This window comes from Sus scrofa, chromosome 16 (genome assembly GCF_054392235.1).
Source record: "Sus scrofa isolate SSC_HxYL_T2T_F1_AM1 chromosome 16, Sscrofa_HxYL_maternal_Yorkshire_Landrace_v2.0, whole genome shotgun sequence".
Classification (NCBI taxonomy): Eukaryota; Metazoa; Chordata; class Mammalia; order Artiodactyla; family Suidae; genus Sus; species Sus scrofa.
The window spans coordinates 87,841,392-87,913,480 of NC_139398.1; the positions used below are offsets into that span (position 1 = coordinate 87,841,392).

Consider the following 72,089-nt stretch of genomic DNA (forward strand, 5'->3'; position numbering starts at 1 on the left):
TGTTGCAACATGAGTATCTAGACATAGTTCTCAATGCTATTCAGCAGGATCTCCTTGTAAATCTATTCTAAGTTGTATCTGATAAGCCCAAGCTCCCGATCCCTCCCACTCCCTCCCCCTCCTTAATCACTTTTTAAGTAATTTATTACTTTTTGTTGTTGTTGTCATCTCTTTAGGGCCGCACCTGCTGCATATGGAAGTTCTCAGGCTAAGGGTCCAATTGGAGTTACAGCCACCAGTCTACACCACAGCCACAGCAACGCCAGATTCAAGCTGCATCCGTGACCTACACTACAGCTCATGGCGGCGCCAAATCCTTAACCCACTGATCGAACCCACAATCTTGTGGATCCTAGTCAGATTTGTTTCCATGGCACCACCAGGGGAACTTCAGTAATTTATTACTTTTATTCTCTTTTAGAACAATGAAAGGAAATGACAACGCTTGAACTCTTTCATTCTCTCCTGCTTAATTTACTGTTGTTTTAATCCTCAAGAGGTATTACTATTATTATTATTGTTATTATTATTTGTCTTTTTAGGGCTGCACCCGCGGCATATGGAGGTTCCAGGCTAGGGGTCCAATTGGAGCTGTTGCTGCCAGCCTACACCACAGCCACAGCAACACCAGATCCTTAACCCACTGAGCAAGGTCAGGGATTGACCCACAATCTTATGGTTTCTAGTTGGATTCGTTTCCACTGCGCCATGACGGGAACTCCTCCAGAGATCTTATTTTTATATAGATTTTATTTAGATTATAGTTACACTTCCATTTTATTTATCTTTATTTTCTTCCTGCATTTCAAATCTTTTCAGGGATAATTTTTTTGTCTACCTGATCTATATTCTTAGGAATTACTTTTAGTCTGCTGTCCCCAGTGCTCTCACCTTTTGCTGTAAAGAGTTTTTGTTTAGCTTCTTTGTCTTTTCTTTTTTTTTTCTTTTTTAGGGCCACACCTGTGGTATATGGAACTTCCCAGGCTAAAGGTGGAATTGGAGCTGCAGCTGATGGTGTACACCACAGCCACAGAAACACCAGATCCAAGCCACATCTGCAACCTGCAGTGCAGCTTGGAGCAACACCAGATACTTAACCCACTGGGTGAGGCCAGGGATTGGAACCTGCATCCTCACGGACACTATGTTGGGTTCTTAACCTGCTGAGCCACAGTGGGCACTCCCCTTATTCTTGCAAGATATGTGTAATGGGTATAGAATTATTTCTCCTCTACCCATTGAAGATGTCAGTTTCGTGTCTTTTGGCTTCCATGGTTGTTAGCAAGAAGTCAACTCTTATTCTCATCCTTTGAAGGACTCTCTTCATCTCTCTTTCAACACACACACACACACACACACACACAGATGTGTTCTTTATCTGACTGCTTTTAGGGTTTTATCTTCCTTTGGGTTTATGTGTCATTATGACCTGTCTTCATGTGGATTTATTTTTATTTTTCCTCCTTGAAAGTAGTTGCACTTTTGAATTTCGTTAGGAAAATTATGGCAGAACAGCTTGTGAGACTAGGGAGGGTTATGGGCAAAGCCGTCACAAAGAAAGGAACCATCAGATTCAGAAGGTGTGGGAGGGAGAGGTGGAAGCTTGAAACATGCGTCAGGGCCAGATGCTTAGAAAAGGAGCAGAGCGTGTGTGTGTGTGTGTGTGTGTGTGTGCGCGCGTGTGTGCATGTGCATGCGCTCACACGTGCACCTGTGTGGGCATGCACAATTTAAAGTCGATGGTCCTCACACTTGAATGAGACTCAGAGGCTGCACACAATGTGTATAAATTACCTTCCTTCTCAACATCTCACTGAATTCCTAGTACAAAGGTTTAAAGAGGGGATTTTTCATACTAGTTTTTCAAGTCCATACACAACCAGGTAGAAACGGAAGCCCAGGCCTGCTCTCTGAGGTCACAACTGTAATCTGAATTTTTCCTAAATTAAAAAGAATGTTCACTTTTCGGTTTCATCGTGTAACTTGAGCATATACTCTTTCAAAAACAGTGTGAAATGAGAACATCAAACACATGAAATCGGTTTTCTTCGTATTATATCAAATACAGTCACTTTCAAACTCTTCCAAGTGGAAGATGCCCTGGAGTCATTATTTTTTAAGACCACAAGTAATGAAAAGTAGATTTCATTCCAGTAGCTTAATGCCCTGATTAATTAATTATGCTCAAAGACAACCCGGTGAGCCACGCAGCGTGCCCATTGATTTCCAGGATGCATACACGGCAGGGAAGCGTGCCCACAGGGACCCGCTTTAAGACATCAATCCACGCAGGGCCCTTTGTTGAAGCCAATCGCATTCGACTTTCCAGGATATCGGCATTCTGTTCTGGGCTGCATTTGTCTGCATTCCAGCAATTGGCTTTTTTCCCCTGCTTAATAAAGAAGGAAAAAGAGACCCATGGAGCTCTCACAGTCTGTCAAGGTTCTCCCTGTCGACTAAGCTTATCTCTTCATTCTCTTGTATTTCTCAGGCTGCTAAGAGAAGAACACGCTGGAACCACTATTGCTCAGGTAGATAAAAGTCCTCAAATCCTTTCCAGCTGTGAGGGGAGCTTTGAGACCTTTTAATACCATTAACCCCAGGCCGGCTCAGGTGACTGGGCTTGTTCTTTCCTCTTTCTCGCTCTTCTTTGGGTCCACCTCTTTGTTCTTATTGCAGAGGTTGTCAACCCCAGGTCCCTGATATTGGCTAGGAAGGGAGTTCTGTACAGAGCCAGGCCCACTGGGAATGTCCCTGCAAGTCTTTCTTGCCCAGAGTGTATTCCACAGTGCTGGCAGCTGACATAAACGTACCCACGTGCATATGTGTGTATGCCTGTTTGTATGCATTTGTCTATTTGTTTTGCAGTCTGATCTGTATGATTCACAGCTGATTTGCAGGGGATCAGACCCATATTCTCACTTGATCCTCTTTTAGAGTAAAGCCACATCAGGCAAGGTTAGTCATCAGATTCCAGCCCTGGAAACTAGCAATGATGGCAGCTCTGTCTGAAGCTTCCAAAAGACTTTAAGGGTTCAGCGCAATAAGGTGGAAAGAGCCTGGACCCCCCTCTGTCCTGGCTTTGCTACTGACTTGTTGGATGATCCTGTGCATGAATTGGGGGGTAATTCTTACCTTTTAGGGTCGCTACCAGAGCTACATGAGATAATGTACGCCCAGCACTTGTCTAGCAAATGGTGCAAAATGCCCTGAATGTCTGCATCTTCCCCAAATTCATATGCTGAACCCCTAATCCCAATACGACAGTATCTGGAGGTGGGGCCCTCTGAGGGGTGATTAGGTCCTGTGGATGGAGCCCTTATAATGGTGTTTTAAGAAAAAACACCAGAGCTCGCTCTCAGTCTGCCCTTCTTCGCATTGTGTGAGGACAAAAGGAATAGTCTGCAACCCAGAAGTGGGTCCTTACTTAACTGGACTGTGTTGGGATCTGAACTCAGACTTCCAGCCTCTAGAACTGTGAGGAAATGGGTGTCTCAGCCTGAGATCATTTGTTACAGCTTCCCCCCTGCCCCCGAATAGACTGATAAACATGGTACCTAGGACATAGGATATTGGAGCAGACAGTCTCTGAATTTCCTGGCGCTTATGTATTCTGACTTTTATACTGTCTAGATCAGAGTTCAGGTGTCTATGGTTACCACGGTGACTTGTACAAGCTGGATTTTATCTCGAAATTTCCTTCAGTATCTCAGAGGAAGCTCAGAAGACAGAGAGGCAGTAGCCAAGCTATCTGAATGACTTTTCCCCTCTTCCATTTGAGATATTGATGAACCAGGAACCTGAGTCACAGTGGGTCATTAACACAGAATAATGAGCTGAGGTGAGGGGGCTTTCTTACACACCTACTATGTGCTAGACATCTTCATCCGACCTCAGCTAATCATGATAAAAGCCCTTCAAGGTTGGCACCATAAACTTTCTTTTGCAGGATGGACATACCTGAGAGGTCTCTTGGGCAGAAAGTGATGGATTGAGAGTTTGAGTCTTTTCCAGTTAACTCACATCTGTGCTTCTTCTTCTCGACCGTGCTGAGCACTGAGTCAGAGGCACGGAAGAGGTGGGATGCAGAGGTGGGCTCCCTGGGAAGGAGGCTGATGCAGTCAAGGGTCCAGAGCCACTGAGATGAACCTGGTGGGAGCACATGTGTTGATGGTCAGGGTGTGTCCCTTGGGATAGAAGCAAGTGCATGTTGGACATTCTGTGCAAAGTCAAGACCAAGGGTCCACCATATTCGAAAGGCGGGAGGTCAAGCAAAGGATTTTCCTTCCCACCTGCCTCAGTTAGTGATGCTCATCTCCTCCTTCATGCAAAGATACAGCTGTTTTTCTTCTGGGTTTAATTTCCTCAAGCAGCTAGTACTCAGAGAGATGCTGTCATGACCCTGCAGATTCAGAAAAGGCTTATAAAGTGAGGAAAACAGTAGGAAAGTGTGGAAATCATACAGATGCCCCACTTTAAGATTGTCTGATACAGAAAGAATAAATAATTCTAGGGTTCTTTAAAGTCATGCTGGCGTAGGACATTAAAGATGGCTTTATTACTTGATCATTTATTAAGAACTGGAGAGCCCAGGAGACCGAATAGAAGTAAGGAAATGTAATTTGATTGACAAAAACTCAGCTTAAATATTTTGAGAAAATATCTGTTCACAGATCAAAGATACGGCTGCCCTAGAAAGATGCCTGCACTGCCCCGCTGGTGTTTTGGAATGCCAGCAGCCCCTTATTCCTCACCGAAGGACTTATTAGTTGGCCTCAAACCATAAGAGCATTTCTTCTTCTAGGTTATTAATTTCAGTTTACACGCTGCCATCCTAAATGCCATTTTTTTCTGATCTTTATTTGATGGAGAAAAGTTAATTGACTTTATGAGACTGGAACAGCCCATGTTTTCCTCCTTATTCGGAGGGTCAGTAGCTTGTAGCTGCTGTTCCTCTGTTGGTACATTTAATTTTTTTTTTTAACTAAGCGCTGCCATTGAATGGACTCTGTAAGGGAGCGTGATTGGCTTTTTACTTATGATTCACAGTTGGCTAATGAGGCTGGTCCTATATAATAAGTTGCTTTCATTCTTTGTTCCTGGATTATGATTTAGGAATAAAAGCAGTTCCCACTCAGCTGTTCTTAAAGATCTGCCTTAAGACAATGAACGTCCAATGAGCAGACCTGAGTCTAGAGTGTCTCAGACCTGGGTTAAGACCCCCGCCCTTCGGGGCATGCTGAGATTTTCTGAATCCCAGTGGGTTGGAGTTAAGTTACTGTCTCATCTGTCTGGACTCTGCTTTGTGTTGCTGAGGCTGAGGCTCTTCAAACCCTGTCTCTGCTCTGGCAGGTGCTGCCTTTGAGGCTCTAACTAAGAGGGTGCTGGAGGGAGGATGCCCTATGTGGGGACAGAATGGGGCAGGACTCAGTCCCCTCAATTTGCTATCCTGGGAACACACCTTCACCATGACAGCACCTGTTGGTTCAGTTTCCAGTTCCACCCACATCCCCAAACCAGCCCCAGGGCTCCCCCTCAGAGAAGAGAACCAGCAGGGCAGCGCCTACACGTCTAAGGCTTTAGTATCAGCATCATGAGTTCCGACCTTGGGAGCCCCGGAGCTCTGCATAGCAGTGGGCCCAGCATCCTCACCTGCTCATGCAAGACCCTAAACTCTCCTGGTCTCATCCCCTAATAAGCTCCTCCTCTTTCCTGAGTCTCCCAGGCTCAGGGGAGCTAGCCATTTCCTGACGGTATATCTCCATGTTATGATCACCTTGTACCTTTTCAATGCTTCAATACGCATTTAACCAATTTCGTATATGAATTTTTCTCTATTAAAACAGCTGGCGGAGTTTCCATGTTCCTGGCTGGGCCCCGAAGGGTGCTGTCAAGCTCTTCTAGGAGACCGTTCATGTCTGCTACACAAGTATAGGACATGACAGTGAGAATGCTTCCTGTTATGGGTTGAGTTGGTGGCCTGCAGATTTATATGTCAAAATATAATATATATGTATTTTTACATAAATATATGCCTTGCCCCCAGGACCTCAGAATGTGGACTGATTTGAAATAAGGTCACTGAGGATGTAATGAGGGAAGCTGAGGTCATCCTGGCGTCGAGTGGGTTCCTAATTGAATTTGACGGTGTCCTTAGAAGGGCAGGGCACTGGACAGAGAGCTACGAGCAGAGAACAGCAGGTAACGACAGAGGCAGAGGTGGAGCGATTTTCTACGAGCCAGGGAGCACCAAGGGTTTCCAGCTGCTGGAAGAAGCAGGAGATGGGCCTGGAACAGTCTCTCTCAGAGGCCTTGGAAGGAAACCACTCTGGCTGCGTCTTGATCTTGGACTTCCAGCCTCCAGAACTGTGAGGAAGTTAATGCCTGTTGTTTAAAGCCATCTGTGACAGCAGCCCTAGGGCCATGCCTACCTTAGGGAATACATATGCAAATGATCTGTAAAAGCATCGTTAATTTTTTTTTTTTTTTTTTTGCGGCCACACCTAAAAAAGGCACAAGGGCATAAGGAAGTTCCCAGGCTGGGGTCAAATGGGAGCTACAGCTGCTGGCCAACCCCACAGCCACACAAGTGGGATTCTACCCCACAGCCACACAAGTGGGATTCTACCCCACAGCTTGTGGCAACATGGATCCTTAACCCTAACCCTAACCCTAACCCTAACCCTAGGCCAGGGATGGAACCTGTATCCTCAGGGATACTAGTCGGGTTCTTAACCAACTGAGCCACAATGGGAATTCCATCATAGTTAGTTTTACTATCATAGGTCATTCCTGTGGGCTGTGCTTGGCTTGCTCCGGGATGTTGACTCAGCTGCTGATGAGCCCCGGGGCAGGAGCAGGCTTTAAGGAGTATCAGCGGGCCCCTCCTTCACTGTCATAAGCAGAGAGACTTCTCTGCAGGGCCCATCCAGCTCGCCAGCTCCCTGTGGGATCAGCTGGAGCCATGTGACAATGGCCATCTCAGCTCGTCCCCCCCACACCGTCCCGAGTTCCCCCACTCGGCTCCACCCTGGTGCGGTCCCCAGGGAGCCCCCGCACCCACATCCCTCTCTCAGAGTCTGTTTCTTTGGTGAATCTGATACCTTCAATTAAACACGAAGCCTGTGTTTGAGTTTGACAAAGTCAAATTTGCACAAGTACAGGGTCTGTGGAGGGAGGATGGATTCCACAGACATTCTTGCGATTTTACATAATTATTAGTTCACCTAATGGCTCAACACTGTTTGTTCAGCCACACGAACGAATTGCCGCATCCTTTGTCTGCTTGGTCCGACTGCAGAAGCATTATAAATTCTGTTGCAGAAACACAGCAGATGCTCAGGCTGCGGTTCTTGGCTGATTGAATTGTTATATTCCCAGTTGTAAACCTGTCGACGGTGGGGTGAGGGGTGGGGGCGGAAGTGGTCGCTGGGAGAACACACATCCACCAATCGAAGACCGCCCAGTCCAGGCATGGTCTGTGCTGCAATGGGGGGTAAGTACCGTTTGTGGAAAATAAAGCTGATACTCTCTGTGGGCACATACGATCTTTCTGTCTACGGGAGAAGACAGTCCTATAGATTTTAAGTGGCAGATAACGAAAACTCCATGGCTTTTTGGCTCCTTTGTCCTATTTGAAAGATGCATTCAAAGTAATCTGTGATTTGAAAAAGAATTTGAAGAGTTTGGAGTTTCAGATTTTAGCCTTCATGGAATGCTTGCATTCTCCTGCCCATCACCACAGGCGTGATACTGGTGGCAACCAGTCAATAGAGCAAGTGCTACCTTTCAAGAGGAAATGTGAAGTGTTCACTGTGTGCCCTGCAGATGGGCTAGTGACAAAATCCACAGAGACATTCCTGTCATCTAAGACGGAGGAAAGAAAGAGATTCTTGAGAATTCTTGCCTTCCTTTCTTTCTTTCTTCCTTTTTTTTTTTTTTTTTCCTTTGGTCTTTTTAGGTCTGAATCCACGGCATAGAGATGTTCCCAGGCTAGGGGTTGAAGTGGATTTGCAGCTGCCTGCCTACACCACAGCTATAGCCACGCAGGATCTTAGCTGCATCTGTGACCTACACCACAGCTTGCAGCAATGCTGGATCCTTGACCCACTGAACGAGGCCAGGGCTCGGACCTGCATCCTCATGGATACAGATTCTTAACCCCCTGAGCTAAACGGGGACTCCTAGAATTCTTGCCTCTCACCTAACTTTGTGTTGTTTCTTTCAAAATGGGAAGTTAGAAAGAGTAAGAGGAGTATATGGAAAAGCAGTGGCTTCTGAATGCTTCCAGGTGAACCCCTCCCCATTGTCACATCGTCTGTTTGGCAGGAATGCAAAAGACGGCTGTTCTTTTCGTCGACACTAATGGAGGAAATACATTATGGTAACAGATAAGTGTTCAGTAACACCTTGAAATAATTTATTAATCACAGCAGTATCGATGTAGTTGAAATACATGGTCCACGTGTGTGTCAGAGAACGCGTGTGTGTGTGTTTTATGCAGTTCAAAGAAAGTGCGTAGGTGATGCAGGATTTCCCCAGGGTTCTGAGGCCTCAGGTAGGCGAAGGGGAAGAGAAGAGAAAGATGGGTATCTGCAGAGGGGACCTGGGCCTGGTCTCCTGTCCTGGCTCCCACTCATGGCAGAGGGCGGTGGGCGCAGGCAACCTTAGAGAATTCAGCCTTTTGCTTGCCGTGCCATCCTCTTGGTAGAGCAGGGTGCTGCCTTTAGAAGATCCATGCGTTGCGGGGTGATCTGCTGGGAGTCTCTTCTGGGTTTTAGGTGTATGGCATTTTGCACTGGCGATTTTCCATGGTCGTGGCACCGTTTCTACCTGCTCTGTGAATTAACTGCTGATGACCTGGTCTCTGCCCCAGAAAAACTAACGAGCACAGAGCGGGGAGCAGGGGCGCCTATGAGCATTCAAGTCACCAGAGAAGCCTAGCCTGTCCAGGTGCAGTAGTGGCCAGTGCCCAGTCCCCAGGAGGGTCGCCAGCCCACAGTTCCTCAGCTTGGCTGGCGGTCATTGATGAGGCCGTTGAAGATCCGTGGTGCCGGCGCATTTTGGATCTCCTCGGGGAACCCACTGCCTTGTGGTCTTTTCGTCTGGTTTCCTCCCTGCTATGTGATGCCTTGGACCATCAAACTGAGTCCCGCTGCCTTTTGTTTGAGTCAGTGCTGTGACGTGATCTCCTTACTCTGGGGCACAGTTGCCTGATTCCTTGGCAGAAGCGCAGACATAATCTCCGTTCACAGAGTAGAAAGCTCAAGACTGTTAGGGTGTTAATTCTCTCCAAAGGGCTCTCTGACGTCTATACAAGCTGCCCGGGGGTGGGGGTGGGGAGTGTGAGGGATTCGGAGCTTGGGGTTATCGGATGCAACTTGGAATGGATTTACAAGGAAATCCTGCTGAGTAGCATCGAGAACTATGTCTAGATACTTATATTGCAACAGAACAAAGGGTGGGGAAAAAATGTATACATGTAAGAGTAACTTGGTCCCCATGCTGTACAGCGGGAAAAAAAATTAAAAAAAAAATCCTAAACCTCCCCCCCAAAAAACAAAAAACAAAACAAAAACCCCAAAATTTCAGCAGGGAAAATGATAGCAAAAGATGTTCCCATTTGGTTTCAATTGGAACCACGTGCAGTTCTTAGATTATTTTGGAGGACAGTTGATACCACACCATAGGGAGTCTTCTAACCCGTAAGAGAAGCATCGTCCACTACTTATTTAGGTTTTCTTTAAATTTGTTCAGGAGTCATTTTGTAGCTTTCTATGTGGAGGTCTTATGTCTTAATGTTTTTAAGATTATAAAACATATTTAAGAAATTTTAATTTTCTAATCACTTCTACTGGTGTAGCATCCACCAGACTTGCTAAATTTATTATTTGTAATTTTTTTATCCGTAGATTATTTTAGATTTTCTTCTAAAAAGCATATCATCTTTTAATAATGAAATGACAGCTTAACTCTTTGTTTTTAACCCTTATCTTTAAAAAAATTCTTTATTTAACTAGTTAAACATGCAGTACAGTATTTACAGATGTGGCAATGATTCCCTTTCATAAACATATAGTTATTAGGATTTTCCACTTCGTGTTGGCTTTGGCAACATTTTTTCTAACAATTTTTCCATTTTATATAAATTTTCAAATTTCAAAACAGATTTCAGATTTATAAACCTGTTAACATCTCTTTGTTTATTATTTTACTGTGTGTAGACTCTGTCCGGTCATCACCTTTGTGTTTCCTCATATTGGTGTTTGTACATTCCTTCTCTTTGTTTCTTAATAGTCTTGCTAGAAATTGAATTTGATTGTTCTTCTAAAAAGACGCGGCCGTTTCTTTTGCGATTCTGTTTTATTGATTCCTGTTCTTACCTTTATTATTTTCCTCTTCCATTTTTGGGAATTTAACTTGTTCGTTTTCTAACATCTTAACATAGATATGTTTCTTAAGCAGGACACTGAAAGCACCGATAATTACATAAAAGACCAATAAATTGTGCTACATTAAGAAATTTTGTTCTCAAAGAGACACAAGTGAGAGAGTAGAAAAGGAAGCTATGGGGGCTGGTCGGGGCGGGGGGAGAAGATGTTTCCAAAACTTGTATCCAGGGTGTAGAAAGACATCTACAACTTCATAAGCCAAAGACCAATGGCCCCATTTTTTAAGAATGAACACACATCTTAAAAAGGCACTACGTAAAGTGGGAGGGGAGGGATCCAAATGACCACCAAACCAACAAGGTCATTCAGGAAACGGAGCGTAAACCTGCAGCGTGATCCCCGAAATGGCTGAAACTACAAATGAAGGAACAAGACAACGTGATGAGTTGGCAAGGCTGCGGAAGACGGGGACTGTTCCTCAGACGCCCAGGTGGGAGTGAAAATTGTCCCAGGATGCTGAACACTGGCTCTGGCAGCATCTCCCTAAGTAGGATCGGCAAGGGACGTACCGGCCCCGTGAGCTAGAGACCTCCCAACTGAGGGATAAACACACCCACAGAGGTGCGACTATACACGCAAGAAAGGCATGTTAAGGGAAGTTCAGGACAGCATTTTCTACACCAGCTAAACCCCCGAAGCAGCTCTCACGTCCATCAACAGCAGATTGGATAAGCTGGGGTGTGTTCGCACCATACAGCTGGACACGGCCAAGCCAGAGAGCCACAGCCATCCATGGATGACAAGCCTCAGATGCAGAAGGCTATGCAGGGCGGGAGCCAACCGACATGCATTGAAAGAGCGCAGGTCAAGCAAGTCTGCGGGCGGTGGGCAGAAAAACGGCTTTCTTTAGGGAGAAAAGTCATGGCAGGGACATCTGGGCAGCTTTTGGGGTGCTGCTGGGCGCATATCCTGACGTGAGTGGTGGTCACCAGGGCAAGGTCACTGGGTCAAAGTTCATCCACCTGCTCATCTGTGATCTGCTCATTTTTCTGCATGTACTTTGTACTTCCATCCAATTTTTATAAATAAGCAAAAAATGACATGAACATATAAGCAAGCAAAACATGTTAGGAACGTGCACTTGCTGAAAGCCCCCCGGCAGGTGTCAGCCTGTATTCCCTCCACAGACCCCGCCTTCCCGCCTCCAGTCCCGCCCAGGGCAGTGGAATAAGATGCTCCCTGAATCTGGAGTTTCCCCTCCTTCTGTTTGCTTCCCTGGATGTGCCTGCTCAATCTTTAAGCCTCGGCTTGACTATCATATCCTCCAAGAAGATCTGAATGATGTCTTCCTGCTATTTCCTCTTTCAGCTTCCCATGCTTTTATTTCTTAGTTGTATTACTCATTTAAAAAATGATTTATAATGCTTTTGCATTTGGGGGGCTTTGCTGGCTGCAAGAGGCTGCCTCTCCCAGGGTTGGCTAATTCTTAGGGATAGCAAATGACTCCCCCGTGAGCATGCTTTTTATATGTAAACTACCCGATCCAGAGCACACACTCATATTCACTCCAACTGGATTTTGCATCCAGGAGGCAAGAATCCTCTGCCTTAATCACCCATGGCAGCGGGCTGACAATTAGGAACGCCTCTATATGCTGGAGCCTGCCAAATTGTTCAAGCTGGTCCGTCCTCTGCCTGCTTCCCTGCCTCACCCACTTTTTTCTCGGGAAAACTACAATAAAGTTCCTGCCCATGCTGTCCCCGCTCCCTGTGCCCCCTTCCCAGCTCTGGTGCTTCCCTGTGTGGCCCTGCCTGGTGTGGCGAGCCTCCTGTTTCTGCTGGCCGCAGTCACGTGAGGACTCACGTTTTCTTTATCCAGTGGCAAGTCGCATTTTGGTCTTTGCCTTTGTGATTTCTCCGTAAGTAACATGCACACAGTATGACATCAGGTACTCTTCCAGGCGGTTTAAGGGCAGGTCTAGTTGGATGCAGGGGACTGGGTCTGGGTCTGCTGTTGGTGGTGAGCTGGCTGGTTCCAGGTTTTCTGTGACCTGCTGCGTAACCTTACCTATGTTACTCCCTCTCTCAGCCTCAGCTTCTCACCCTATAAAATGGGTACAGGAGGAGTTCCTGTCATGGTGCAGCGGAAATGAATTTGACGAGGAACCATGAGGTTGCAGGTTCAATCCCTGGCCTTGCTCAGTGGGTTAAGGATCTGGTGTTGCCGTGAGCTGTGGTGTAGGTCACAGACGCAGCTTGGATCCTGGGTTGCTGTGGCTGTGGTGTAGGCGGGTGGCTACAGCTCCGATTAGACCTCTAGCCTGGGAACCTCCACATGCTGCTGGTGCAGCCCTCAAAAAGGACAAAAGACAAAAAAAAATGGGTACAGCAAAGCCTCAAATCACATCTTCACAGGGGGTGTCTAAGTGCTTTGTATAGAGTTAGGACTCTACAGTAGTCTTAATTACTGCATGTGTTTGTGAGAGTGTGTCTGCAAGTGCATATGTGAGTGTACGCATACATGTGAGTGTGCGTGAATGTGTGAAGGTGTGTTATTGATTGTGTGTGGAATGCGTGCTTGGATGTGTATGTGAGGGTGTGAGTGCAGTGTATATGGCTGAGCAGCAGGGTGTGATAGGCGAGTGAGTGTGAGCCTGTAAATAGGTGAGTCTGAGCGTTTGTGGCCTGTGTCCACTATATTGCAGGCAGTGGTGTTGCTATGCCTGGCGGTGTGCCCATGATTGTTCGCCTAGCTGGGGAAACCCCCTACTAGGGGCATCCCCCAAATCTTATGAGCTGAGTTTGTTCCAGAAATAAAATAAGCATTTGACTGAAGGAGGGACGAAAACACATTTCAGCACAGCGAACAGGTTCAAACTGATGGCGATGCATCACTGACCTCGAAACATCTCTGGCTCCCACCACCTCCGTGGACCTGCCACGGCCACGGCCACCTTCAACCCTTGGCTCAGTGCAGACTCCTGGGCTCTTTCTCTGAAGAGACACTCCTCACCCAGCCCCATCCTCTAATCCATCAACCCCCCTAGCTTTCTCAGGCAGGATGTGTGGTGTAGCCCATCCACCCGCAGCTCCATGCCTAAGGTACATCTGCCCATAACCCCACATTCTTCTCAGGTCTCCAGCTCATCTCTGTGTAACCCACACTCTTCCGGAGGTTCCTAATCTAAGTAAAAAGGACACCAGATGGGTAGAAGTGACACGTCTCTCCACATCTTTAGGCAGAAATGACCAGAGTCCACACGACAGAGATTGTCTGAAAACTTTCCGTGCTTGTGGCTACTCAATCCACTACCTTCTTTCCAAAGTGGCCTCTTGAGGTGGGTCAGAGAGCCCATCACCGAGCAGAGTCAAGGAGATTTTTCTTGCAGGATCACAGAGCTCATCAGGAAGACAGGCTCTGGAAAAATACAGCAAGGTAGAGAGTGTTAGGGTTGCTGGGGGAGGAACACTCAAAGCCAAGTTAGTAAAACAAAAGAGATTCATTAAGGCATGAGAGGGGGATGAGCTGAGCACAAGATGGGGCCAGCTCTGCCTGTGAGCAGGTGCTGGGCTTATACAGGGTCCGTGGCGGGAATCTGTGGCTGGAGTTCATGGAGGAGACGTGTGGCAGGAATGATGGAGAAGGAGGAGGGGGAAGGTTGAGTCCCAGGGGTAGCGGGTGGAGTCCCAGGACAGAGGGCAGTTCATCCTTGTAGGAGGTTCATCTCTGCAGGCAGTTATTGTCCTCAAGCCAGTGTTTCTTGCTGCCCAACTTGAACCTCCACATTCCGGGAAAGAGTGTAGATCTTGTGCTGGGAACTACCCACATCCACAGCAGGTGTCCAAGGTGAACAGCCACCTTCGAGGGGCGGGGGTCTGTCTCCATTCTCCTGGGAACCTATCAGAGAACAAGGCACATTCCTGCCCCTCAGGCTTGGCGGGCGGTCAGAGGCAAAGCTGCTGGGGGTTTGGGACGAGTGCCCTGCACACAGAGGAGGAAATGGGTGTTCTCCAAGAAATGGGTGAAAACACAGGTAGTCTCTAGAGAAGACCTATCCCAGTGTGCTGCGTATGTCTATGAAGCATCTTACACATTTATTTCAAAATAGGAGTACCTCCAGTGACCAAGAATATACCAATACCTTAATTACACATAAAATATGCTATGGAAAGAATTGCATATAAACCAAAACTTACTAACAGGCTTTAGTTTATGACCAACAGGCTTTAGTTTGTAACCAACAGGCTTTAGTTTGTAACCAGGTCTATTTTTGGTTTGGTTTTGCTTAGCATCTTAGACTTTTAGTGTTAAATGTTCCTTAATGATCTCAAAGGATTCATTTAATGAGGAAGCTCCCTTTGCACTCGAGTGGGTGGTTAACGTAAAAATCCAGAGTCCTTTTGCCTTGACAGTCTGGCTTGTTTTTACAAAAACAATATGAATTTCTTCCTAATGGTATATTTAATTAATGAAGATGGTTGCGAACCTAATAATGGAGGGCCAGGTCTTTCTGGAAAAGAGTACACAGTCAATCACATCGACATAGGCAGGAGGTGTGCTGGGTGTCCCCTCGAGAATTCAAAGACCTCCTTCCAGATTAAACACACAGAGACACAACCAAAACAAAGCACCAGAGGTTACGCTCTAAGTTATTAAAATGTCCACGCGCTTAAAACACTTCATCATGTTTGAGCATCATTACGGTAACACAATGCTGATCCCTTAATTAGCTTTTCTTAAACACCCTATAAATTGAGTAATCAATGATAAAAAAATGATGTAATGTATTTGTGTATCATGCATTCGTTTCTCTACATATAACTTACTGCTTTGTGGTTGTTGAAACCAAGACATTTTGCTAAAGCAAATTTTATGAACTAAAATTCAGATGAAACATATTGCTCCACTGGGGGAAAGGAACCGCCCAGATGCAGGTCCCAACTGATGAAGGAAAGCAGGATTTTTTTTTCTTTTTTTTTTTTCTGTGAAGCTCAGCATTGAAGAGTTTAATACTCAACAAAAGCAGAAGCATCACACCACGTTCAGCATGCTGGAAAATTTCATGTTTATTTGAAATGAAGAGCTGGTTTTAAGAGCCTTGGAAGAAGCAGCATATGGTATGCACGACTTCAAGCTGAGTTTTATCTTCAGTGTGCTCAAGGTTCAGCTTGTAGGATTCTAGAGTCAAACACTCTCCGCCCCTCTGGGCCAGACACCAGCCACATCAAAGGTGTTTTCAAACCTAGAAAAGCAAAGGCCTTCCTGCAGGCTTGCAGAGCAACACAACACAGTCTGCTCTGAATTTCAGGCCTGGGGACAAACCTCCATAAATTAATTTTATCTTTTTATTTCAGGGTAAATTTAGGATGCTCATGTGTGGGGAAGCTCATTTTCCGTCTTAATGAGTCTGTGAAGAGGGACACGTCCTGTGTCTCAGAGTGTGAGTGTTGACGTGTTCGATTCTCTTGCAAATCATGGAGGCATGTGGGTTTCTTTCTCTTTTTTTTAACAAAAAGGAAAGAAACTCTCTTACAAATGCACAATGTAATTAAGACTACTGAATAGTCCTAATACGATACAAAGAACATAGACACCCCTTGTGAAGTTGTGATTTTTTTTTTTTTTTGTCTTTTTAGGGCTGCACCTGTGGCATAGGGAGGTCTCCAGGCTAGGGGTTGAATTGGAGCTGTAACTGCTGGCCTATACCACAGCCACAGCAATGCTAGATCCTTAACCCTTGGGCGAGGCCAGGGATCGAACCTGTGTCCCCATGGATACTAGTCAGATTCGTTTCTGTTGAGCCGCAATGGGAATGCCCAGATTTCTTTCTTAAAGAGTTCATTCCTGCTCTTTACATTTGGGAAACTGGAAAGGGACAGCCGCAAGCTAAAGTATTTAATGCATTTCAATAACATCCTCGCTGCAGTCGCCTTTCCTCCTGGCGGATCTCCACGAAGCCCCAGCTGGTTGACCAGTTCTCTCATTTCCCACAGGCAGCAGCAAGCCGCTCCGCTCCCTTGTATGTCCGTGCCAGGGCTGCACCCCACACAGCATCCCCTCGGGGTCGGTGGCCATGAGTCCCTCAGGAAGGTGGTGCCGCAGAGCCCATAGGAGATGGCTGTGCGATGAGCTGGGGAGGAGAGGGTCCTGGAGACCCAGGCGGGGCCCCTGCTCCCCAGCTCTGCCTTGCCCCCCCGCTTTCTCCATATGCCTCGGGTGCAGCCCTAAAAAGACAAAAAAGAGTGAAAAAAAATGAGAGTAAGGTTTCACAGAGGCCAGTTAAAGGGCACTTTAGGATGCAAACGTGGTTGGATTTGCTGTTCGGGGCGAGCTCAAGTTCTGGAAGCGGAGGCTTGTGGAGGGTTGTCCTGCTCGCCTCTGCACAGCTTCCCTCTGACTCTCCCTCCCTTGTGAGGACAGAGCACGGGGGAGGGCAGTGGCTCTTCCCTCAGCCCAGCTCCTGCTGTAGACTCTGTGAGGCTGGAGAAGGCATTATTTATTTTTTATTAAAGCAGAGTTGATTTACAGGGTTGTGCCAATTTCTGTCGTGCGGCCTAGTGACCCTTTTATTCTGACCTTCAGGCACTGAACTGTCATTAGCACTGAGGAAGCTTGGCGTCCGCTTCCATGCAGAGCATTCTAGAGAATCACCACTGTGCTTCTGCAGACAGCGTGCCTGGGTTTGCACCTCCGTCTCCCTGCTGATGCTACTCTGCTAACACCCCTTATGAACCCCTGGGGCCACGAGGCTCATCTTCCTCTTATCTTAACAGGACACAGCAGGCTGTGCACACGGCGGGCCTCTCTGCACGGGTCCGGCGGGCCTAGACCAGCGCATTTTGTCCTATTCAGCTGACCACAGGAATAGCTGATGCCTTTGGGTCTTTGTTCTTAAGCTGAAGTCACTTCCCAGCACTGCCACCGTTTGTCAAGCAGGAATACGGGGTAAGGTAAAGCAGGACGGGATGGAGTTTTCAGCCAAGAGGCTAAGGAAATATTGTAGAAACATGTCTCGTGACAAAGGCACGTCTACAGGAGCAAAGTGTGGCAAAGCTTCTTTCGCTCTTTCTTTTAATGAGCTAAGCCAAGTGTGGATGGTATTTAAAATACACCTGCGTGGATGCGTACCTGCCTGTGTGTGCATCATGCAGGTGTGTGTCTTAACTGTGCGTTCCGTCTTATAACAAGCTCGCTTGCGCCATAGGATACAGAGTCAGAGCTGCTCCTGGTCCCCACTCCCCAGGCCCAGAGGAGAACTGTCAGGACACTGTCTCCATTGTATAATTTCTGTACTTGGGTTTCTGTCTATAAAAACTTAAATATCCACAGAAAGTTCTTGATTAATGGCAGATCATGGCAGGCTGTGAGGACACGGCTGAGGCAGTGATGTGTGTGCGGGGAGTTCTGTACGGGCTTGTGTGTATATATTTCAAAGGTGGTTTTGCTGGAAACCTGCAAACCACAATCAATGACACCCTGGGCTCAGGAGCCATGGGGCAGGCTGGCATGGGCCTCAGTGCCAGCACTGAGGGAGGAGTTGGTGTTTTTTGTTTTTTGTTTTCCTTTTTTTGGCCACACATGCATCATACAGAAGTTCACAGGCCAGGGATCAAATCTAAGCCGCAGCTGTGACCTAAGCTACAGCTGCAGCAATGCCAGGTCCTTAACTCCCTGTGCCCCAGCAGGAACTCCAGGAGTTGATGTTTATAGTGAAAGCTCTTTATGCCTCTTCAAAGGTCCATGACCTGAAGTGGAACCTCCCAGTCACCTTGGGGTGACAGGTGGGCAAACAGGCCCCAGGAGGCTGGGAGCTCGTCTAAGGAAGAGCACTGGGGGAGGGGCCAAGCCAGGGCCTGCCCTCTCCCCACACCCCTGTCACTGACACCTGTCACTTGCTGACGCCTTGGCAACGCGGGAGTTCCGAGGTGCAGACAGCATGCTGGGGACAGGCGACCAGGTGGAAGTGAGCTCAGTCTCTGACATTTCGGTGAGATCCACGAGGACAGGGACAGTCTGGCGGCTGCCGCGCTCGCCCCATCTAATGCAGACAGACAGACGCTCTGCTCCAGAGGGTCCTTATAAACAAGAGCATGTGCTTCTGAACAATGGCGACACAGAGGACATGCTTGTTCCCTAGCTGGGAACAGGGCCCTGGCCCTGGAGAGGTGTGATTTGACCTAATCAGGTGGGAGAAGACATGAGCGCTGTCCCTCCGCCGAGGCGACAGGCGCTCCCGAGGCAGCACAGCGCGGCGTCAACAGCAACCAGAGTCTGACAAGTGCGACCCCCTCAACCTTGAAATTGTTCACAACCAGAGGCCGTGAACTGCAGAGAGAAGCCTGTCTGGAAACGGGCCGCAGCCCCAGGGATGCTGCTTATCGAAGCTCTTCTCAGGTTTTAAGTTTTTCTTTTTGATGTATGTTTTGGGGTTTTGTTTGTTTGTTTGTTTCCTAGCTAAGGGATCTGGTTGGGCTCCACATGCAGCCAGGCTCTTGGAAAGCAGGAAAAGCCATGAACTAAGAGCCATCTGGGTGCCAAGGACTGGCTGTGACCTGCCACATGGCTGCTGGGTGACCGTCGCCTGAGCTCTGACCCTGGGGTGAGCCAAGTCCAGGGGACAAACGGTTCCCAGATGCCCCAGTGCAGATTCCCGAGAAATAGCACGGGTCGCCCTCATCTTTGCAAGACACAGACGTGGGCAGGACTGTGTAGGATGGGGGGTTAATTCCACAGCGACCTGCATCATGCAGAGACCTGAGTGGCTGGATCATTCCTAAGGCTGACCTTGTAAACTGGTGACTGAGTCCCCAGCAGATCCAATGCCACCTTCCCTGAGAGCCCCGCCCTCTCACACATCCCTCCCTCTGGCCCCTCACCTGGCTGGCTTTATGCCCATAGCCCTCATCACCCCGGCATTGTTGATGGTCTGCCCCGCTGGCCTGCAGGCTCCCCAAGAGGGGCTCCAGGTTGGTTTCGTCCACAGGACCTGGGACGTGCACAGCTGGTGCTCTGTAGATAAAGGCTGAATGAACAATGTCTCAAGTCACCTGCAAAATTCCAGATCCTGCCTCGGCTGCTTTCTGCTCGGGTCACAGAGGCTCCTGTCTTCAATCCCCACATCTCTATGCCCACAGAGATGGAGCAGGTACCACGCGGGAGGATAGAGTTGAGGATGCGGGACTGTTGGTGTCTGGAAAGAGAATTCACTCTGTTTTACTCCTCTCCTTATTTCCTATTTCCTGAGTGATTCTTCTGGAGTTTCAGTTGATGCAGCATGAATACAGGTGTCATAACCTAGGAGAGGCGGGCATTTCTCTGGTTGCAGGTAGGTCTGGTCTTGGTCCAGCTGGGAAAGAAGACCTGCAGCGCTGCCCAGGAATCCACCTGCCCCTTTCGGGTGGAGGCTGAAGAGCTATGACGTCACTCTAATGTCCCAGCCGTGGCACTATGACCATTTCAGGCTGGATAGATCTTGTGTGTGAGGACTGTGCCGTGTGTTGTAGGATGGTTTAGGTCACAGCTGCAGCATCCTTGGCCTCCAACAGTGCATGCCACGAGCCGTGCCACCAAAACAAAGGACCATCAAAGATGTCTCCAGTGAGTTCCCAAGGCGTTGCTGCGATAGTGAATCTGGGTCGTCTCCATGAGGATGTGGGTTCGATCCCTGGTCCCACTCAGTGGGTCGGGGATCCAGCATTGCTGTGAGCTCTGGTACAGGTAGCAGATGTGGCTTGGATCTGGCGTTGCTGGCTGTGGTGTAGGCCGGCAGCTACAGCTCTGATTTGACCCCTAGCTTGGGAACTTCCATATGCCTCGGATGCAGCCCCGTGGGGGTAAAATCATGACCGGCTGTGAGCCAGAGCTTTAATTCTACGTGTGGGTTGATGTTGATGGTGGGGTGGGGCCGAGGAACACCCCTCTCCCATGTTTTCATGGGTCCAGCGGGTGCTTTTCTCCAGAGCTCACCTCCTGATGGGATTTTAAGAGCAACACTAAGATTCGTCTTTGATGATTCTAAAATATTTAGTGGATAATTTTTATTCATGTAAAAGAACATTCTGTGTTTTCCCGCCTTTTTAGAGTGATGGCCCAAGCCACTTTCGCATCCCAGTTTGAGTCTGCGATGGGAAAGCCAGGTCCTGGGAGGCCGAGAAGCAGCACTGAAGCTGAGACGGCCAGGGCGCGACAGCCAGACCTCCTCCACCCCCAGCTCCACAAGACCATCCCCCTTGCTGGCTGGTTTGTTCATTCCTTGAACACGTCTTAGGAGTTCCCACTGTGGCTCAGTGGGTTAAGAACCCGACATAGTGTCTGAGGGTGTGGGTTCAATCCCTGGCCTCACTCTGTGGGTGAAGCATCTGCCATGGCCACCAGCTGCAGTGTACGTTGTGATGTGGCTCCAATCCATAGTTGCTGTGGCTGTGGCTTAGGTCACAGCTGCAGCTCTGATTCGACCCCTAGCCTGAGAAGTTCCATGTGCCAATGGTACAGCCCTAAATAGGAAAAACAAACAACGAAACAACAACAAAAACCATATTTTAACCTCTAGGTTATTTCACTGGAATGCCCTACCAGTGATTTAATTATTATACAGGTTGGCTCCCTGATACTTGTGTTTAGGGAATTCTGCCCCCCAAATGCCTGCACGGAATCTGGGCCCTGCTGCAGGTTCAGAGGGTACATTTTCTATCCCTGGAAATAAACAGTCGGATCTGATACAACTAAATCTCAGCATCAGCTTTTACAGAGAAAAGTTATCGCTTGGGGAGGGCCGCAGGGAGAGACCCTGCCGGTGGAGGTGGCCAGTTGGGGAGATGCCACCGTTAACAGAAAGTCGTCACGGAGACCTTGCGGGATGTCCCAGCTGCTGCAGGTTCGCACAGACTGGCAGCCCGCAGTGGGCTGGGACGTGGAGGGGCGAACAGGGGCTCCTGCGGGAGAGTGAAGACGCCCCGCTCAGCTTGCGGCTCTACCTGCATCTGTTGCATGAGGCGCGTGGGCGACGCGGTTGCCAAGGAAACCAGCAACCCGGCCTGCAAGCCTAATAAAGTCATCCGCGAAGAGAGAGCCGTGGCTTGACGTGGGAACCACGGGGCCACGGCAGCGGAGAAGACGCGAGGAGGGTATGTTGGCAACCAGGCGACGGAGTGGTTGGTGTACAGCCCGTTAAAGCTCGTTGGGCGCCTGCAGAGGCTTTGTGCCCACAGCCTCATGGAGGCTCCCCCTTTTAGGGCCCTCTTCCCTTCCAGCTCTGCTGCTGGTACTTCTGCCTCCAAAAGCACCGGTGCCCACGTGAGGCAGAAGGCGGCCGCTCCCCACCTTGGTTCTCAGGGCTTTGCATTAGGAAGGCGGGAGGGGCTGGGGCAGTGCTGGGGGCGTTTCTCAGCGATTGCCGCCACTATACTGTATCCCAGAAACACATCGGCACTCCCCTGTCTTTAGTTTCCACATCTGGGTCCCCAAAGGGGCCCTCCTGGGGCACTGGCTTGGGTCATTTCCTCTTAAGCAACGTATTAGCATTTAGAGGCTGCCTGAAAGGACCTCCGGCTTGTTTGCATAAACCCACAAAAATGTTTTCTCTCCTCGATCCTGAGGTCAGAACTGGAGGTGTCACAGGGCTGCCCTCCCTCTTAAGGCTTTGGGGGAGGACGCTTCCGGCCTCTCCCAGCTCCTGGATGCCCTGGGTTCCTCCTGCCATGTCCCTCAATTTCTGCCTCCGTCTGCACACAGCCTGCTGCCCTCCTGCTCAGTGTCCCTCCCCCATGTGTCTCCTGAAGGACACCTGTCTTTGGATGTAGGGCCACCGGCATCGTGCAGGACGAGCTTTCAGTCTGGAGATCAGTAACTTCAGTCTATCCATAGCCTTGTTTCAAATAAGGTCACAGCCCCTTGCCCCCCGCCCCCCGGCCCTGTTGTGACCTGGATGTAGCTTTTGAGAGCCACCCATCAGCCCTCTGCCAGCGACGATGCAGCTCAAGGGCTTCGGCAGGATGAAGGGGTCTCTGTAGGGTTTCACTGCCCTGTGCTCTGAGAGGACCCCATGGGCTCCCCTGGCTTCCTGTCTTCGCAGGAAGGCTGGAGGGGTTGGGGCAGAGCTGCTGGACAGGAAAGTGGGCATGAACTGACTCTGGGCAGGTGGCTTTGTGCACAGCTAGAACCACACGGTGCCTGCAGGCAGGGTTCTGCCACAGGAGCTGGACTCCCACCTGCTACACCTGCTAGGCGCGTGTGCGCGGGGTGGGGGGGTGTGCAGTGTGGGCATCAGCCGAGGCCCAGGAGGCGCCGGATGAGGCTGGTGCCACCGCAGTTCCTCTTCCTGGTGGATGCGGAAGGACATGAAAGTGGGCCCGTGTGGCCCTCTGGCTCTGTCTGTGGGCTCTCTCGCTTAATGGGGAGAGAGTTAGGACAACGGCTGGCAGCAGGGCAGGGCCTCAGTAACAGGATGGCCTGGCAGTTCCCGTTCCTGGTCAGGACCTGTGGGGGCCCACATGCTCCTCCTGGTCTTGAGGTGGACTTTCCACGGTGAGGAGCCAGCGTGTCCCCAGCGAGGGATTCCCAAAGCCCACAGGTCACCATTGCACCGGCAGCACCGCAGGGTACGTTCCACCAACCCCTGACCCAGGTCCGTCGCCCCATCCGGTGGACGAGAGAATTCAGGTTGTAGGAGCAGGGCCAGGGGGCAACCCCAGGTGGTCAGCCCCCCAAATGCACACTCGTCCCCTCCACGCACAGCCTCCAGGGTGCTGTCTTCTCACAAGGCTGGGGGACCCAGCACAGGTCCTCACGGCTTCCTCCGCGCGTTTGTGCACCTGCGCTTGAACGCGTGTTCTGAGAGCCCCCGGCCCCATTTCTTTTGAATTCTTGGTGCCTGCTTCAGGAGTAAGTGTATTCCCATGAAGAGTACACGGGACTGCGGAGTCAACGTTAATTCATTCTAGTGTAAATGAGGCGACAGCTATCACTTGTCACAGCCTTAGATTTTCTATATTTCAGGTGAAGATAAAGGCTTGAGGCTGCCCCCTGGGATCCCTCTCACAGCAAGAGTCTGCTGCCCCATGAGGGAAAACTCGCTCTCTCCACTCACCCCCCCCACCCCAAAGAGGGTTCTGTCAAAGAACTTTCCATGCGATACCTTCACAGCATAAAAAGTAATGCGTTAAAACTGGAGTCCTGCTTTGTTCCAAGAGACCAGTTTTTACATATTAGCTTTGGTAACATTAAGGGAGAGGTAAAACTCATGAAGCGTCCAGAAAACAAGTTCCTATATGGACTTAAGCTTTAAAAGGCCACTGCGGTAGGGTGACCCATGTGATGGAGCGGTCCACGGAGCGGGGGTGGTCCAGAGGGTGGGGCGGAACCTTGATGGAGAGGTCCACGGATGCGGTGATTCCACGGATGCGGTGATTCCTGTGGTGAGAAGGCCCTTGGAAGGGAGGGGTCCTTTGCAGACACTCTCTCTGAGTGTTGGTGGTTCCTGCAGCCCCAAGCAAGAAGCCATAGAGACACAAAGGGTAAGTTTAAATAGATGCTGCCTGGCATGTGGGTAGGAGGCTCTGTTGTCATTAGCCTGGTCACAGGGGACACAGCTGTTAGTCAGGGAAGATGAGTGCCTCCTTCTTGCTCTCTCTCTCAATATGGTTTATTAGGATTTATGATCAATGGAAAACCAGAATAATATTTAGAATTCAGTTTCAGTTATTTACCTAGTATACAGTCATTCTGGAAATTCAAAAGAGACAAACACATTTCGCCAAAAAAAAAAAAAAACCAACAAAACAAAACCTAAGAACAAATGAATAAACAAACAAAAAGCCGCTAGAGATAATTACTGTTAACGGTCTGAAGTTTATCTTCCAGGCTCTTTTAAATGTAATTAAAAAATAGATCAAATTCTATCTGCTTTGCTTTTTTTGTGTGTGAGCTGCTATATACATTAAAATCACCAGTGTTGAGTATAAAATTTGATGAGCTTTTTTGAGGGGTGTTAAAAGAAGTTTTAGGAGTTCCCGTCCTGGCTCAGGGGTTAACGAATCTGACTATGAACCATGAGGTTGCAGGTTCGATCCCTGGCCTTGCTCAGTGGGTTAAGGATCCAGCGTTGCCATGAGCTGTGGTGTAGATCGCAGACGGAGCTTGGATCCTGCGTTGCTGTGGCTGTGGTGTAGGCCGGCGGCTACAGCTCCAATTAGACCCCTAGCCTGGGAACCTCCATATACAGCAGCACGTGCAGCCCTAAAAATGGCAAAGAGACAAAAAAAAAAAAAAAGAAGTTTTAGTTGTGTGGGATAAATTCACAGTATATCAGATGTATTTGTACTCTTAAAAAACACATTTATTTTCCAGAATTCTGCAGTGTCAACTTCTCATCACCAATTCTGATTAAACTATGTTTTTCAGATTTTAATTTAGTTTTATTTGATTTCTTTGGTACGTATTTATTTTTACAATTTAATTTTACTGTAGTATAGTTGATTCACAATGTTGTATTAGTTTCTGGTGTATGGGAGAGTGAGTCAGACATACATATAAATGTATCCATTCTTTTTTTCCCATATGGATTATTATGCACAGGATGGAAGAAGATCTTTGCAAATGAAGCGACTGACAAGGGATTAATCTCCAATATATGCAAGCATCTCATGGAGCTTTATATTAAAAAAACAAACAAAATCCCAATCAAATATTGGGGAGAAGATCTAAACAGACATTTCTCTGAAGACGTAGAGATGGCCACCAAACTCATGGAAAGATGCTCAACATGACTGATGATTAGAGAAAAGCAAGTCAAAACTGCAATGCGCTGTCACACCAGCCAGAATGGCCATCATCCAAAAGACTACAAAGGGTAAATGCTGGAGAGGGTGTGGAGAGAAAGGAACCCTCCTCCACTGTTGGTAGGGGGTAAATCGGTGCCACCACTGTGGAGAACTACATATACAGCTATCACATAATCCAGCAATCCCACTCCAAGCATGTATCCAGGGAAAATCACAATTTGAAGAGATACATGCACCGCAGTGTTCACTGCAGCACTATTTATGATAGCAAAGACCTATTATTATTATTATTTTTAGGCTGCACCTGCATCACCAAGACATAAAATTTGATGAGTTTAAATGAAAGTGTACAGTTGTTTAGCCACAATCAGGATAAGGAACATTTTCTTTACCCCCAAACACTTCTGTTTCTCTTAGGGATCGACCTCTCTCCCCAAATTCAACACCGGGCAAACATCCACCTATTTTCTTTTTTTTTAATTTTTAAAAATATTTTGTCTTTTTAGGGCCACACCCACAGCATAAGGAGAATCCCAGGCTAGGGGTCTAACTGGAGCTACAGCTGCCAGCCAATACCACAGCCACAGCAACGCAGGATCCAAGCCACATCTGTGACCTACACCACAGCTCATGGTGAACCTCTAGCCTGGGAACCTCCATGTGCCAAGGGTATGGCCCTAAAAGACAAAAAGACAAAAAAAAAAAAAAAAAAAGTTGTAGATTCCCAGTCTTGGGAAAGCACTCAATGGCATCATTAGATCGGAATTCTCTGTTTACCAGTGCATTTGGGATTTTACATGCATCTTAATGTTGGGAAGAAATCCCATCGAAAGTTGAGGACCACGCTTTGGGCAGTGGTGGGCCTGCTGAGGGATCTGCTCCAAGAGAGCCTGGCTTCAGAGAACCAGGGGCCCCTCTATCCTCCACAGCACCTGTTTATGGAGAGGTTTTATTTCCCTCAGTCATTGCTCATTACTTGCCTTTTTAAACTTGCTTGTCTCATGCAGGAGAAAGCCTGCAATTAGTAATTCCATGCCACGCTGGAGCATCCTAAGGTATTCTATTCTGGAGAATCCAGAGTGAAATATTTCATCAGATGCCAGCCAGTGATTGCACCATTGTGGTTGGCTGTTGCTGTTTTAGTCCCTATTGCTGTGTAACAAACGTGTAGAGCAAAACACTATAACAAAAGCTGTTTGATTAGCTCTTGTGGTTCCACATGCTGACTAGACTAGAGGATGGTTCTACTGGCCCACCTTCTGGTCGCTCAAAGAGTGTCGGTTTGATGGTGGCTGGGGCTGGAATTCTAGGGAAATGGACCTCGGAGGCTGGAACTGGTGGGCTTCTTTAGGTCTCCATGCAGCTCGGGGACCCTCCCTAAGCCGAGTGTGTCTCCTAGCAGTTCCAGATCTCTTCCCAGGGGCTCTCCAGCAGGTAGCTGATCTTCCTCTATGGCTACTCAAGGCTCCCAAGAGCACAACGCAGAAGCTGCCACATCTCCTCCATGTCTAAGGTTCAGACATGGAATTGGATACAGTGTCACTTGCAAAAGATTATTTTGGATGGAATAAATCATAGGCCACCTCACAGTCATAGTGGGACTACACAGGGCTGTGACGCTCAAGAAAGGAGTGTATCTGCGGCCGGCTTTGGAGATGAGCCGTCACACCTTGTTTTTATTTGGATTTAGGAAAACAGGGATGAGTCCAGCCTCTGGGACAGATCAGGGTACATCTTATAGGAGGTGAAACGACAGATGTATCTGCCCGCTATATAATCACTTAATATATGGCTTCTGAGGCGAGGCACAATTACTTGTAACTGCATATCATATTTTTATGATCAAAACAGGAAATTAAGGTGAACTGAGGATATCTTGGAATATCTGCTGTCACTTCCAAAAACTTTCGGTGTTTAGGTCTCAAATAGCAGAAAGATTATTCTTGTTAACATCCTCTGTGGCTGGGTTAATCCTCTTCTCCCACTGATTTGGGAAGGCTTTGAAATGTGCCCAGAGTGATTTGTTGTTGTTTGTTGTGGCTGAGAATGAATGCCTGCCATTTTTGGCTTGTGTCTGACTGCCACCTGCTAGCTTGTAGCTTTTCTGTGGTTTGGAGATAAGGTTGAGATAGATAAGCACTAAATTCAGTTTTATTGTGCAAGTTATAGTCCTCTTAACTATATAGGATATGGGAATCTTCCAGTGTTCCCAGGGACCAGATCTATGGAGATGACAACTGAGTATAGAAGTACCGAGGAAGGTTCTAGAAGCCCCAGCTGCACCCTTCCCCCATCTAGCTGAAAGGCACACCTTTCATGTTCACTTGTATCAGTGTCACCCACGTGTACACTGTTGGCAGTTCACTCACCGAGAGTTTAAGGAAGATTTGGCATGTTACAGTTCTTTTAAATTGCTATTAAAATGCGAGGCAGAATTCAATCATTAATAACTGCAATTACCTTTCAGAAAGTTCCGTGTGAGTGAAGATCTGAACGAATCATCTGTCGTTTCATCTGTCCATTTCTTGCAGCTGGTGGATATTTCCCGTGACAAAGTAGAGGTCAGGCCGACCCCATGCTGGGTGCAGAGGGGAGAAGAGGAGGCCAGTTTTCAGAGAGCGGGTGGCTGTTGGCCTGGGCCCTGCAGGGGCAGCTCACCTGGACAGGCAGAGGAGGACCAGGGCCTGCAAGGTGGTGCATGATTACTGCATGCTTTGGCCTCTTGTATCCGCGTGCTCTCTCTCTGTGCACACTACACTCTTTCCTCACTGGCCTTCTTGCCTGGTGCAGCTGAAGTGCCCTTGGACCTGGTGGCATAGCCTGCCAGTTAGATGTGAGCAGGCTAAGCAGCAAGATCCCTTCTCTGGGTTCTGAACTTACTGAGAAATAGTCACAGGAGCCAGAAAGGAATCAAACATATCACACTTAAGATAATAATAGTTGCAAATCCTCATGCAATGCTTGTGAAGGCCAGGCATTCTTACAGACTTGTTCGCATGACCCAGCAATTCCATGAACTCGATATGGTCACAGTCCGCATTTTATCCTGGGGCCACCAAGGCATAGGTAAATCACTGACTCCATGAAGTCAATAACTTTATGCAACCCACTTTGCCAAGGCGGCTTCCCAGGTGTGGACAGGTGAATGGCTCACCCAAGACCACCCAGGTGGGGCTGGAGGTGTGGCAGTGCAGCATGATACCGGGTCTCAAGGTCAAAGTTTGCTCCTTCCCCTTTGCTCTCAGTTCCTCTGGCCCAGTCAGCTTCCAACAGAGCAGGGAGAGGAAGCAGGACTCCCAGACCAGACAGGGCAGGGCCCCAGGGGCTCTGAAGAACAGGAGAGAATGCCAGCCTCTCTTAGGCAGGCAGCTCCAGAGAAGGCTGTGCTAGTGTGATGGGCATCACCATGGCATCACCGTGACTAATGCCAGTTAGCCGCCTGCTTTTCAAAGAGAAGTGAAGGAGATGAAGTGTGAGAAAGAAGACTGAGTTCCCCGCCTGTATACCTGGAAGGAATGAGTGTGATTAATATTTTGTTAATGATTCTCCATCATTGATGGTTCCCACCAGAACCTACTTTATGTTTTAATTTTTTAATTTTATTTATTTTATTTATTTTTATTTTTTCCCAATGTACAGCATGGGGATCAAGTTATTCTTACATGTATACATTTTCCCCCCACTCTTTGTTCTGTTGCAATATGAGTATCTAGACATAGTTCTCAATGCTACTCAACAGGATCTCCTTGTAAATCTATTCTATTTTTTTATTTTTAATGATTTTTATTTTTTCCATTATAGCTGGTTTACAGTGTTCTGTCAATTTTCTACTGTACAGCAAGTTGACCCAGTCACATATACATGTATACATTCTTTTTTCTCACAGTATCATGCTCCATCATGAGTGACTAGACAGAGTTCCCAGTGCTATCCAGCCGGATCTCATTGCTTATCCATTCCAAAGGCAATAATTTGCATCTATTAACCCCAAATTCCCAGTCCATCCCACTCCCTCCCCCTCCCTCCCCCTGGCAACCACAAGTCTGTTCTCCAAGTCCATGATTTTCTTTTCTGTGGAAAGGTTCCTTTGTGCCATATATTAGATTCCATATATAAGTGATATCATGTGGTATTTGTCTTTCTCTTTCTGACTTACTTCACTTAGTATGAGAGTGTATAGCTAGTCCCATTCATGTTGCTGCAAATGGCATTATTTTGTTCTTTTTTATGGCTGAGTAGTATTCCATCGTGTATATATACCACATCTTCTTAATCCATGCATCTGTGAATGGACATTTATGGAACCTACTTTCTTTAGAGAGGGCTCTCCTTGCTCCTCTCCACACCCAGATGGGGAGATGAGAGTGGAACAGTGTCAGCTGTAATGACGGGTGGAATAAACCCCAGACACCTTAGGGAGGGTCTCTTCTCTGAGATGTTGCTTCCTGTGATCAGATAACGGAACTGTCATTGCCAGAGGATGCTCAGAATTCCAGGTGTGGAGGCAGAAAGGTTGAAGTGGAGGTGATTCCAATGTTAGCTCCCATTTGTGATTTCTGAACTTTGAGCTGGGCCACAGAAATGGCTCCCAAGTGTTTTCTCCATGTTTTATTTTCTTATAGATGGTATAGCCCACATTCAGGAAACGGATGCTCTGTCTTCGTTGCAAAGGAATATTTCCATAGGTATCAGGTTTCACGAAGCATCTTTTAACATCACTTTATAAAGCTGGCCTTGGGGAACAGGATCCGGGCAAATAGTGTTATAGCAGGTTTTAATTATGATGCTCTGAGGGCGTAGGTTGACCCACAGACTGGCTAAACCCACATGGAAATGGGCTGCCTGTAGAATTCTGCTGCATATTCAAGAGTTATGCTTATGATTTAAAATTTACTCATGGAGTTCCCGTCGTGGCGCAGTGGTTAACGAATCCGACTAGGAACCATGAGGTTGTGGGTTCGGTCCCTGGCCTTGCTCAGTGGGTTAACGATCCGGCGTTGCCGTGAGCTGTGGTGTAGGTTGCAGACACGGCTCGGATCCTGCGTTGCTGTGGCTCTGCTGTGGCTCTGGCATAGGCCAGTGGCTACAGCTCCGATTGGACCCCTAGCCTGGGAACCTCCATATGCCGTGGGAGCGGCCCAAAGAAATGACAAAAAAAAATAAATAAATAAAATAAAATTTACTCACTGTAACCCTTTTGTAAGGCAGTTCAAAAAATCATGAAATCAAAAGCATTTGGTATTTTCAAATGCAGGGGCTGCCTTGCGAGATCTATCTGTCAGGGTCTGTGTATAGCCATTGCTTTTTTCAAATTTCAAAAGCCAGGGCGGTGGCCTCCTGACGTGATGGATTTCGTGTGGGATCACATTTATTTCTGAAATCTCGTCTTCACAGAAAGGTCACGCTGAGCTACTCCTCTTTAATTCCTGGATTGTGTCTGAGTTGGCCTTTGATTCTCCACTAAGTCCTGTGCTGAGTCAGCTGAGCTCTGGCGGTTTCAGTGATCACTTGGTGGGGGGTCGCAGTTTTCCTTCAGGGCCACCCCTGCCATCTTTCCGAGGCCCCCTGTGAGCACCCCATCTCAGCAGACTCATTTATTGAGAACTGGAGGCTCACGTGACCAGAGCAGGGTGAGCCCACGCGGAGAGGACAAGGGGAGATGAGGAGAAAGAGGGAAGGGCTTCAGACAAGGAGAGAGAGCATTTGTAATTCCTCAATGAATGAGATCCAGAGCTAAAAATACCACAGCATATTAAAATGCCATTAATATAAATGGTTGTAAATGAAATCACGTTAGACATTAAAAATAATTTTGGGGGTCTTTTTTAGGGCCATCCCCATGGCATATGGAAGTTCCCAGGCTAGGGGTCAGATGGGAGCTGCAGCTGCCAGTCAACACCACAGCCACAGCAATGCCAGATCTGAGCCCTGTCTGCAACCACAGCTCTTGGCAACACCTCTCAGCAATGCCAGATCCTTAAGCCACGGAGGGAGACTAGGGATCAAACCCATGTCCTCATGGATACTAGTCCAGTTCGTTACCACTGAGCCACAAGGGGAACGCCAAAAATATTTTTTTTTAACCTGGTGGGATTCTAACAGAAAGTGCTTTTCTAAATGGAAGCGTCCAACCAGATCTGTGAACAGCCAGTGCCCTTTTGTCTTTTCCAGGTGACAGAGAACTTTGTTTTGCTTTGCTTTTTTTTTTTTTTTTTTAAACATGTGACAGAGACCTTCTATGTGCTTCGAGTATCACATCTTACCAGGGACTTAGCTGGAGCAGGCTCAGACTGGGGCAGGAGATAGTTGGGCTCCAGGATAGACCTTCGCAACCAGCCACCTATCTCTACATACATCAGATAGACATAACAACAGGTGCAAGGTAAATCATGGTGCTTGTCTTCTGTGGGCACTTGACACAGCGGTGAAAATGGGATCCGACTGTACCACATAGAGAGATGGGTGTGATTGGGTCACTTTGTTGTAGCACAGAACCTGATGAAACTTTGTAAATCCCCTATACTTTAATAATAATAATAGTAATAAAATACATTGTGAATATGCAATGAAGTTTTTTGGAGATATACCATAAAAAATTTAAAAAACAGTGGTAATGGCAGGGGCAGAGAAGGGCTAAGCCCCGCTTGGGCCAAATATCAAAAGACCACATACGTCCCATCCTCGGGGTCAGGGAGACCCCAACTCCACATGCACAGAAAGACCCCTCTGGGTCGGAAAGGGAGAGGGTGCCAGGCCATAATAAGTCTGGATAAGCTTCCCACCACGCTTTGCTCTGGAATCCTTCTTGGCCAAAAGAGGCACATGCATGCTGGGGATGGCCCTGGGTCCGGTCAGGTGTGAGAAATAAAACACGATGATTGGCCAAAGGACAACAAAGACCAGGAAGCACAGTCCTGGAGAAGTGGTTTCAATCACCTCTCTGTCGTCCTCCTCATTCAGGGGAAGGCAGGCACCTGCCTTTGGGTGTGTATTGCTGCTTTGCTTCTGCCTCAGACAAACAGATGACTTCTGTGTGTGGTCTCCCACATTGTGTACTGTTTCTAACAATAACCTTTGCACCTGTTTTCACAGTCTTTGTCTCATTGAAACATCCTTGCTTTCAACAGGGGGCAGGAATCAGGACAATTCTGCTTTCAGCCTCTAGCGGGTCTTAGTGGCGAGGCTTCCTGGTTTTCATCCAGGCTGCCCAGCTTCCATTCCTGAGCAGATCTTGCTTCAAGCCATCACTCACTGCTGTCCCTCCAAAATCAAAACCAAGTAGGTAGAGTCAGGGGAGTGAGAAAGAAGCCAGGAGACCCACGGAGGGTCAGGGGAGCCCTGGCGTGCAGGTGTGTGAGAATGCATTTTAAATTCAGCGTGATTTTCAGATGGTCGCATTTCTCCCCACTTCTTTGGATGGCGCATTTGATAGGATCGATTATGTTACCATGCCCGCAATCTTTAAGCGACTCGGGGAGAACATTTTCTAAAAAGTCTCCCATGACACTAGCAAAACGATCCGTCCACGGAACTTGACAGTTGCTTTGTGGCGTCTCTCCTTCATCAGCAGTGCGTCAGAAATCAGTCATGCCCTGACTGGGGTTTATCTATTACAATAAATCACGGAGACATCACTGGAGAAAGTCTTTTAATTGAACTTGGAAGCAAAGGAAATACAGCAGTGTGTAAGGGGTAGTGGACAGCGCTCGCCTTTCAGGGCCCCAGGTGACACTCACAACCATTCTCCTGCCTGGAGCCAAAGAGCAAGCGTGCCAGTGCGGGTGATTTATCTGGGAGAGCAGTCGTGCTGGAACAAGGCTGCCCACTTGAAAACAGCAGGTGTGGCTGGGAGAAGACCTTCTGGAATGAACGCTAACCTCCTTGCCACCCCCCCCGCAATTAGCCCGTGTCTCTGCCGTGAAGCCCCTTGACCGGCTGTACACAATGATGCCGTCACAGCTGCCCTTCTTAACAAAGCAGCACCACTGGGCTCGGGTGATGGCTTTTGATAGGCGTGGTGCCCAGTATTGTTTTCAGCCTTTTCACCAGGCTTCTTTGTTTTTCTTGCTGCCCGTTTATGCACGTCTATCACGGGCTTTCAGCCCCCATCCAGACACTGATTGTTCCTCAGTCTCCTATGCTTTTTCGATCCAGACGTTTCCTATCCATCTGTTCTAACTAAAACCTCTCTCATCAAATTGAAAGCCTCTCCAAATTATTTCTTAACGTTTCCCCTAATTGCCAGTCTTGAGAAACCTGACTATCCATTTGAAGTATCTTTTCATCCCGGCTATCTGGAGAAAATATCTTTTCCTGACATTATAGTAACAGCCAGTTTTAGTGCTAAGCATGGAGGTGCCTAGGTACCTATAGGCTGGAAACAAAAATCAACCCCTCTCTCTCCTCCTCTCTCTCCTTCCCTCCCATCCTTCTGTTTTCTTTCTCACCTTCTTGCTTCAAATATGGATTGAAGGTCTGCTATGTCTGCTAACCAATTATAAGCCTGGGAATACAGCAGTGAACAAAACAGAAGAAGTTTCTTCACGGAGCTCGACTTTTATTTATTTATCTATTGGGTGAAGGAAAAAAAGAGTAGCTTTATTGCTTTGCCAGGCAGAAGGGGACACAATGGGCTGATGCCCTCAAGAAGCTGTGTCCCCAGAGCTTGCATTTTAAAGGAGGGAGAAAAACTATAAGCAAATATATATAATATATAATATATAAAACATAGTACATAATGTCTAGCTGTACATAGAGTAGAGCAAGTGTATACACACACACATAGATGACAAATGTACACTTACACATTGGTCCCCACATGACAGCTGTGCCACGTGTGTACAGATGACATACGTCATGCATCATATATACAGTGTATAGTGTATGTAGTTCAGTAAATGTCCATATATGTGTGTAGGTGACATGCATACATATATAACATGCAGGTGTACACGTGCGTGTAGATGACACAGATGGAGACACAGGTGTAGGTATGCACAGATCTCCAGGAAGGGACGAGTCAGGTGGTGATGAGTGCCATGCTCTGAGCAAGGCTGTGTCAGAGGGGCAGGAAAAGCATTGTGGGGACACTTCTGTCCTGGGTTGCTCCTGATAAGCCCTGAGGGCAGTGAGGGATGAGCAGTGTGGGAAGAGCATCCCTGTGGACACAGCAGGAGACAGGAGGGGCTCCACCTTGAGGGCGGAGTGAGCCAGGAGGCAAATGAAAGTGGAGTCAGGAAGGTGGGGCTCGTGACACAGGGCCTTGAGGCCACAAGATGACCTCAACCTTTCCTGAGAGGGGAACAGAAAGCTACGGAGGTGAGAGGGTTGGCTCCATAGTAAAGGGTGACACAGTGGCTGTGCGAAGAATGGACGGCAGGGCTTGGCAACAAATGGGAGGACCAGGTAAGAGACTGAATCGACACAGCGGGGTTGGGGGGGTGACCTGGACCAGGATGGCAGTGACGGAGGGGGCAGTGCCAGATCCTGGCTGTGTTCAGAAAGTAAGTCTTGGATTGGGTGAGGGGAGAGAGAGAGGAGAGGAGAGGAGAGTCAGGACAGCTGCTGTAGGGTCTGTGGAAGCAGGAAGGGGACGCCATCACTGACTGGGGGAGAACTGTGGGAAGACCAGCTTAGGTGGATGGGTGGCCAGAGGAGAACTCAGACCTTGGTTGGGAGACCTTTCTAGTGTCTACAGGCGTAGAGACTGAGGTTCAGAGGAAGGTGTGCCTGATACCCAGATGTACTGCCGCAAACAGGCGGCAGGCATGCACCTAGCGGTGAGGGCAGACAGATTCTTTACAGGAATGACCTGTAGCCATTTTCTGCTACTGCAAGTTTATCGTGAGACCTAGAAAGGATTTCTCCCAGTGTTAATTCTTTGCACATAAGTCCTAACTCTCTGCCCAGCCAAGAAACATGAGATGTAAGCCTTGGATTAAGGAATTTATTGCACACAAAGGAAACAACTGGCCAACAGTACACATCAATGAGGAATGAAGTATTTTTGGCTTAACTTATTGGTATTTTAGGAATAGGGTTTAAGATTATTCATGGAAGGAAGATTTTATGGAAGAAATTCCAGAGCTAAGACTGAGAGGGCAGGAAGAAGAGGCTGTTAGAAAGGAAAGTCCTCTCCAAGCCAGATGTGGAGGGGGAACGAGGGCTCTGTGTGGGCTGCAGGTGGGCTCAGGGCAGGCTGCAGGTCGGCTGTGAGTAGGCTCAGTCTGGGCTGCAGGTTTTGGGTAGTGTGGGCTGTAGGTGGGCTCAGGGTAGGCGCTGGGCAAGCTGTAGGTGGGCTCTGGGGGGGGGGGCTGCTTGGAAGAGATTTAATCAGGTGAGCGACTCAAAAGGCTTGATCATCAGTTCATGGGCAGGGATGACTTCCTTCCCAGCTGAGGGCTGTCTCACCTCGAGAAGCAGGGGCTGAGAGAGGCCCTGTATGATCTGTTCCTCTTAGTGGATGGAGAGTTGTTGGAGGAACTTTCATGTCCACTGAGGTTTGAGAAGGTCTAAGGGGAAGTGGGACTGAGACAAGGCAAGCCAGCCCTTTCCTGGATTTCGCACTATTAGGAGAAGGAGAGACAGCATGGGCAGATCACGCCAGAGTACAGAGCTGTGTCCCCTCATCTTATCAGTCATGGTTTTTGCCCTCTATCTATGCTTTTCTAAAAACCTTTAGTTGCATCCTCATCAGCGTATTGGAGATAGCAAGTGGCCCTACTTTACTGAGATTTTGTGAGGATTAAACACGATAAATCATGCTCAGGTCTGTGCACCCACCATCAGTAACCATTTAATGATGATGATATTTATAATAACATATAACATATTTTTCACATCAATGGGATGTGTTCGAGATGAGATTTATTTTGATGCAAAGGAATGTGTCAAAAAATGAGATCAAGGTTTAGGGTCTGGAGAATACACAAACAAAGGGCTCGACATAACGTCCAGAACGTGGCGCCACAGTGGAAGTTCAGCCTTAGATGCTGAAAGGTGTTGTTTTTTGTTTTTTTGTTTGTTTGTTTGTTTTTTGTCTTTCTGACATTTCTTGGGCTGTTCCCGTGGCATATGGAGGTTCCCAGGCTAGGGGTCTAATCCAAGCTGTAGACGCCAGCCTAAGCCAGAGCCACAGCAATGCGGGTTCTGAGCTGCATCTGCAACCTACACCACAGCTCACGGCAACGCCAGATCCTTAACCCACTGAGCAAGGGCAGGGACCGAACCCACAACCTCATGGTTCCTAGTCGGATTCATTAACCACTGCGCCATGATGAGAACTCCTGAAAGGCATTGTTTTGATGACCCATGGACAAAACTCCTGGAGCCAGTTTGGCAGCAACGCTTGATATTTTCATGTTGTATCTACTCACTTGAGGGACAAAAAAGACTCCTCATTTCAGAGTTGGGGGGAAATATGGTCTGTTGTATCTCAATGAGGATAAACATAACCAAGAACCATTTGGACGAAATTTGCTCTGGGGTTGAAAATGGGTGAGATGTAAATTTCTTAGTTGTGTGTGTGTGTGTGTGTGTGTGTGTGTGTGTGTGTGTGTGTGTGTGTGTGAGAAATGCATCAATCATGGGACTTGCAAGATTTATGGGTTTGAAACTTGGCATCTGTTTCCCCAGGCCTCTGAGTGATGCCATATCCCATATCTGTTGTAGCCCAGAAGTTCCCAATGAGACTCAGTTTCAGTGAGGAAACGGCTCAGTACCATGGCAAGTGGCAGCCTTCAGTTCTCCAATCTGCTCAGTCCAGGGGCCACCACCCTGCCACCTCCACCGCAGGTGTGGTCTGTGTGATTCTCTTCAGGGGAGTGAAACTTCTTGCATGTTTCTCTACAAAGTTCCTGCACAAAGAAGGTTCATTGGCCTTGTTCTCTGTGTAACCAAACCCCAGTGATCATGCCTGTGACTAGGACAGGGGCCATGGCATGGTCTGCCTGGGAAGGCCAGCAGATTCCATCTTTGGTCTATTCTCCCCAGGCTGAGTCCCCCATGGGCAGCCCCAGGCGCCTGTGTGCCCAGAGCTTAGGCAGCACATCATCTCACCAATCTGGGAAACTCTGTTCTGGGAGAAGTCTGCAAAGCGACAAATAATTAAAACAACATAAAACAACGCAAGAACATCTAGCTGACAGTGTAGAATCATCATGTAATCAGTTTTTTGATTGCTTAGTTTTTTTAAAAAACAAAACTTTAATTTTTAGTTTTTCAAGTTGTCTTGAATATAGCCATGCCCTAAATAAATCCCATCACCTCCATGGACCTTCTGGGGTTGAATCAGGTCAGCTCAAGCTCCTTTCCAACTTGTCAGGTTCCAAAACGATCTGCTACTCTGATTCTGCAAAAGAGAAGGAAGGCTGGAGAGCTGCCCCCACTCAGAATCAGATCCAAAAGAGGTGTTGGCTGGGGGAGCATTGGGGTGAAGACAGGAAGGGTTCATGGAAGAAAGACTAGTGATGGGGAGGAGAGCAGCTTTGGGGGAGGGGAATGCTGGGGGAAGAGGTGAGGGCACCTGGAGGGGAGCTGGGGAGGGAAGTAAGCCGGAAGGGTAGGGACAGGTGTTGGAGAGATGGAGAGGGCCAACTGTGGAGAGAGGCAGATATGAGCAAGGAGCAGGGATGGAGAAACTGGTAGAGTAGGTGGAATAAACTCATTAGCTGGAGTTTACTGTGGGGTGCACATGAAATGTGTTTGTGTGTGTGCGTGTGTGTGTGTGTGTGTACTTGAACATGGCTTTATTTTGCAGATAGGGAGTCTGTGGCTCAATGAGTTCTGACTCCCTGCCCAAGGTCACGCAGGTGGTGGAGGCTATGCCCTGTTGTGGAACTCTGGTCTCCAGGTTCCAAAGTCCATGTCTCCCTCCACCCCCCACCCCAGGAATCCACTTCTGGCTCTTCTGGAAAACCTGACTGACAAATCCCTCAGATCAACATGGTGCCATCACCCTTAGGGCAGGACTTAGTCACTTATCCCCTGACTGTCCAGATCCAGAGCTTCCCTTTGGTCCCTACCCAAAGGGGTGTCCATGAGGCCTGGGCTGTGGCCTTTGTCCCAAAGAGACTGATTTTCGATAAACTTGATAAATTAACAACATAGATGTTGTTATATTTTTTTTGGCTTTTTGCCTAATTAGGCTGTTTCTATAATGATTAGACCATTATTAAAACACAAAATAAACTTTAATCAAGCTATAAAGTATTATAACCCAATCTGGAACAAGACTTAAATCTAATCCTTTACATAGAATTTGGTATATTTCTCATTTTCCCACTATTTCTGTTACTGAAATTGAGTCTGCTAGCCTGACATGCAGCATAGGCAACCTACAAACATAGGGTTCTGGTGAAGGAAAGTATAGCATTTATTGCAAAGCATCAGGCTTAGAGAATGGCCACCTTTTGCTCAAAAGACCCAAAGTCCTCAGTGGCTTTCAGGGAAAAGGTATTTTTTTTGGTCTTTTTGTATTTTTAGGGTCTTATTCAAGGTATATGGAGGTTCCTAGGCTAGGCATCAAATCATAGCTGCCGCTGCTGCCCTACACCATAGCCACAGCAACACTGGATCCGAGCTGCATATGTGACCTTCACCATAGCTCATGGCAACACTGGATCCTTAATCCACTGAGCAAGTCTGGGGATTGAATCCACATCCTCATGGATACTAGTCTGGTTCATCAACCACTGAGTCACAATGGGAACTCCTCAGGGAAAGGTTTTTTAAAGGTACTGTGAGGGAGGGGGTTGGGGGGGTATGTGATCAGCTCGTGCACAGTTCTCTGATTGGTTGATGGTGAGGAAACAAAATTCATTTCAGGAAAGAATTTTCAGTATTAATTTTTCTGGCTCCAACTGGTCTGGGGTCTACATGCTAGTGATCAGCACGCAGTTAACTTCCTCCACCTGACGGAGGTTTGAGTGTCTGCAACACAACTCAAGGCTGTGGCTCAGAATATTATCTACAGCCCTTGAGGAGGAAGAAAAAGTCCTTGACTTTGTTTCATGGTTAAATTCTTAGAATTTCATCCTGCTTGACTGCTTTTCTTTGCTTCTGCATTTTCTAACTTCTCTGATTAAATTTGCTCTTTGGAACTTGGGGATGGCCTATGAGGCTAAAGCTTTTTTTTTTTTTTTTTTTTTTTAAACAAACAAGAGGTGGGAGATATGGGGTGGGGCTGTCTGTCTCTGGAAGGACACACAATGTTCTGCTTAGTTTCATTTCCTCTCTGAGGTTCATTCAGGGCTTCCTTAGGTTCCCAGCAAAACAAACCTTCTAAGTTCTTCTGAACCTCTTAGAATAAAAATTCTGGGCACAGCCACCCAACCGGCCTGGCTGCCTGAGGTCCACAACCCAGAAACACTCCCCCTGGGGCCTTCTGCCTGGAGTGGTCTTTTCAGATATGACTGTGTGGTTCAGCCCTTTAGGATTTTCCCAAGTTCAGCTTTTAGAAATGCCTTCTCCTGGCCACTCTATTTTAAAACATCACCCTCCCCAACCTTTCCCACCTGCCTTTCCAGCTCCATAGTCTTATTATCATCAGATATGACAGGTGTTTTCCATATTAAAAAATAATCTATTGTAATTCACATGATAAAATTAACCATTTAAAAGTAAACAATTCACTGGCATTTGATGCATTCAGGATGTTGTGTGACCACCACTCTATCTAGTTCGGAAGCATATCCCTCCCTCCAAAGTAAGACATTTTATCCACTAAGCAGATCCCCCCTTCCCATTTCTCCTCCTCATCCTGCCCCTGGCAACATCCTGTCTGTGTTTTGTCTCCACGGATTTACCTTCTGGATATTTTGTATCAATGATAACACAGTAAACATATGGCTTTTTGGTTCTGGCTTCTTTCGCTTTGCTTGTTTCTGAGGTCTATCCACATTGTAGCATATATCAGTACTTACTCCCTTTTTAAGGTTGAATAATATTCCAGCCTTAGAATAAACAAATAGACCACAATTCCTTTCTTCAGTCATCTGCTGCTGTTTCTTTTTCTGGGTTGTTCTACCTTTTGGCTGCTGTGAATAGTGCTGTTACACAAACATGTGTGTACATGTGCCTGTTAAGGTTTTCAGTTTTTTTTTTCTTTTTTTACTTTGTAGGGCTGCATCTGTGGCATATAGAGGTTCCCAGGCTAGGGGTTGAATCGGAGCTACAAATGCCAGCCTACACCACAGCCACAGCAATGAGGGATCTGAGCCACATCTGTGACCAACACTACAGCTCACGACGTTGCTGGATCACCGACCTACTGAGTGAGGCCAGGGATCAAACCTGCATCCTCATGGATACTAGTTGGATTTATTTCTGCTGAGTCACATTGGGAACACCAAGGTTTTCAGTTCTTTAGGGCATGTACCTACAGTGAAATTGTGAGGTCTCTGTCCATCAACACCCCACTTTTCTCAGAGTACTCTTGTTCCTTTTGCATCAAACAAGCAAAATGTTGCTCTTGCTGTTCCAAAGCCTTGGAAGCTGAAAGGGGACTCATTTTGTTGTAAATGTTCTCCCGTCTATGTCGCATTTCCCTTTAAGGGCATTCTGGCTTGACTTATGAGGAGAGTAGGGATCAATACCCTTAGTCATCTATCAAACTTTCTCCTGAGACCATTTAGAGAAGCTCTTTGACATATAGACTCAAGCCCAGTGAGGTCCTTTAAAAATGAATGCCTCTCTTCTGAGGAGAGGAAAAAATATTCAACTAATGTTAAGAAATAGAAAAGCATAAGATTAAAATAAAGATGGAAGGTTGCAAATTGCAATTCTTTAATTATTTTATCCAACTCCATAATGGCAAAACTAGATGTTGGGAGATAAAATGATCAGTTCCTTTGTTCAGTTGTCAGTGGAAGCAAAATTTTTGGAAAGTGCACCTACCGGGAATTAGTAAAGAAAAAAATAGCAATCATTGGGTGTGTCTGTTAACTAGCAGAGGAAATTACTTTCCTTTTAGTAGCTCACATGCCCTGTGTATTAATAATACCTGCCCTCTAGTGCCAAGGTTAAGACTGTGGAGCCACACCTAGACTGTACATTGAAGTTACCAGAGGGGCTTCTGCCTAGGTAAAGCCTTTGCCCCACCCCTAGAAATTCTGCTTTAATTTGTCTAGGGGTACAGCTGAGCCATTTGCATTTTCTAAAGCCTCCTCCCCCTCTCTAAGGCTCCCATCCCCCATGATCGTAATGTGCAGCTAGCATCACCACCCCTCTCCTAAGGTATCTCAGGTGCTCCTCCCAAAAAAGAAGAAAGAAAGAAAAGAAAACAAAAACAGATAGCGTATTTGATGCAGCTCTTCCGCATTGCCGCATGAAGGTTGAATTTTATGAAAACATGTTTGGTTTCCCTTAGAAACATGATTCGAGGGCCTTTGTGGTTAAGCATCTTTCATTTTATTCTGGCAAGTTGGAGCATCTGAAACCTTGCTCCTCAATCTGTGGGCCACTGCCTAGCAGTCTCACCATCACCTGGAAGCTCATTCGAAATGCAGAATCTGAACAGATAGATGAACCTGACGATAGTGGTGTCTGGCTCACAGACAGGATGGAGAGTGCCCGGGGCACAAATTGATGGAGCATATCCGGGAGAATGTTAAAGGGGGTCTGTCCTTGGACTTGGTTTCCAAGGTCATTCCAAGCACGTTGTCAAATACAGCAAACAAAGGAAGAGTGCGGCTAGTGCTTCAAAACACGGATGCAAGGTTTTGGCCAACCAGAATCAGGGGCTCCCTGTACAGGATGCGGCAGAAACCCAGAACTTGAAGAGGGTTTATCCTGACTCTCAAGTCACAGACTGGGCCATGTTCTGCCCTGCCTGTATTTTCAGTTCTCTGCAAATGCAGACTGAGAAAATTAACAAGGTTAAAGAAACATGTCTCCAAATCGTCACCTTCAGAAATAAGAATTGACGCCACCCCCAGCTGGGCTGTGTTTTACAGAATGATTGATTTCCTTGTTTTGTTCGTTGCTGAGGCAATGTGGAGAAGGACAGACCTCAGGGTGGTCCTTGTGTAGCGAAGGCACAGCAAATGGTAGATGCTGAGTACACCTGAAAGATTTGCATTCTTCCTTTTCTCCATGTAGTACAATGTCAGTGAGCCAGCGACTCTCAACAAACCAGGGAGCTTTCCTCTGCAGTGTGGAGGGGCTGAGGTGTGTATCAGAACTTCATGCAGGCTTAATGTGGAGCTTAGATGTCCCATGTGATAGATTCTGAGTCAATTATCTTTGTGGAAAGAGGAGAAGAGGACTCATTAGCTTGGTAGGTGTGCCCTGGTCACACATTTGTTAAACATTAATTGCCCAAAGTGATCTCAACAGAAAGTGATGCCCCCGGCAGTTAACCACAGCTCCTCAAAAGGACCCTCTTCTGCTTCAGCACATGAGATTCAGAGGATCTATAGGAAAGATTTCTTGACTTACATGGTTATTCAACACCAGACTGAATTACTAATCAACCTTTTCTGCAAGCCTTTAAGAGGAAAATGGGTTTTAATTTGCCTGGAAACGTTTTTTTTTTTTTTTGCTTTTTTTTAAGGGTTGCACCCGAGGCACATGGAGGTTCCCAGGCTAGGGGTCCAATCAGAGCTACAGCTGCCAGCCTACACCACAGCCACAGCAAATGTGGGATCTAAGCCATGTCTGCAACCTATATACCACAGCTGAGGGCAATTCCAGATCCTTAACCCACTGAGTGAGGCCAGGGATTGAACCCATATCCTCATGGCTCCTAATCGGATTCACTTCCGCTGCGCCATGACGGGAAATCCCTCCTGGAACATTTTATTGGAATTCTTCCCAAAGGCAACAAGGTAGCTGCAATTCATGGTTAAGCACAAGTGTATACACTTCAGATTCTGCAGATGCATTTATGCAGCTGAGCCGATGGGAAGACTGCATATAAATAAATGGGAAACCTGAGGGAAAGGCAAGGAGCCACGAGGCTTCGGTTGGGAGGGTGTGACATGGGGTAGACTTAAAAAGGAGAACCAGCCGTTGCCATCAGGAGTTGCCATTGTGGTTCAGCAGTTAAAGAACCCAACTAGCATCCATGAAGAGGCGGATTCGATCCCTGGCCTCTCTCAGTGGTTTGAGGATCCAGCGTTGCCATGAGCTGTGGTGTAGGTTGCTGACACAGCTCAGATCCCACAGTGGCTATGGCTGTGGTGTAGGCTGGCAGCTGTAGCTCCAATTGGACCCCTAGCCTGGGAACCTCCATATGCCACAGGTGCAGCCCTAAAAAGACAAGACAAAACAAAACAAAACAAAAACAAAAGAAACAAAAAAGGAGAACACCAATTCACTGTAATTTCCCTAACAGTGGCTCTTCCAGAACTCTTCCTCTCCATGGAAGGAAATAAGGAGCAAAAGAGGGAGGAAGATAGGCGGAGAGAGAAAATGAACGTAGGAGGAAGGAAAAGCAAAGCGGGGCCGAGAGTCATATTTATGTTTATAGCAAACACACTGGCACTTGTTACCTCTCATCTCTCACAGTATTTGCGTTATTTGAAGTATTTTCCATTAACCAGATAAGCAAATAGAGATGCATGCTCAATACCACACTAGACGTGGTTGTAGAGGCAGCAGGAGGCAGGCATGAGGCAGGGGTGGATGGGCTCCAGGGTGGACACACCACCAACCTCATGTTTACACTTCTTGAGGCAGGAGACAGGTGGGCTCCAGGACAGAGAGTTACAACCAGCCGCCTGTTTATAATTCAAGATAGAAGTAACAGGCGCAAGGTTCATGACTGGAATTTGTCTTCTGTGGACCCTGTAAGCAATGGTAATGGCAGGGGCGGAGAGGGGCTAAGCCCTGCTCGGACCAAAGATCAAGAGGTCACATACGTCCCATCCTCAGGGTCAGGGAGACCCCAACTCCACATGCACAGAAAGACCCCTCTGGGTCGGAAAGGGAGAGGGTGCCAGGCCATAATAAGTCTGGATAAGCTTCCCACCACGCTTTGCTCTGGAATCCTTCTTGGCCCAAAGAGGCACATGCATGCTGGGGATGGCCCTGGGTCGGGTCAGGTGTGAGAAATAAAACAAGATGATTGGCCAAAGGACAACAAAGACCAAGAAAAACTGCCCTTACAAGTGGTTCAGCGCCCCCACCCCCCGCTACCCCCAAACTCCGAATTCAGGGGGATGCCCACACCTGCCCTCCTCTTTGGGTGTGTATTGCTGCTTGGCTTCTGCCTTAGATAAACAGATGACCTCCGTGTGTGGTCTCCCACATTGTGTGCCGTGTTTCTAACAATAACCTTTGTACCTGTTTTCACGGTCTTTGTCTCACTGAAACATCCTTGCTCTCAACAGGGGGCAAGAATCAGGGCAACTCTGCTTTCAGCCCCTAGCGGGTCTTAGTGGCGAGCGTCCCTGGTCTTCTCCCAGGCTGCCCAGGTTTCATTCCTGAGCAGAGGATTGAGTTCACTCATTGCTTTCTCTCCGAAATCACACCCTCTTCCCTCCATCCTCCTGGAGATTTCTTAGTCCTGCCATCACCCTTCCCTTCCCTCCTGAAACCCAGCAGGTCCTCTTGGGCTCCCGGGCCATGGGCTTTCCTGTGTCCACATTTCTTATTTTTCGCCTTCATTCAGCCTCCATGAGCTTCCCTGTGTTCCAAAGTGCAGGTTCAAACAGTTGCTAAGCAGGGAAGGGAAGGGATGCAGAGAGGGGGAGGAACAATCTAGAAACCATAGTGCAGCCTTGGGGCAGGTCCTGGTTCCCCCTTAAGGAATACACATAAAGCTCACTGTCTTGGAGCCTTTCTGCAGAACTAAAGCCCCCAACAGATGGAAGATGTTAATTACCTAGTGAAGCGTTCTCCTTTCTGGGACCAGCAGAACCAGGCCTGGGGCCACTCAACACCAGCTTTGAAGAAGAATACAATTTTGCATCTACCTCATCCTTATCTGTGACCTTATTCTCCACCCCAAACTATAAAACTACCTTCTTTCCTCCCCCCACACACAAGGAGGGGCACATTAAGGCGTTAACCTGCTGTGACCTCCTTTGCCTGGCAAAACAGTAACACTAGTTTTTTCTGCTTTGCCCCAAACTCTGTCTCCGCATGTCTCTTTGGCACTGGTGGCAGAGGCAGAGTTTTGGCCACAGTCTCTTGTCCTATACTTTGTCTACTGCTCACGTCTCCTTTTTCTTAAATAGGTTTTCCCCTTAAATGCCTTTCTCCGCAGAGGTCCAGGAAATACTCGCCTTGCTCCCATTCTTAAATTTATAAAAACACTAGTCAGACTCTGGACTCTCAGATTCAGTCTCTCACGCTCCTTGGCCATTTCTCCCTGGCCACCAGGCTTCCACCCTCACCACCCTGCTGGAACACCTGCCCAGGAGGCACGGAGGGCATTTGTTTGGTGCTGTTCCCCTTGTTCTTCGCCCACTCTTGTCATGATTGACCACCTTCTCCTTGAACTGTCCCTCTTGGCGCAGTAACTGTCGCAGGAAGGGAGACCCCTTCCAGGGCCCGAGCAGGGCTCTTGTCTAACACTTAGAAGTGAATTGTCCAAGGACACACATGTGCTGACAAAGCCGAAGACTTTACCGGGAAGGGGCCCCCGGGCGGAGAGCAGGAGGGCGAGGGACCCAGGAGAACGGCTCTGCCACGTGGCTCACAGTCTCAGGTTTTATGGGAGTGGGGTTAGTTTTGGGTTGTCTCTGACCAATCGCCTTGCTTGGCCCGCACTTGGTCTGGCTCAATGTCCTTCCTGGTAGCGCACACACCTCTCAGCCAAGATGGATCCCAGCGCCAAGGATGCTGGGAGGTCAGTGGTCAACTCCCTCCTATTGGCCCCTCCCACATTCTCCCAATTTGTCTTCAGGGTGTTGCCAAAATTCAGCCTCTGTCTGCCTGTGCAGAACTGAAAACACAGAGACAGAATTTTGGGTGAAGGAGAAAAAGATAACTTTATTGCTTCACCAGGCAAAGGGGGCCACAGCTGGCTAATGCCTAAAGACTGTGCCCCCTTGGGCGGGGATAGGAGGTGGTTTTATAATTTGGGGAGTGAAAAATAGGGCCACAGATAAGGATCCAGGTAGAGGCAAGCTTGCACTGTCTTTCAAAGCTGGTGTTTTGTGGACCCAGGACTGGTTCTGGTGGTCCTCCTTCTTGGAATGAAGATGCTTCATCAAGTGGTTCTTCCTTTTGTTGGGATTTTTACTCTGCAGAAAGGCTCAAAGCTCTTGTTCTGTGTGTTCCTTGAGGAGGAACCAGGACCTGCCCCAAGGCTGCTCTCTTGTCTCTTGGCTGCTCCTCCCTGGTCTCCCCCCCTTCCCTGATCAGCAGCTGCCCTTTGGAACTTAGGGAAGGTCATGGAGGCTGAGGCTTGCTCCCTAAAAACAAGAAATGGGGGGACACAGAAAGGCTTGTGTGCCCAGAAGCCTCCCAGGACACTAGCTTGGTTGCAGGGGCAGCACTGTGTTCCTTTTCAGGGCCTCCCGTTATGAGACAACCCATTCAGGCAGCTGTTATCATGCCAGACCAAGGCGGGCGGTTCGGTCAATGGCCCCCTAACGTAACCCTGGTTTTCATGGCTCTCCTTCCCTCTTTGGCTAAATTTTTCTCCTTCCCTTAGAGATGAATGTTCCCCAAGGTGCTTCCTGTCTTGGCAGCTGGTCCACCTTTCTTCCCACTCTCGTCTAGTGGTTGCTCATGGTCTTGTGATTCTCATCATCTCTAGACAGATACGGAAACCAAGGCCCTCTAAAACTGAGTTCCCCTGCTGAATTCAGGATTAACCTCTCTAGTCAAAACTCTATTCCCTTTCTTGTCCTACCCCTTTTTCTCTCAAGATGGAAGAGTGTCAATGAAAAGAGGGAATTGAAGCTGAGCAAGGCCCTGTGGGGCCCTCCTGCGCACAAAATCTCCTCTGTGTCCCCCACTTCTTCTTTGTCTTTTTTTTTTTTTTTTTTTTTTTTTGTAGGAAAAGGCTTGAGTCTCCCAGTCTAAGTTCCAAAGAACAGACTCAAGCAGTTACTAATGATGGACGTGAGGGAATATGCAGAAACAAAGGAAAGGCAATCGAGCCAGAAAAGCAATGATAGCTTAAATAATCATTCAGTCAGGATAAAACAGAGTCCTAGCTCCTCCTCCAGGCAGGTGCATAACACTCGGACACAGTCTTTGCCCTGCCTGCAAAAAACAAAGATCCAGTGGAGGAGGGTGTTTCTGTTCCTACAAAGATCTGGAATTTAAAATAGCAAAATAAAATACCGCATGTAGCACACAGGCAAGCCCATCTCCCAGGGACACATCCAGAAAACATCATTTGCTGCCATCGATTTTGGAGTCCTTTGTGACGATAAGAGGTCAGGGTTACCACAAGGCTGGGGACCCAGAAGGCCAAGCCACTCAGCTGGTGGCCCCAGGGTCCTGCGTGTCCTGTTCTACGTGAGAGTGGAGGGGTGGGCCCAGCACTTGCCGTTCACTCCCAGCTCCCTCCTCCCTTCCTCTCCTCCTCCTCCTTTCCAGGTTCATCTGAGATCCCAGAGCCATGGTGGAGCTGCGCACCTTCGGCTGAAATACATGGCAGCTCTCTCTCTGCAGAAGGGCTCCCACCACAACTCCCACAGGAGAAGCCTGCCGTCCATGGCAGCCCCTCATTAACTGTCCACTATGCTATCTTGGCCTTTCAGAATTTGATGGCTGGGCTTTACTTTCTGGGTGTACTGTAGCTTGAAGAAATGCAGTATCTTTGCTTTGGATAATAAATCCAGATTTTTTTTTAAAATTTCATCCAACACAGTCTGTTAGAGTCTTTGAATTCACAGCACTTGGGGTTGGAAGACATCAAATTGGGGTTCCCAGTCATCCTCCCCAGCCCCGTTCCTCGCCTTTCACAGATGCCTGTCCGTCCATGCGACACTCCATATCCGCTATCACGCCATCCCAATATTTGTCTCGGGGTCACAAAATAATGTTCTCTGAGGATGAACCAGACATTACAGCCCATATAGTAGCACAGTAGCCCTCAATCCATTTCCTGACACCACCAAGCCTCATTGTAAAGAAGAGCCACTGAATTTCTAACGAAGCACAGGAGAAAGGGAGGCTCCCTAAAAACAGATGTTACAAAAATAGCCTCTGTCACTCTGTCATTCAGGCAGCAAAACAATATGAAAATGGGAGGCACTTGAGACCCGTGCGTATTTCCATAATTTATGGAAATGGCTTTTTCCTGCACTTAATGGCCATCAGGAGCTCCATTAAAAACCTGCCCTCTCCTTCTTCCTCCATATCCTCAAATTAGAAATCACTACACCTTTCTGGGGTTTTTTGCTGTTGTCGTTAAGCTCATTTTGTTTATTGAAATGTGATCTGTTGTTTTCTTTGATTTGGCATTGATAGGTACTCCAGGATAGACAGCAAGTTTGGCAAAGCCTGGATGGGCAGCAGCACCAGTTGTTGCCGGCGGGTTGTGTTGGTAGTGATCTTTTTGCAGGCTGCCTTCCTCCAGGGGTCTTTCCCCAAGTTCCTCCCGCCCCCCCATGGGAGCAGCTGGCAGAATCGGGCAGCCTGGGGTCCTCTTCAGCTGCCTCTTCAAGCCCCCCAACCTGACACCGCAGCCCTGACCTTCACCATGAGCCCAGTTTCAATCCTTTCCTCAAGCGATTGTTTTGAAAGGAAGACCCCGTGGTGGTTGCAGGGGAGGTGTCACTCTGCCCAATGCAACGAGGAATGAAATGAGCGAATGAAATGAGCGAATGAGAGGAGGTACCCCCTGAGGTCAGCCTGGGCGATGAGTGCAGGTTTGGAGTGGTACCCGGTGGAGACAACGACCCCCAGGAAACCCCGCCTCCTATGAGAGCAGAGAGCAGGACATGGCCAGTGGTTCCCGAGTCGGAGTCTGCTGTTCAGCCTTCCCTGTGCTCCACGCATGCCTTTATTCACTGAATGTATCCCGTCTTCTGAAGCAGCAGGGAAGCCAAGGTGAACAGGATGTGCCCCTGCTAAGGCGATTCGATTCCGGATGGCTGATGGAAGGGCACGAAGAAACGCTCTGCAGGGGGTGGGGGGGAACCCAAGGAAAGCTCCTTGGAGGAGGGGGCAGTTGGCTGAGATGTTGCAGGGGAAGGAGGGCCTGGGCAGATAGAGAAGGAAGCACTTTCCAGGGAGAGAAGCAGGTGCAAGGATGGAGACTGGGAGCACCAGGGTCCTGGACCCTGAGCCAGAGCAGCAGAAGTTGGCCCGCAGGACACATGGGGGATGCTCGTGACCTTCATTTTGCCTGAGCTTTACCCTCAGGCAATGGGGATGTGTGTTTTGGGGGGCGGGGGGAAGTGGCTACTGACATTTAGAGTCAGACATGGAATGAGCAGCTGGTTGCTCAGGGATCCTAAGTGGGGGCCATGCAGGGAACAGAGTGGAAGGGACTCGTGGGAATATTGGGGCAGCAGTGAGCGAGCGCTTGGCCCTGGGAGTGGAGAAGTGCTGTCTCTGGTGCAGGATACTTAGAAGGAATTTATAGAGCCTGGAGAGGAGCAGAGCAGTCGAGGTCGATGCTCAGATCCCCCGCTTAGGGGCTGAGAACAGAGTGGTGATGCTGATTAGAAAGAGAAATACAAGGTTAGAACTAGAGGATAAAGGTTCTCTACGTCTCATGCAGGCTGGGGGACAAGGCACCCTCTCCTGTGCCTCAGGTGGAACAAATGCCAGTCCCTTTCCTTCACTAGTCCCCTGGAAGTCCCTGTAGAATTATATCCACCAGGAAGTAGAAGATACCCATGAGTCGGAATGGGAAACACACAGACAAAGTAACCAAGCTAAAAAGGGAAGCGGTAGCAAGTGGATCAGAACCACAGCAACCACATGGAGAAGGAAAAGGAATAACATGCACAAAGGTAATAAAGTTAGGCAAGAGGAAAGGATAAGGTCAAGTAAATCTATGAAAATATGAAGGTATATGAATTTCTCTTTCTGTTTTGGTAAACTTTTAATTGGATAAAATTTCCACTGCGTGAAAAAGATGTAAGCAAATTATAAAGAACTTTCTGTATAACCTCCATCAGAACCATCAGTTGTTATTATTTTGTCACCCTCTCTCTAATACCTATAATATTTTTCTGAATTGTTGGAGGGTACGGTACACACTTAGTGACCCTTTACCTTAAATAGTTCAGTGTGAGTTCCCTAAGAAGAGAGATATTCTCTAACAAACCCATAGTGAAATGATCAAAGTCAGGAAATTCCTGTGCCACTGTCTAATCCGTATGCCACATTCATATTTCACCAGTTGTCTCTATAATATAATTTATAGCATTTTTTTCCTGTTCAGGATCCAATTTGGGATCACACATTTCACTCTGTTGTCATATATAATCCATCTCATCCAATCTTGAAGACCTTCTCGACCCATCTTTGACTTTCCAGACTTGGAGATTTTGAAGGAATTCAGGCCAGTTATTTTACAGAGTGACCTTCAGCTTGAGTTTGCTTACCCTTGAGCCGTTATTAGATTGAGCGTGTGATGTACTTTGCAGCATCATTGCAGAAGTGATGTGTACCCTTTGTGCACCACGTCAAGAGCCACAGGACGTCCTTTGCGTCTTTGTTCATAAAAATGTCTTTGAGGATTTCATCAGAGTGGTGTCCACCAGGTTTTTCCATCATAAAGTTATTCTTTTTCCACTTGCAAATAGTCCGTGGTGGAGAGATGCTCTGAGAGCATGAACATACCCTGTTCTTTGTCAAACTCATACCCGTTGGTATGAGCACCCGGTGATGTGGGGAGTGAGAACAAATGCAAGAAGGCTACAGAACAGTATTAATATCAGATAGGACAGAATTTAATATTGAAAACGCTAAACAATGTAGAGGGCTATTATGCCAAGAGCAAAAATTCCAATTTATGAATAAAATGCATCGGTAATAAACCTTAATATGCCAAACAATTTCACATAGAGAAAAATTAGAAGTATAAACATAATAATGTGATGAAAGGCTTTTACAAACATCACTCAATCAGATATTTCCCCTAAGAAAATAGTGGCATAGATTAATTCAAAAAGTTAATTAATATTTATAGGTGGGTAAATAAATAGTAAGTGTACAGAGAAGTGCAAATTCTTTAGGGAGTGTTTTGTATATGTGTACATGGATTATGTACAAAAATTGGTATCTACGTAACTGCAAAAGTCATGGCTCATGTTTAAAAGTAGAGGATTTTTTAGTTCATATTCTCTGGTTTTGAGCTAATGAAAGTCAGAAATAAGTGATAAAAGAAAAGAAAAAAAGAACCTTGACTCTTCAGATACTGAGAAGCCCTCTGTTTTATAACTCAGAGATTAAAGTGCCATTAAAACTAAAACTAAAATTACTTAGAAAGCAATAAAAAAAGCATTTGATACCAAAACCTATGGTGCAAAATAACTGCTATATATATATTGATTGCTACCATAATTCAAGAAGAGAAACTATGTATACAAAATATTTGTGTTCATCTCACTAAATTGGAGGAAAAGCCAAAAGATACAAAGAATCAAGGAGAAATAAGAAAAGGATCCTAAAAACAATGCAATATGAAACAATGGAAACAACGACTGAAATGAAATAGGAAACCCAGCTCTGATCTTTTTTTTTTTTTAAATCAATATGCGAGATAAACCTTTCCCAGGCTTTATTAAGCACATTACTGGAATCATAAACCTTAGCCATCAGGGGAAAATATCCATCACACGAGATGCAGGAGCAAGACTGGACAGCTAAATACATGTCGTCTTGAAGTTATCTCTCCACTCTCAAAATACCTAAGAAACTACCCTACACTTTGTAGATGACCTGACTGCAGAAAGGATATAATGACGGCTTCAGAAGCAATGTTGGCGGAGCCTCATATTCTGAAACAAATAAGCTTCCTCTCCCTGCTTTTAGTTTGAAAAGATTCAACCCCGACCTCGGTCCTCTCCGTGTCTTCTCTGCACACCTCACACATTCCCACGTGCCCTCCTCCCCTTCTCAGCCAGCATCTCACAGCCTCACCAAGCGGATGTGTGGACCAAACGCGATGGGCCAAGACAGGACACACTTCTTTAGTTAAGCCATTCCCATGTCCTGAGCCTTGGTTTAGGGCTGCTTGAAAGAATTCAGATGTGGTCTTTCCATATTATCATAGAAGGAACTTATCTATATCTCATGAATGAGTATTGTGCTTTCATTTCACACAGACACTTATTTTGTTATGTTTTCAGAGTTGAAATACGGTACCTGCAAATCGTGAACATGAATTAAACACAAGCTTCCCATTTCTGTATATAAAATACAGGAATCTCACCAGGCTGGATTTGTAGCTATTGTCAAGAAACAAACCAGCACAAGGATATAAACTGGCAGAGGGCAGATGTGGGAGCAGAGCTGCAATGTGCCCTAGGGATCTGGTGAGTCTTCTGGAGTCACGGTGTCAGGAACTCAAGAGGTAAAGAAGGCTGTGCATAAAGCCTGGACTCGGGAACCAGAGGGTTTGGGTTTGAATCCGGCTTTGTTACTCACTTGTCACATAACTTTAGTCAAATTAATTTTCATTTCTATGCTTCAGTTTCCCATCTGTAAAGAGGTAATAACAGTGTTATTCTTAGATAGTTTCTTTGCCTGGGGATTAGGTGGGATATGATTGACACGTAAGAAGCACTGTGTTTAGCTATAACGACTGCACGCTAGAGCAATACTTGGGGGAAGAATAATTTTAACCTACTACATTTTAATTTCATTTTGGTGATGGAAAAACAAGATAGGAAAAACTCTAAGTCTCAATAAACCAGGATTTTTCTCATGAAGATTTTTATGAAGTGTGGACATTTGGAACTAAGATTCTGATAATAAGGGTATGAAGAGGTTGAGCAATTCCTCCACAGAAAAAAAGAACAAAACTGGTCAAAATAGGAAGGACAACTACTTCGGGACACTGAGAAATGTCCCAAAGAAGATAACAACCTGAGGGATATTTTATCGTGAAGAAAGCACCACTGCATTAGATTAGAATGATGCTTTGTGGCCTTCAGGCCCGTGGACGTCTCCATTCAAATCCGGCAGCAAAAGCCATGAAGCTTTACCCACTGGCGGTGACAACGTTGATTTGATGGTAGAGCAGCTACGAATTTAGGTGGAGTTTTTGTTTTGTTTTGTTGTTTTGTTGGGGGTAGGCTGTATCCACAGCACATGGAAGTTCCTGGGCCAGGGATCAAACCCACAGCACAGCAGTGACCCAAGCCACCACAGAGACAATGCCAGATCCTTAACCTACTGTGCCACAGAAGAGCTCTTAGCTGGAGATTTTTAAAGCAAAACATCAATAGGTGATTGAGTAAACTCACCACATACCTGTAGATAGCTGCTACATTTTCCAAGCAGGCAGGAGACCCCAAGGAGGCTGACAAAATGGAACCGGCTGGGGAGACACAGAGGTCTGTCTGGACTGCTGGGAATGGGTTCCACCCGAGGGGCCTGGAGGCCAATCAGGGGATCCTTCAGCTTGAGTGAAGAGCGTAACATCAGCCCAAACTATTTTCCAGTCACTGACTACGCAGGTACCGGGGGACACATAGGGCCCCAGCTGAAAAATAAACAAGCAGGAACAACAGTGGTTCCATGAGGATGGATTTCATAGTTTATGGCGAGGTACATCAACTGCCCGTTAAACCAAAATGGCAGAAACCCTCAGAGAGATAAAACAGAATCAGAACTCTAAGAAAGTATCCCTTCGATGACCCGTTTTCAAGCTAAAATTACTAGACATACAAGAAACAGGAAAGTAGAACACATAATGGGAAAAAACTTCCAATAACATAGTCAGACATTGAATTTAGCAGGCAGAAATTTGTAAGTAGTTATTACATATATTTTCTTTTCCCTTTTTTTTTTTTTTTGGTCTTTTTGTCTTTTTTAGGGCCACACCCACGGCACATGGAGGTTCTCAGGCTAGGGGTCTAATCGGAGCTATAGCCTCCGGCCTATGCCAGAGCCACAGCAATACTAGATCCAAGCCGAGTCTGTGACCTATACCAGAGCTCACGGCAATGCTGCATCCTTAACCCACTGAGCGAGGCCAGGGATCGAACCTGCAACCTCATGGTTCCCAGTCGAATTTGTTTCTGCTGCACCATGACGGGAACTCCCATATATTTTCTAATGTTAAATATATGTACAAAGAATTAAAGAAAATATGGAAATAATACATGAACAAATATGGAATCTTAACAGGCAAATGGAAACTATTAAAAAAAAAATAAAGTGGAAGAGTTCCTGTTGCGGCTCAGCAGTAATAAACCCGACTAGTATCCTTGAGGACACGGGTTTGCTCTCTGGCTTCACTCAGTGGGTTGAGGCTCCAGTGTTGCCATGAGCTGTGGTGTAGGTCGCAGACATGGCTCGGATCCCGCGTTGCTGTGGCTGTGGTGTAGGCCGGCAGCTGCAGCTCCAATTCAAGCCTGGGAACATTCAAATGCCCTGGCTGTGGCCCGAAAAAAGCTAAATAAATCAATAAAGTGGATGTTTTGGAACTGAAGTGAAATACCTGAAATGGAAAGTTGGATCAAATGGCAGATTCAAAGATGGCAGGAGAAAAGAATCCAGGAGCTAGAAGACAGAGCAATAGAAATCGACCAATGCAAAAATGGAGAAAACATGTTGAAAATAAGATATTTTCAGAGATCTCTGGGGCGAAGCAACAATCACGACAGATACGTAATTGGCGTCCCAGAAGAGGAGAGAGCGAAAAGGCAGAAAAAAATGTTTTGAAAACCAACAGATGAAACAAACACCTCAAATTGGGTGAAAAACTACCTTACAGCTCTAAGGATGTTCGTGACCTAAACTAAAATAAATACAAGGGAAATAAAACCTAGAAACAGGACAGGCAAAATGTTGAAAGACATAGAGAAAGAGAAAAAGAGAATCTTAAAAGCATCCAGAGGAAATCGAGGCCTCACACACAGTGGGACCATGCAATTAGTGTGTGACTTCTCGGTAGAGAGAGTGGAGATAAGACGGTCGCAGGATGGTGTCAGGTGCTGAAAGAAGGGAAGAGAACAAGCAAAACGATTCTTCACCCAAAATGCGAAAAAAGACCCTGTCAGGAAATTAATAAAGAAAACATGTATTGCTAGTAAGATGGCCCTGTAAGAAATGCTGGGAGAAGTCCTTTAAGGCAAAGAAAACGTCATATAGGGTAGCTTAGACATGAAGGAGGGAACAAAAGACCCCAGAATGAGTAAATACAGAAGTAAACATAAAAATTTTTTTTTTACTTTTTCCTCTTAATGCCTTGAAACGACACATGACTATTTAAAGTAAAGTTACGGAGTTCCCGTTGTGGCACAGTGGTTAATGAATCCGATGAGGAACCGTGAGGATGCGGGTTCCATCCCTGGCCTCTCAGTGGATTTAGGATCCGGCATTGCTGTGAGCTGTGGTGTAGGTCATAGAGGAGGCTCAGATCTGGCCTTGCTGTGGCTGTGGCATAGGCTGGCAGCTACAGCTCCGATTTGACCCCTAGCGTGGGAACCTCCCTATGCCACGAGTGCGGCCCTAGAAAAGACAAAAATAAAAAATAAATTAAAAATTTTTTAAAAGTAAAATTGTGATACTGTGTAGCAAGTTCTCTGTATCTCTGGGTTTCCTATCTGTGAGTTTACCATGGATTGAAAATATTTGGAAAAACAAAACATTCCAGAAAATTCCAAAAAGAAAAACTTGAATTTTCCCTGCACCTGGTTACGATTTACATAGCATACATGCTGTATTTACGACCGTACACTAGCATTTACACAGTATTGGGCAGGATAAATAAACCAGGGATGATTTCACGTTTATGGAAGGATGTGCATCGTTACATGCAAATGCTATGCCGTTTTACAAAGGGACTTGAGCGTCCTCGAATTCTCTTAACTGAGGAAGAGTCCTGGACCCAGTCTCCCAAGGATAGCAAAGGATAACTGTAGTTGTGGAATTATAACGTAAATGCATGCAGGATGTATGACAGGAAGGAAAGGGTTAATGGCTCTATAATTTTGCTTAGTGTCTAAGGTTTACCAGACGTTAATATTAACTTAGAGCAGATTTTGCAAATGAAAAGATTGGTACTGTCCTACCTAGAGCAACCACTGGAAAATGTATTCAGGAATACAGCCAAAAAAGTAAAAAGAGAAATTAAAATGTGCACTAAAATACCTGTTTAAAAAAAGGGCGGAGTTCCCACTGTTGCTTAGCAGCAATGAAGCCGTCTCGTGTCCATGAGGATACGGGTTTGATCCCCGGCTCTGCTCAGTGCGTTAATGCTCTGATGTTGCAGTGAGCTGTGGGGTAGGTCACAGACGGGTCTTGGATGTGACACTGCTGTGGCTGTGGTGTAGGCCATCAGCTGTAGCTCCACTTCGACCCCTAGACAGGGAGCTTCCATATGCCACACCTTTGGCCCTAGGAAAAAAAAAGAAAAAGAAATTAGTAATAAGAACAGAAGGTAATATTAAGACTAATGGGGACAAAGAGATAAGAAACAATGAGCATAACGGCAGATGTGCATTCAGCCACGTCAATAGTTACATCCGATGTGAAAGGAATAAACAATTGAATCAAAGTTACAGCTTTTCAAACTCCATCAGAAAGCAAGATATGGTTATTCGCTGTCTGAAAGAGAAGCCCTTTAGACCCAAGGGCACAGCTAGGATGACAGGAAAGGATGTAAAAATATATAACCTGCAAGCACGAAGCATGGGAAATGGAATGGCTGTTTAAATAGCGGGCAAGGAGTTTCTGTGGTGGCTAAGCGGTAATAAAGCCAACTAGTGTCCACGAGGGCTCCGGCTGGATCCCTGGCCTTGCTCAGTGGGCCAAGGATCCAGCGTGGCCTTGAGCTGTGGTGTAAGTTGCAGACGTGGCTTGGATCTGCTGGTGTTGTGGCTGTGGCTGTGGGCAGCAGCCACAGCTCTGATTTGACCCCTAGCCTGGAAACCTCCACATGCCTTAGGCACGGCCCTAAAAAGACCCATAAGTAAATACCATACAAAACATATCTAAGGCTAACGAGAGAAAAAAAAATTCAGCATCTCATCACGATAAAAGGGGAACTAGAGGGGGAATACACAAAAATTGTAAAAGATTATGTACCTAAAAGCAGACCTCCATAATATATGGAGCGAAAACTGGAAAAACTGAAAGAGGACTGAAAATATCAACCATCATATTTGGAGATTATAGTATGCCTTCCTCAGCAACTACGGGAAGACCCTTCGTATAGAGCCGCACTTTCTTTTTTTTTTTTTTTTTGTCTTTTCTAGGGCCCGACCCATGGTATATGGAGGTTCCCAGGCTAGGGGCTGAATCAGAGCTGTAGCTGCCGGCCTACGCCACAGCCGCGGCAATGCCAGCTCCTTAACCCACTGAACAAGGCTAGGGATTGAACCCTCAACCTCATGGTTCCTAGTCAGATTCGTTAACCACTGAGCCAGGATGGGAACTCCTAGAGCCGCACTTTCAATCATCTTGGCTTAATAAACATCTACAAGACACTGGATCCCAAACAGCTGGGCACATACCTTCCAAGTTCAAATGGAGCTTTTGGGTCACACACCAAGTCTCAGTGAATTGATCTGTATGTCTATTACTTGCCCATATTTTAATTCTATGACTACTGTAATTTTATAGTCAACTTTGAAATCAGGTAATGTAAGCCCATGGCCTGCATTCTTTATTTTCAGGTTATTTTGTTTTTCTAGGTACTTTGCACTTCAATGTACATTTTAAATCAGTTCGCCAGTTTCTATAAAGTACCCGCTGGGGCTTTGATAAGGATTATCTTACAGCTACACATCAACCAGGAGATAACTTCTGTATTGGCAATATTGCGTCTTCGAATCCAAGAACTTAATACATCGTCGTCAACTTATTCAATTCTGTTAGCTGTTTGGGGGACTTTAGTGAAGGGGTTTTGGGCATCTTTAGTTATATTAATTCTTAGTTATTTTTACGTTACAGTAAATCATTTCTTTTAATTTCAATTTTGGATTTTTTTGGGTTACTGGTTCAGAGAAATACTGTCATCTTTATGTATTTACCAACCTTTTGTCCTACAATCTTGTTAAACTCTCTTATTTGTTTTAGTAGGTTTTTTTGGTGGTTGTTGTTTCTTAGGATTTTTTACATACTGAATTATGCATATCTTATCTACAGATTTAATATCTGCTTCTGAGATTAAAGATTTTTTCATTCCTTCCCTCCCAACTATGTGTCTTTCTTTTTTATTTTTCTTCCTTATTACACAAGCTAGTACATCCTATACAGTGTTGAATAGAAGTGGTGAAAGCAGATATCTTTGTATTATCTGTGAGCACTAGTCTTTCTGCAATAAATAGGTGCTTAGCTAGAGGTTTTGCACAGATGCCCTCTGTCTGGTTTAGGACATTCCCTTCCATGCCTAATTTCCTGAGATTTTATTTTTATCATGCATGCATACCGTACTGAATTCTGTGACATGCTTTTTCTACAAAAGGGCCGGAGAGAATTTGAGGGATAATGTGATTGTTTTAAAACTTGACTGTTGGGCTAATTGCACAACTGTGTACTTTTATCATAACTATCAAACTATACATGTGAATTGTATTTTATATAAAATATACTTTATTAGGCAGGGTAAGAGTATGTGGGTGAGGGCCGATCAGCAGGAGATCGTTTTGTTAAGCACTAATGGTGTCTACGGTGCTAATAACCACAATTACTCAGGAGGCCACACAGGAGGTGTTAAATTACATTTACTGCCACCCTTGTAGGAGCCAGCAGAGTGGCTGAGGACACATCTTGCCTCTTGCGGTGCCTTGTGGGGCATGTTTTGAGTGCTCTCTCCCAAGGTGAAGGGAAAATACCTATCGCCCTTAAATTCTCTTGTTTAGGTATATATCGGTTGTTTCACGAAAAGTAATTTTAACAACTGCTTATTTACTCCTCATTAGACTCTAAGCTGCATGCGTTGGGAGAACATATGCTGTTTCCAGAACCTGTCTCAGTGCCCTGTGAGTCTTAGTGAGCAAGAAGGATCTGTTCAATAAATAAATGATTTTAAAACTCTCACGAGGGAGGAGAGGACAAGATGGCGGAGGAGTAGGGGGACACGCTCGCCCTCTCCCACAAACACAACAAAAAAAGCACATCTACAGAAGAAATGACTCGCACAGAACAACAACCAATCGCTGGCAGAGGAACCTAAACTCCAATAACGGCAAGAAGTTCGTGACATTATTGGGCAGAACGGGAGAAAAGAGGAGAGTGAGAGAAGGTGAATCTGAGCGGGACGGGCGCTCCCGAAAGGGAACTGCGGAGGAGAAAGGGACCCCGCACCCTGGAAAGTCTCCTACCGGGGGAAAGATCAAACGAACCGGAGGAATCCCCAGATGCAGAGAAGAGTGTAGCAGTAAGTCGGAGTACGGAAAAGCCGATCAAGAACCCAACGGACCATCGGAACTACGGGCAGAGTCACCAAAAATTGAGACGCCTGGGTGGGGGCTGGGCACCGAATCCTCGGCTCCAGAGGTTAGTCCCCGGGAAAGGGCCGGGGGACGCCTGGGTGGGGGCTGGGCACCGAGACCTCAGCTCTGAAGGTTGGTCCCCGAGAGGGGGCCGGGGGACGCCTGGGTGGGGGCTGGGCACCGAGACCTCGGCTCCAGAGATTAGTCCCCGGGCTAGGGGGGCGGGGAAGAGCGGAAACTGCTTGGGAGGTCTCTAAACCATTTGACGGGGCAGAGACTGCCTGGGAGACTAGAAAACAAAGCTGTCGCAGAGGAAGGGAGCAATACTCTAGGGGCGGGGAAGTGGAAAGCCGCCTCAGAGGGAACCTGGGAGAAGAGCCTGGTCTGCGCCCGTGCTGGGGAGCGGAGAGAAGAAGGGGTGGGTCCCCATAGAATACCCCCCACGCCACAGCAAGCTTACAGGCCCGCTAGCTAGCAGAAAGCTGTGCTTCCCAGTGCATTCCCTCCCCCCACCCCCGCCACCCCCTACGCTCTCGCGGAACCTGGGGCTGCCTGCCACCCAGGAGGGCTGGCCTCAACAATTGCCTGAAGCCTACCAACGCAGGGGCTCTCCCTGCACAGGCCTGCTTGCCCTTTGGAGGGGCTACACTTCCACAGAGCAGCACCAAACACCACCAGCCCCCTAGAAAAGGCCTGCAGCCCAGAAAAGCTAGAACAAGCCTAGCCAGGCCGTGAATAGATCGACCTAATTCTCCGACGGTTTTTCTGAGACGGGCTCCCCCGGGGAGGAGCCTCTTGAGTCTCCAAGGGCCTTGCTACACGCCCAAGACCCCAGGGGGTGCTAAGACCTAGTGGACCAGCTGCATAGGACTGCCAGCTCCAGGCAGGACCCCCTGCAGCCCAGAAAAGCTGCAACAAGCCTGGCCGAATCGGGAAAAGATCTCAGACGGTCTTTCTGAGTCGGGCTGCCCTGGGGAGGAGGCTCTTGAGTCTCCAAGGGCCCTGCTACCCGCCCAAGACCCCAGGGGGTGCTGAGACCTAGTGGACCAGCTGCATAGGACTGCCAGCTCCAGGCAGGACCCCCTGCAGCCCAGAAAAGCTGCAACAAGCCTGGCCGAATCGGGAAAAGATCTCAAACGGTCTTTCTGAATCGGGCTGCCCTGGGGAGGAAGCTCTTGAGTCTCCAAGGGCCCTGCTACCCGCCCAAGACCCCAAGGGGTGCTGAGACCTAGTGGACCAGCTGCATAGGACTGCCAGCTCCAGGCAGGACCCCCTGCAGCCCAGAAAAGCTGCAACAAGCCTGGCCGAATCGGGAAAAGATCTCAGACGGTCTTTCTGAGTCGGGCTGCCCTGGGGAGGAACCTCTTGAGTCTCCAAGGGCCCTGCTACCCGCCCAAGACCCCAGGGGGTGCTGAGAACCAAGTGAAATCTGCTACCATCGTGGGGTGGACCTCCCAGTCCTGTCTGCCCTCAGGAAGTCCTCCTTTGCTTCAAAGAAACACTGTTAGTCCCATCAACACTCCAGAAAAGCCACACTGCCTCAAAAAAAGATTGACCAACAACGACAGCCCTCAGGAAATATTCCAGGGCAGTGACAAGGCAAACACTACCCGATAACGGAGAGTACAACTCCCTCAGGAGAAAGAAGACAACAAGCAAGATGAAGAAGCTGAGAAACCACCCCCAGTCAAACCAACAGGAGAACTCACCTAAAACAGTCAACAATGAAACTGATCTCTGCAGTCTGACAGAGAAATAGTGAAAATACTGAAGGAATTAAGAGAAGATATGAACAGCAATGCAGATACCCTCAGAAAGGAGCTAGAAAATATAAGGAGGAGCCAAGAAAAACTAGAACATTCATTTGCAGAGATGCAAACTGAACTAGGGGCAGTAAAAACCAGAATGAATAATGCAGAAGAACGAATCAGTGATATGGAAGATAGAATAATGGAAATCACTCAATCTGGTCAACAGACAGAAAACCGAATCAAAAAACTGGAAAGCAATATAAGAGACCTATGGGATAATATAAAACGGGCCAATCTACGCATAATAGGAATTCCAGAAGGAGTAGAAAAAGATAAGGGAATGGAAAATATATTTGAAGAAATTATCGCTGGAAACTTCCCAAATCTAAAGGATACTGGATTCAAGATACAAGAAGCACAGAGGGCCCCAAACAAACTGAACCCAAACAGACCCACACCAAGACACATCATAATAAAAATGGCAAAAGTTAGTGATAAAGAGAGGATCCTAAAGGCAGCAAGAGAAAAACAGAATGTTACCTACAAGGGAACCCCCATAAGAATATCAGCTGATTTCTCTACAGAAACACTACAGGCCAGGAGGGAATGGCAAGAGATATTTAAAGTGCTCAAAGGAAAAAATATGCAACCTAGAATACTTTATCCAGCAAGAATATCATTTAAAATAGAAGGGGAAATAAAAATTTTTCCCAACAAACAAAAACTTAAAGAATACAGCAACACAAAACCCAGGTTAAAGGAAATATTGAAAGGGCTTCTCTAAACCAAAAAGAAAGGAAGGAAAGGGAAGAAAAAAGAAAAGAAAAAAAAAAAAAAGAAGAAGAAGAAGAGGAAGAACTAGGATTGAGGAAACCGTAATCAGAGAGCAGTCACTCAAATAAGCCAGCATACAGATTTAATCATGAACATGCTTCAAACAAAATAAAATTAAAAAGAAAAAAATAAAAGAGTCATCAAAACCATAAAATGTGGGCAAGGGATGTTAGGAGGTAAATAATCCTTTTTGTTTGTATGTATGTCTCTCTTCTTAATTTTAATATAATAATGAAGTGTTTGAACTTACAGGACCATCAGGCTAAAACACACAATTATGGGAAGGGGTTAGCATACTTAAAAAACAGGGCAACCACAAGCCAAAACCAAATATTGCATTTGCAAAAAATGAAAAAAAAAATACACTCAAGCAGATAATAACAGGAGACCATCCAACCAAAAAAAAAAAAAAAAAAAAAAAAAAAAAAAAGAAGAATGGAGAACCATAGAATCAACTGGAACACGAGGATCAAATGGCAATAAATAATCATCTATCAATTATCACCTTAAATGTCAATGGACTGAATGCCCCAATCAAAAGACACAGAATGGCTGAGTGGATAAAACGGCAAAAACCTTCAATATGCTGCCTACAAGAAACTCACCTTAGGACAAAAGATACATATAGATTGAAAGTGAAAGGCTGGGGAAAAGTATTTCATGCCAATAGACATGACAGAAAAGCAGGAGTTGCAACGCTCATATCAGACAAAATAGACTTTAAAACAAAAGACATAAAGAAAGACAAAGAAGGACACTATTTAATGATTAAGGGATCCATCCAAGGAGAGGATGTTACTATCGTCAACATATATGCCCCAAATACAGGAGCACCCAGATACACACAACAAATATTAACAGACATAAAGGGAGATATTGATGAGAATACAATCATAGTAGGAGACCTAAATACCCCCCTCACACCAATGGACAGATCCTCTAGACAGAAAACCAATAAAGCAACAGAGATCCTAAAGGAAACAATAGAAAAGTTAGACTTAATTGATATCTTCAGGACACTACATCCAAAAAAAGCAGAATACACATTCTTCTCAAATGCTCATGCAACATTCTCAAGAATCGACCACATATTGGGACATAAAGCGAATCTCAATAAATTTAGGAGCATAGAAATTATCTCAAGTGTCTTCTCTGACCACAATGCCATGAAATTAGAAATCAACCATGGGAAAAGGAAAGAGAAAAAACCTACTCCATGGAGACTAAACAACATGCTACTAAAAAACCAATGGGTCAATGAGGAAATCAAGAAGGAAATTAAAAACTATCTTGAAACAAATGATAATGAAGACACAACCTCTCAAAATCTATGGGATGCTGCGAAAGCAGTGCTCAGAGGGAAATTTATAGCAATCCAGGCCTTTCTCAAAAAAGAAGAAAGATCCCAAATTGACAACTTAACCCTCCACCTAAATGAATTAGAAAAAGAAGAACAAAGAAGTCCTAAAGTCAGCAGAAGGAAGGAAATTGTAAAGATCAAAGAAGAAATCAATAAAATAGAGACTCAAAAAACAATAGAGAAAATTAATAAAACCAAGAGCTGGTTCTTTGAAAAGGTGAACAAAATTGATAAACCCCTGGCCAGACTCACTAAAAAGAGGAGAGAAAGAACCCAAATCACCAAAATTATAAATGAAAAAGGAGAAATCACAACGGATACAGCAGAAATACAAAAAACCATAAGAGAATACTATGAACAACTATATGGCAATAAGTTTGACAATCTGGAAGAAATGGACAATTTTCTAGAATCTTACAGCCTGCCAAAACTGAATCAAGCAGAAACAGACCAACTGAACAGACCAATCACCAGAAATGAAATTGAAGAGGTCATAAAATCACTCCCTACAAATAAAAGCCCAGGACCAGATGGCTTCACAGGTGAATTTTATCAAACATATAAAGAGGAATTGGTGCCCATCCTCCTTAAACTCTTTCAAAAGGTTGAAGAAGAAGGAAAACTCCCAAAGACATTCTATGAGGCCACCATCACCCTCATTCCAAAACCAGGCAGAGATACCACCAAAAAAGAAAACTATCGCCCAATATCATTGATGAATATAGATGCAAAAATTCTCAACAAAATCTTAGCCAACCGAATCCAACAACATATCAAAAAAATTATACACCATGACCAGGTTGGGTTCATCCCAGGTTCACAAGGATGGTTCAACATACGCAAATCAATCAACATCATACACCACATTAACAAAAAAAAAGTCAAAAATCATATGATCATCTCAATAGATGCAGAAAAAGCATTTGACAAAGTTCAACATCCATTCATGATCAAGACCCTCGCCAAAGTGGGTATAGAGGGAACATTCCTGAATATAATCAAAGCCATTTATGATAAACCCACAGCAAATATAATCCTCAATGGGGAAAAACTGAAAGCCTTCTCACTCAAATCTGGAACAAGACAGGGATGCCCACTCTCACCACTGCTCTTCAACATCGTTTTGGAAGTCTTAGCCACAGCAATTAGACAAACAAAAGAAATCAAAGGCATCCATATAGGAAGAGAAGAGATCAAACTGTCACTGTATGCAGATGACATGATTCTATACCTAGAAAACCCTAAGGACTCAACCTCAAAACTCCTTGAACTGATTAATAAATTCAGCAAAGTGGCAGGATATAAGATTAACATTCAGAAGTCAGTTGCATTTCTGTATACCAGCAATGAAACATTAGAAAAGGAATACAAAAATACGATACCTTTTAAAATTGTACCTCACAAAATCAAATACCTCGGAATACACCTAACCAAAGAGGTAAAGGACCTATATGCCGAGAACTATAAAACCTTAATCAAAGAAATCAAAGAAGATGTAAAAAAATGGAAAGATATTCCATGTTCCTGGATTGGAAAAATCAATATTGTGAAAATGGCCATCCTACCCAAAGCAATCTACAGATTCAATGCAATCCCTATCAAATTACCCATGACATTGTTCACAGAACTAGAACAAACAATCCAAACATTTATATGGAACCACAAAAGACCGAGAATCGCCAAAGCAATCCTGAGAAACAAAAACCAAGCAGGAGGCATCACTCTCCCAGACTTCAAGAAATACTACAAAGCCACAGTCATCAAAACAGTGTGGTACTGGTATCAAAACAGACAGACAGACCAATGGAACAGAATAGAGAATCTGGAAATTAACCCTGACACCTATGGTCAATTAATCTTTGACAAGGGAGGCAAGAACATCAAATGGGAAAAGGAAAGTCTATTCAGCAAGCATTGCTGGGAAACCTGGACAGCTGTATGCAAAGCAATGAAACTAGAACACACCCTCACACCATGCACAAAAATAAACTCCAAATGGCTGAAAGACTTAAATATACGACAGGACACCATCAAACTCCTAGAAGAAAACATAGGCAAAACACTCTCTGACATCAACATCATGAATATTTTCTCAGGTCAGTCTCCCAAAGCAATAGAAATTAGAGCAAAAATAAACCCATGGGACCTCATCAAACTGAAAAGCTTTTGCACAGCAAAGGAAACCCAAAAGAAAACAAAAAGACAACTTACAGAATGGGAGAAAATAGTTTCAAATGATGCAACTGACAAGGGCTTAATCTCTAGAATATACAAGCAACTTATACAACTCAACAGCAAAAAAACCAATCAATCAATGGAAAAATGGGCAAAAGACCTGAATAGACATTTCTCCAAGGAAGATATACAGATGGCCAACAAACACATGAAAAAATGCTCAACATCGCTGATTATAAGAGAAATGCAAATCAAAACTACCATGAGATACCACCTCACACCAGTCAGAATGGCCATCATTAATAAATCCACAAATAACAAGTGCTGGAGGGGCTGTGGAGAAAAGGGAACCCTCCTGCACTGTTGGTGGGAATGTAAACTGGTACAGCCACTATGGAGAACAGTTTGGAGATACCTTAGAAATCTATACATAGAACTTCCATATGACCCTGCAATCCCACTCTTGGGCATCTATCCGGACAAAGCTCTACTTAAAAGAGACACATGCACCCGCATGTTCATTGCAGCACTATTCACAATAGCCAGGACATGGAAACAATCCAAATGTCCATCGACAGAGGATTGGATTCGGAAGATGTGGTATATATACACGATGGAATACTACTCAGCCATAAAAAAGGATGACATCATGCCATTTGCAGCAACATGGATGGAACTAGAGAATCTCATACTGAGTGAAATGAGCCAGAAAGACAAAGACAAATACCATATGACATCACTTATAACTGGAATCTAATATCCAGCACAAATGAACATCTCCTCAGAAAAGAAAATCATGGACTTGGAGAAGAGACTTGTGGTTGCCTGATGGGAGGGGGAGGGAGTGGGAGGGATCGGGAGCTTGGGCTTATCAGTCACAACGTAGAATAGATTTACAAGGAGATCCCGCTGAATAGCATTGAGAACTATGTCTAGATACTCATGTTGCAACAGAAGAAATGGTGGGGGAAAAACTGTAATTGTAATGTAGAATTGACTCATCCAAAAACTTCCACAAAATAAGTGCTCAATCAACACAAAAAAAAAAAAAATAAATAAAACTCTCACGAGTTTACCAACAACAAGAGCCAAACCAAAAATGCATGATTGAATATCTGCGTCCGAGATCACGAGGCTATCTATCTACCGTAGTAGCTTTCGGGGTGTTTATTTTTATTTATTTTTTATTAAAGCGTACTTGATTTACATTGCTGTGCCCATTTCTGCTGTACAGCAAAGTGACTCCGTCATACGTATACACGCATTATTTTTTAATATTCTTTCCCATCATGGTCCATCCCAGGAGACGGGCGGTAGTTTCCTGTGCTGTCTAGTGGGAACCTGGTCGCTTATTCATTCCGAAGGTAGTACTCGGTGTGTGTTCAGTGTGATATCCTGAACTGCTGGCACATTCCACAACCTGAAGTCTCTCCCTCCATTTCCTCGTTCATTGGGCTGGTGTCACTCCATGGACGGGTTCTAAACACCCCAGATGGTGTTGTCATTGCTTGCGAAAAGAGTGGGGCCCCCCAGATCATCACTTCACTACTGGGTCACTCCGAATGGAATGGCTTCACTTCTCTAAGTCTTAGTGTTTTACTCATAAAATGGGAATATCAGTAACTTGCAAGAAAAAAGCAGTGTCTGTCCCCTGGCTCTTTGCACAGCCTTGGTGTGGGCGCCTTGCTCATACCTGCATTTCTGCACGTGTGTGTGTGTGTGTGTGTGTGTGTGTGTGTGTGTGTGTGTGTGTGTGTGCATACACCCCATGGTGGTAGCTACACCTATCACTTCAGTACCCAAGCTTCCTGAGCTGCAAAGCTTTCATCCTGGCGGGACTGGATGCTCTCAAAGGCCAGTGGAGTTGCACCTACTTAATAATCACACTTTAAACTCAAAGAGGCAAGAACTCATTCATTGCGTCATTAAACCAAACATCCGAAGGACTGGGATGACTCTCCCACAAGTCCGCGCTGGCTTTCTTTCTGCAGAAACATTTATGAGCATTAAGATGTGAATGTGCCGGTTATTTGAAGCATGAATTAAATCTTTCCCTCATTTCCAGAGTACCTGATGAAAGTCTTTAGAAAAAAGCTCTTTTTCCACGAGCCCCCTGTACTGTGGGGCATGTGCTGGGGGCAGGGGGGCTGCTCGTATCCACAGCATCACCCCTCACACTGCAGGCTGCCCTGGCTTCCTGCTTCCTGACTGTTGCTCTCCTTGCAACTTGAACCTCACAAGAAACCCTCCTTTGGTTGGAATAATTTAGGGTATTTCTTTAGGGGGGTTAAAAAAAAATCTGGGAGGAATATTTTTCCAGGTTTGTCATCTTTCAGGCAGGTGAGCGCTTCTTTTAACAGTAAATCCAGGTCTTTGCCTCTGTGTCTGTCCCAGGAAGGTCCTGGCTTCTTTGGGTCATGCTTTTCTGGGGCAGCTTACTTCCCAGCCTGGGGCACGGTTCCCAGCTCCTTGCTGGGACCAGTGAGTCTGTGGGTGACCCACCTTCTGCCTTTTGTAATTGAAACAAGCTCTTGTTTTTCTCTCAGGTATAACAGAGAGTAAATGGAATTAGGAAGTAGATAGAATTAGGAAGAGTGATTTTTAAACCCCCCCCCCCCAGTTTTTGTAAGGAACATGTTTAACTTCTAAAACAGAAAGAAAAGCACTTTTATCTTTCAAAAAGATGGCTATCGCAGACATCTAAATTGAAGATTCAGAATCTGTTAAAATTGTACGTTTACACAGAGTTGGACCAAGTAAGTAAAAGCACATTAGGGCTAATTCTGATGTCAAAGCGCCTCAGAAATATAAGTAAATACACAAAACAGTAGTTGTACAGCATTTCAGGTAATCCCCAGACTCGAGGACATGGGAAACATGTGGTTATTTTGTAAACAACTAGAAGGACTTTAAGCTTCTACCACTTTTATTTGCAGATGACTTTGAATTGCAGATGAATTTGAATTGCAATATAATCTGCAAGTTGAAAATACAGGAGCCCGGAGAGATTACATCCTTACGTTGTCATCACATAAGAAATCACTTTTAAATCCTCCTAATGAATTTACCCTTTGTACTTACATTACATTTAAATATGTTGGCGTAGAAGTTTAATTTTACAATTTCGTTTGTGCTTTGCAACAGGGTAGGGAACCAGGAGGGGGCGGGCCTTGGGGGAAGAGAAGGGAGAGGGGGCAGGGGAGATAAGGGGGGTGCTGTCTTCCTTTCCTTACAGGACCACTTTCAAAAAGCAGCAACACACGATTCAGGTGAGTGATACAAACCAGAGACTGTGGATGCAGGATCTGCAGTGTCTGCATCACGTTAGCCACGCCCTCCCACCCCCCACTCCTCCCCCACCTCCCCCATCTCCAGCTGATGCCTTTTACAACTTGTAGCTTCCATGATGGCACTGCCTCAACTGAGGCCGCCGGGAGAAAGCAGGTGGGCCATCCCAGACCTTTGGAGTGACTGTGGGTGGTCATAGGAAGCAGCCTCCTGGTTGCCTCTGAACGTGCCAGGAGCACGTGCCGGGCGGTAGGATGCTGGGTCCTCCAAGCCCGGGATGGGGCCAGGGTGAGCGGGTCATGGTCCTTCCTTCTCATTTCCTGCTATGATGCTGTAAAGTTGTCCAGGACCATGTGTCTTAAGAGCAGCCCGGCCAGCACCCACGTGGGTTGTCCAACATGAAAGAGCAAGCCGGCTCCAATGGCTTCTTTTCGGCATCAGGCTCTGCATGTTTCTTTGGTCCCTGAGCCGGAATTTCAGCTGCTGTGATGGTGTGAAGCACAGACAAATGGGGTGAGAATAAAGGGGAGTGGTTATGAGAGTACAAAAGACACGTCCGTGATTATAGATGGAAAAAAGAGCGATCGTCAACCCTGGTTGGCACTTGATGAGACACCAAAGATCAGGGTTTTCTGCTTGTAGGAAAGCATGCCCTGTCACGTTAGAAGCCAGCTTGGCCTGTGGCGCTGCAGTGATTCTAACAAGCGCCCAGCCTCCACCGTCGGCTCCTGGGAAACCGAACCTCTCAGCAGATTGGGAGGAGAGCTGACAGAGGTAGAGGGCTGAGCATGATGCGATGAGTAAACTCTGTTTTCCAGGGAGTGGACCTCAGACGGAGGGGGCACCTGAGGGGACCAGAGAGGCTGGAGGTTTTCAACCTTAGTGTTTCTGGCTGTTTTTCATTCCTAAGAATGTATAGATGGCTTCATCAATAAGGTAGCTTGTTCTCTTTTTTTGAATAACCATCTGGTTATTTGAAACCAGATTTCATTTGCACAGGTAGAGTTGTCATGGAAGCCGTTTGTCTGGTGTTCTCAGCTTGAAATGTTTTTTGCAAGGATGTCATCCATCTTTTTCAGTGGAGCCTCTGCAAGCCCCCCCCTAGTGGAAGCGTGGGCAGAGAAGGGGGTGGTCCAAGGCTACCTCTACTGTCTTTCAACAAGGTAGGGGGCTGCTCCTTTTTCCTCCTCCCGGGGAGGAGGCAGCCTCTGCCTCCACAGGGTGTTGTCCTGCCCCGTTGCCCTGGGAGCTGCCATCGCTCTGACCTGGGAATTCTGGTGGGGGAAGCTGTTGGACCCAGGGACTGAGACACTGCTTTGCACAGGAGTCTGGGGAGTCTCGCAGCACGAACTCACTACGTGGGGAACGAGGTGACAATTGGAAGAAAGTCCTGTGTCCCTTATCTCCGTCTCTCCCTGGAGGGGTCAGGGAGGATGGGATGGTCCTGGAATTGTCTAGAAATTTCTTAGTTGGTGAACAGGGCTGGCAAAGCGCTTGGGATCCTCAGAAAAGGCGATGCTGGCCAAACACAATGTAATTTTATTGCAGAGAACTAGGGTCTGTAACTGATACAGCAGAGGCCGAGGACGGGGTGTCAGGCTGACTGGGTTTCTGTAGTTGTCTCTCCCCTCAGTGCAAAAAAGGACAAATTTGCCTTTGAAAACAATAGGAACCACATTAGCACCCGAAGCTCTTAAGCAAGAACAAGGGGAAGCTTTGAGGCAGCCACGGGGAGATCCGAATCCAGCGTGGAGCCACCAGCCACACCCCACGGTCAGCGTGTGTGAGCAGGGGCTGGTCACCAGGTCACATTCACATGGACTCCCTGAGCTCCCCTGCTGAACCCTCAGCGGTGGTTCTGGGGGTCCCCGCTTTGGAGAAACACGCTTTCCTGGAGGAAAAGCTGCCCCTAGGGGTGGAGTGGCAGGGAAGAGGGGACTTGGGAACATTTGTCCAAATGTCGTGGTGAGGATGGGGGGAGGTGGGCCCGGGGAAGCTGTGGGAGAATTTTTACTCACGTGCCCACTCGGCAAGTCCGCCTGGCGGCTCGAAATGTGCCCTGACAGCCCTTGCTGCCATCAGCCTGCTCCCACCGCATCCGCACTGTGTCTGTGTCTGCCGGGGCTGCTGTAACTTAACGCGTGGAAGGGGCATCTTCAACAGCACCCGTGGATTTCTCACAGTTCGGGCAGCTGCACCTCCAAGATCGAGGAGCTGGCAGAGTTGAGTTCTGGTGACAGACACCTTCTCGCCGTGTCTTCACGTGGCCTTTTCTGGATGGGGCGTGGAGGGCGCAGGCTCTGGTGTCTCTTCTGGTTGGGGCACGAATCCCACACTGGGGGCCCCATGCGCATGACCCTGTCTAACCCTAAGTACCTCCAAATACCATCACATTGGGGGTTGGAGCTTCAGCAGAGGCATAGGGCTGTGTGGGCACATGGATAGACAGTTTACAATTCAGAGAATAGACGCCATGTCCAGGCAGACCCAAGGACCCCGAGTCATGTGTTCAGGCACGCTCTGCTCAGTGTCCAGGTCTCCCCTCAGGACAGCCCCACCCCCTCCCCTGCTGCCTCTGACACTGGAGCCTCTCTTCCCATCTCATATGCTGCCAGGCTTCCTCCCCTTGTCTTAGCCCTTCCGCTGCCACCCGTCTTGAGCTGCTGCTTCCCTGTGGGTGGCAGAATAAACCTGGGACCCCTGAGCGGGGTTGACCTGGTGGTTCCTGGTCTTAGCCTGGCCTCCTCAATCCATCACACCTTCTGGCTCCAGGTGCCCCTTCCACCCCTCCAAGAAGGCACCTGTCCCCTCTGATAATCGCTTCCTTGCCTGTCTCCCTCTTCTTCCACTAGACGACTCCCAGTTCCCGCGGGGCTGATCCTGGTCTTTGCAGGCTCACCGCCCTGGGGCACTCAGAGCGAGCCCCGCCTCGGGAAATGATGCCACATGGGATGATTGACAGGTTTCCAAACACTCTTCATTCTCACCACTGAATCCAGCCCCTCCAGCCAGCAAATCGGTCTTTCGCCGCTGGCCCC

At 46.7% G+C, this 72,089-nt stretch overlaps 1 long non-coding RNA gene across 1 annotated transcript; it reads left to right on the plus strand.

Moving 5' to 3' along the window:
* The first annotated feature begins 7,298 nt into the window (after window positions 1-7,298).
* Window positions 7,299-21,112, plus strand: LOC146395707 (uncharacterized). The gene is made up of 4 exons (XR_014831085.1): window positions 7,299-7,495; window positions 17,165-17,336; window positions 18,846-19,988; window positions 20,472-21,112. It is a non-coding gene; the product is annotated as an uncharacterized LOC146395707 (long non-coding RNA).
* The last annotated feature ends 50,977 nt before the right edge of the window (window positions 21,113-72,089 follow it).